This window comes from Tinamus guttatus, unplaced genomic scaffold, assembly GCF_059628265.1.
Source record: "Tinamus guttatus ecotype Peru unplaced genomic scaffold, ASM5962826v1 Tinamus_guttatus_pri_ptg000033l, whole genome shotgun sequence".
Lineage (NCBI taxonomy): Eukaryota > Metazoa > Chordata > Aves > Tinamiformes > Tinamidae > Tinamus > Tinamus guttatus.
The window spans coordinates 4,437,305-4,509,393 of record NW_028288567.1 but is presented as its reverse complement, the minus strand read 5'-3'; the positions used below and the strand labels follow the sequence as shown (position 1 = coordinate 4,509,393).

General features: G+C 37.9%; 1 non-coding gene across 1 annotated transcript; it reads left to right on the top strand.

Moving 5' to 3' along the window:
* The first annotated feature begins 45,821 nt into the window (after nt 1–45,821).
* TRNAI-AAU (transfer RNA isoleucine (anticodon AAU)) lies at nt 45,822–45,895 on the top strand. Its single transcript has one exon. It is a non-coding gene; the product is annotated as a tRNA-Ile (tRNA).
* Nucleotides 45,896–72,089: the final 26,194 nt, after the last annotated feature.

Below are 72,089 nucleotides of genomic sequence, written 5' to 3'. Positions count from 1 at the left end.
TGGAAGAGACATAGCCTGGCATTTCTCCTGGAAAGGTCTGAGCTCTGGCCCCTCTGGAGCTCTGGGAAGGCAGAAATTGCCTAATTTTAAAGTGGGGGTGCTAACACCTCACTCTCGTGGTTAGACAAGCTTTACATAATTAATATCTGTTCATGTCTTGGAGATATTTGGGTTACAAGTACAGCTGAAGAGAATAGTGATCAATAGAAAACAGCAAAATCAGGTTTTGTTCTTCAAACAACATTCATCTTGTTTCAGAAAAGCAGAGGAGAGGAAAAAGAAAAAGAGAGATAAAGGAAGGAAAGCAGAGAAAGAAATAGAGAGAGTGAAAAGAGGGAAAGAAAGAAAGAAAAAATAAAAAGAGAAGAAGGAGAAAGAAAGGTAGAGGTTTGTACAATAAAGAATAACAAAACCATAAAATATATAATAAAACCACATGGAAAAAGAATATAGTTGATTTCCTGCATTTCTCTGAGTTATGTTTCAGTAAATGTACAGCACACATACTGTGTTTAAAACAGATTTGACAACATATAAAACATTAAAAATATTATGACATTGGCCAATATTTATGATGTATATTTCCACACATAAAATATATTGTGTCATGTCATTGATTTTAAAAAGCATGGAAATTGGCCATGTCATAATATTTTAGAGCTTTTTTATACATTGTCAGAGCTATTTTAAATATACGTGCTCAGCATTTTATGAAACTTCCAACACATGGACATACGGAAAATATATTCTGGATACACAGGAGACCAGCAATTCAAATGTAAAGTTTAGCTAATACACATTGGCTAGCACAAGAAACCTTTTATTTTTTTTCGGTATACTTCTTGAGCTTGAACATATCTGCCCCACTGCACTGTCTATTGGTTGACCTCAGACTTCAGTTTGGCCTGGTCATGCAATTCTCATGTAGGAGAAAGTCAGTGAAGTTTTGCAGAATGGGACCATCTGACAACGTATGTGGCTATATAAAGCCTTGGGAAAAAGAAATGAAATTCAGCTGACAAATATGTAAAACCTCCAGTATTACTAATAATTTTCTTTCAAATGGAGCTTTTCAGCATTAGATCACAATGCACCACCTGCGTAACTGAGAAAATTCAGAAAATCTCTCTTAGAAGAGGGTGAAGACAGGCAGTGCTATAATACTGTAGTTTATCTGTGTGAAAACAGAAAGATTTCTGAAAGATTAAAGCAGGATCACATGGAAATTCGTTTGGCTTCTGGAAGGAAAATCTTCATGTCTTTTCTATGATTTAAAACCAAGACCACCCCTGGATTTTCAAATTTCTTGAGGAGTGAATTTAGCAGTTATTCCAGCAGAGTTTTTCTAAATTGCACTGCTAAACTCTGCATTTACAAGCTTTTTAATGCAATATGAATATGAATATACATATTATTGCAATATGAATATAACTGCTTTTCCTTATCTTTTAACTTCTCTCTTTCATTTTTCCTGCAGGCACAAACTCCTTTGCCATCAAAGAATTCACATGCCATGCCATACAATCTATCCAGGGCACCATAGATTGTCAGCATGTCTTAATGACCACATTTCATTTGCTTGTTTTTGTCAGGCCCCAAGTCCAACCCATGTGAGGCACAGTACATGCACAGTACCGGAGATTTGGGGGTGTTATTTACTTTTCATACTTCATGTGTTAGCAAAAAGTGACAGGTAATTGCTTCCAGCACACTGCAAAAGGTATCTCTTAAAAGTTTTCAGAGGAAACTGAGAAGTAGCAGATGTGGCATTTGAAGGGGTTATGTACAGAGGTTTGCCAAGTGCCGCAGAAACATCATAATTATAGACATTGCAGTAACTAAGGATGGGCAAAGTGTGCAGAGGGGGCAGAACCCTCCTTTTGCTTTAGCAGCGATACAGATCTGGCCTCACTACCACGAGGCCTTGTCACACTGCTCTAATTGGACCACTTAACTGCTACTTCCCTTTTTGGCTCCCAAATGCTGGTATGGCAATTCCTCCAGCTAAATATGTGCCTAATTGAAACAGCAGCAGTGCTTTAGAAATAAAGATCAACTTGGAGACTATTTTAAAAACAGCTACATTCTGTAAATAAATCCGCCCCCCCCCCCGCTTAAATTAGATTTGCCTCTTTTTTTCCCTTTTGCTGGCTGATATGGAATGTTTTTTCAGCACTTCCAGGAACACTGGGCTTCTAGACTCTGTCCAACTAGTTTAGTTTAGATTTCCATTATTTGTTTCACTGATTTATCTGAAATATTTTAAGGGGTAGCATAAAGACATGGATTCTCCAGAGCGGGTTATTGCTTTCACATATGCTTCATGTCGAGCTTTGGGTTTTTTGGAGGGTTTTTTTTTGAGAGGCTAAAGGAGGTGAGGGACAGCATGCATACCATGCTCTTTTCTTCTGTCTTGGGTGTTTCTTTGTCATTCACTCCATGTCTTTTCCAAGCAGTTATTGAAAAACAGACATATTCTTTGGGAAAAAAGACTAACTGCTGCAAAGTCCTAGATATTCAAGATAAACACAGAAACACAAAAGAGCCTTAGTTTCTTAGAGGCTAGAGGACCACATCATCCCCTGCTGAGGAAAAGGGAAGCAAGGAAACGACCTAACCAGTGAAGCCTATTGCCAAGTAAGGAAAACAATTTGAAAGCACGGTATGTATTTGCAATTAGAAACAAAGACTCCATTTCTTTCTCTCTGTGGACAAAAACTTGGTTAGGCAGGAATTTAGAGTAAGAACTTTCCTTATTTCTTAGGAACACATGCACAATGTTGTGGCAATGAAAATTGGGGGTTCTACATATCTTTATCTCCAGAAGTTGTCAGACTTGAGCCCCTTTTGTTACGGTGGTGGCATTGAGACTAAATTTAAAATCTAAGCCACTATAGTGAAAGGAGAGAGGCAGTGAGTAACCCCTGAAAGAAAGCTAAAGCAACTGAGAAAACATGGCTCAGCAGGAATATTGCATGGTGTGAGGACAGTTAGTCAGCTGTGTGTCCAGCTGTTTAAGGATGCAGCATGGCAATCGTTACATGTTTTGAAATGTATATAGCAGAAGTGTGGCAGCTACCCGTTCTGGGACTGCACTGTTTAACCTTCCCTTTTGAGAGCATCACATTTGCCTTTATCCCGCAGAGCAACTGTGGAGCGTTTTCTTGATGTTAAACAAAAATAAAGAGCGAATGTCTATGGTAATTGATCAGAAACATGAGGAGTTCAAACTTAAAGAGGCATTCAAGCTCCAGATCCATGCCCACTTTTGTAGTTTTATGGAGAACCTTTTCCATTAGCCCTTCAAGGAGAGTAAAAACTTATATACACTATGCTAAGCCTAAGACATAAAACACCCCAAAGAAACCATTTTAATGATTTCCTCACTGCCCATGTGCACCCATGTGAGAAGGAAAAGAGGTGCGGAGAATATCCAGGCTGTACAGCATGACCTGATCGTGCCATCTGTGCCCTCAAGACCATCCCCCCTCATTCTCCACTGGCCTGCCTTTCGGTGCCAGAACCCTGAACTCCTGGCAAGACAAAAAATAGCATTTCTGGAACAGGCCACTTCACTTCTGGAGGGACCAAAAATGCTGAGTGAATACTTCAGAGCTCAGCAGAGGGGAGAGCCCTTTCTGTGCAGATCCTGTGATGCAGTGCTTCTGCTTATTCCCCATCACTAACACCTTCTTGAATGTTATTTCTTACCTGGAAGAGTCAGCAGGTTTCAGCCTGAGAGGATCTGGCCATTAGCGAGAATGTTCAGCAACACCATGGAATAGACATGAAACATCTGGCATTATCCCAGATACACACAGCCTGGAACATTTAATGGCACTCCAGGGATTAAATGACCAATCTGTAAACCCCCACCTCCTTCAGTTTTTATTTTTTATAAGTGCACTTTTGAGCATACAGTGCATAGATGCTTTCTACCTATTTTGTCTCTCTGTTTTTTCTTGTGACTCCTTGGGGCCCAATTGAAAATAAATTGTTCTGCACCATTTAGTCAGATTTTTGGCAGGATTTTTCTAGGAAGGAGCAAGGAATGCACTGTTTCGACATGAATTTGCTCACAGGACAGTCCTTCTGCAATGCACACACTTTAGGAATCAACAATTACAGAATTCCTTGTTTGTTTCCTGGGAGAAGACTGCACACACATTTTCTTCTCTGCCTCACACACAGACACATACACATACACACATGCACACAAGCATGAACAAACACCTAAATGACCTTGACTGGTGCTGTGAAAGTGTAGCAAGGCTATTAAACAGTAGGCAATCTCAAATATCAGTTTGCAAAGTATATGCTCATATATATATATATATATATATACACACTCATATGTGTATATATGTATATATATATGCATGTAAATAAAACTGGTTTCTTATTTTCATGCCTGTCTGGGCCTGGTGAGCATTAGAGAAAATGTAAATTCTTAATAATGTGATGAAGAAGAATACCAAAACAAAACAGATTTAGTTCTTATTGTAAATGTGTCAGGACTGAACTGCATTTCCATCTGATGGTGCTAGGAAATTATGTCTTGAGGAGCAGAATGTACAAGATGCATGTGATTTAGTTAATCTAGTGATTTCTGTGTTTACCATGTCTACAGTTTCCTTAGATTAACTCTAAAGTTCATCCCGAAATGAATACTTTGCAACGATAGTTCCAGCAACACTTCTCTATATTGTCCTTTGCATTTTTGTTGGCTTGCTGACATCAGCATTTTAATACTTAATATCCTGTGAACATTTCTGTGTTTTATAGTTTTGTATGCAGTGAAACAAGGAGGGAGGAGAGTGCCTAGGCCCTCTATTGAGGAAATTTACGTGCTTCTCTGTTGATATATTTTTGTTCTCTGCTAATTATTTTTTTTTCCAATTCACTTAAGTCTGAGGATGAACGACTGTCAGAACTGAAAAGGGTAGATGGCAATGTCCATGAGAAGTTTAGTTATAATTATTTTATTTCCTAGGCTCCACATAAGGCTCATTTATATGAAGGAAGGAGATTAATACCTTTAGGTTCCTAGAGAAATATCCCAGGTCTGTAACAGATTTCTCTGGAGATCTACTAATTTCCTTGGTTCTGTCCCTTTCCCAGGTTGTACCTTTTATATTCCATTTTCAAATAAAAAAGAAAAATCCTTAAAATAAATTCTAAGAGATGAGCCCTCACATTCTTGTAAATGAGGGCAAAGAAGCAGCAAACCTGCAAGCGAGTGGTTTAAGCTGTTTTGGAGATGGAGGAGAGAGTGAGGAGAAGGGCATGTGTTTATAGGAGAAGTGCATGTGTTTATAGAACTCTGTCTGTACATCCCCTAGTTACCATCCATTCAACTAAAGAAAAAACAACACAAACCTGAAAAAGAGGAAATAGTAGCTTCCTTAATAAAACATCTGTTGAAATATTCAACACTGTATTTGAAGCACTCAACATTTGAAACATTCAAAATATTCAAGGTAAAAAATATGGAGTATTCTAGGGATAAGACGGGAAAAATAGTTCTTGAAAGGCACAACAATTTGTGTGTTTTAATTGTAGTTGCGAGAGATGGCTTTAAATCCATGACCTTTCAAAGTTACATATTTGAGGCAATAACCTCCTTATCTTTTTTGAAGCTGAGGCAATTTGGAGAAGAGATGTCTTGAAGAATATTTCATTAGGGGGTTTTGACCAATTGGTGATGCACATTGGCAGGAAACCAAAGGAGCACAGGAGACCCCAAAAGGCCTCAGTTCTTGCATTCTTCCTGCATGCTGGAGCATTTCCCCTGATCATACTCTGGTTCAGTGGGTTGGATCAAAAAGTGACTACCTTTTCTGGAAAGACTCCTACTGCCCTCAGTGGCCTTTGGATCTCCTAGATCAGGAGGTAGCCACAAGGAAAAGGGAGGAAGGATCTACTCCACACACATGGCATTGTGCGCCTGCTTGCTTCCAGGCCGAGCGAGTCTGAAAGGATTTTGAGCGTTCACTTTGAGCACTTGCAGAGAAAATCTGTGCAAGAAATCTCCTCTAAGAACAAAAGCAAACAAAACCCTTTCTATACCTCTTGCTAGGCACTGTTTATAAAGTGAACAATTTGGAAAGAGCTTGTTCCATATTTATGGCATTTATAAAAATAGATCATATGGCTTAAATATGATACTGTTTCCCACTTTGGGGAAAGCAAAATCTTTCCTCTGGAGTATAAAATATTTCCAAAACGGAGGTCCGTAAAAATTCAGAAAAAAAGAATGCAGTTTATAAAAAGCATGCTGACATTGTAAAAAATTAATAGTATGCTTGGAACCCTCTGAGTTTCCAAAATGGTCAGTTTAGTAGAAAATAATGCCACTTTCTTATTATAAAATTGAGTTGCCTGTCTTAGGTTTTTCCCTAATGAAAGCATTTTTGGAGAGAATAAAGCTCACATTGAGTGTTCACAGCCCATCTCCCCCTCAGTGTGTAATTTAACCACCCAACCCTGTGGCCTGGAACACTTTCGATTACAACTTTAATAGTTATTTTGGAAAAAAATGGTAGCCAAATATTCAGCCTTTAGAATATTATGTATGAGAGTTTTTCTTCTCTTAAATGTCATAGGAAATTATGATGACTCTGTGTGTGTGAGAGAGTGTGTGTGTGTGTGTGCACAACTAAGCAAAATAAATTTACTATTTCATGCTACTGGATTCCATTACTTGAAACCTTGACAGCTATAGCTCTGGGAGGGCAAGGAAGCTGGGCCAAATTCTCAGTCACTCTAAAGTGGGTCATATTAATGCTGCTTTAAAGATCATCTCTATAAATAGCCCAGAAAATAAAGTCCTGGGTAGTTGGGTTCCATTATTCGAAGTAAAGGAGACTTATTTATGTATTGGGGTTGCCCTTAAGGATCTGTTAAAAAAAAAAAAAAAGGAAGAGCTTTATTGTACAGAAGCCATTTAATTCTTTTCTACTCACAGTTAGCCTGAGCAGAAATCAGTGACGAAATAAGAACTGTGTATTTCTAGCTTTCAAGAACTGAGATTTTTCAAAACTGCTTAATGTTTTATTGTTTCCTCAAATTAGTAACAGAAATTTCAGCAGCAAAACACATGACATTCCTGATTAATTAGGACCAGGATTAGGTCTTCAAATGAAGTGAACAGGTGTTCACTGTCACCTTATAAGGAGGTAGGTTTGAAAAAAAAAATGATAGATTTCAAAGAAAGACATCAGAGCTATCAATGGCCATTTTTTATTTCTCCAACTTATATATCTAGCCGTGTAGAACGTCACTCATCTGTCTGTCTGTCTGTCTATCTATCCATCTATCTATCTATTTTAGTATTTTATGTGCATTTTGATTATTAAAACCTTGAAAAAGGAATCGGATGCTAGGCACTGAAGACTTGAATGTCTTATAAACAATTGAATTGGACTTCATATTGTAAGCATCTTCCTTGATAAATGGCAAAGAAAATACCATTCTGTGATCATGTAGGCATTTTATTTCATTGTCTTAGCCTGGATTAAGTTCCAATACACATTTAGTGTACTATAATGCGGTATAATACTACTACTACTGTATTAATTAACGACAAGTGTACTAGGCTGTGAAATGTCATAGGTTGGGAATAAAATCCCTTAAGAATAGAGTTAAAAATATGTTTGTAAAGCTGAGAAAGTAGAGGTGCCAAATATATTAGACACTCTTCCTAATTCCACAGGCTTGAGTCCAAAACTTGAGTCCAAGCTGCATACAAAAACACATTTTAGAACATGATCTACTCTTTTTCTTTTAATTACCTCTGCAATTCAGAGAAATGAGGACATTCCAACACCACAAACAAGTCTATTTTTATAGATATCGAATGTAATCATATAAAGGATAATAAAACCGGAAGATGAAATGATGGAAAATCAAGGCAAATGATCAAAATTCGTCTTGCAGCTCATCTATTGTTTTTCTTTGGGAGTTTGGAAAAGATCTTCACCTTTTCATGCTCCTGTTTCTGTATTCATAATGTGAAGTTCCTGGATGTCTCCTATGCAAAGAATATGTTGCTATGTAGATGATACGTAAGTGTTGGGTATAGTTATTAATTCTTCCCTTACATGTCTTGGAAGATCTAATATGTTGCCAAAGATAAATATTTATAATTATGGGTAATATTGTCATAAGAATATATTTGCATTAATTTACCAGTTTCTATAACCCTTATTTGTCAAAACAAGACTTTTCTGTATCAGAGAAAATGAATTCCATGAGACCCCCTGCAGAAGGAATAGCATTCTCATATTTAAATGATAAACTTTCCAAAAGCAATTCCCATTCTTTTTCTGAACAATAAGCCAGTCTTCAAAATACACTTCCCTCTGCAGCATGGACTGTTACTTTCTGCAGCTAGTAAACAAAAAATTCATTCTTTGTAGCTTTTATATATCTCTGAATTTGGAGGAAATACTAGAGAAAACATCATTTGTTATCTAGGTACTGGCAACCTGAAGTCCTCTTACGGGAGTCCCCAGCTTCTTTTCAAATGTCTAATTATTTTAGTCCATCCTTCATATGCAAGGAAATCCAGGGTTCACTTAATCCTCTGCTATGAATGAGATTAATTTGTATCGGATGAGGTAAAATGAGTAGATTCTTTGCACATTGTGTGCATACTGAGATACTGAGACCACTCTCACTAGCAGCAATTTTATACTTGTCTTGTATTTCTGTTTTCAGTTCTGGATTCTGTCCTCTTACAGCACATTATGGTTCATCTTCTGTGCAGGTTTGCACCTCCAAAAGACTGCGTTCAAGACCATCTCTGCAGCAAAATGGCAATATCTTCTACAACTTGATGAATTTCTTCCAAGTGACCTTACCTAGCTTCTTTTGCTACTTGGACAAATCTTAAAATTCCAGAATGCTAATAGATGTTTTCTAGATTTTATTAGAATTGCTACTAGAATATAATATTTCATAAATTTTATTAGAATTGCATGTTATATGCCATGAGCAACGAAATGTAGCCTGTAAGATCATTTTTATCATTCTTATTCTTCCCCTCCAATGCTGCTTGTATAAAGAGGTAAAATTATATTATTGTTTCATAGGATTGTTCCTTAGTAACAGAATGATGTAGAGGCTGGTTATAGTATGTGTATAGGAAAGCACAAATATCCTCAGCTTCTCCCTTCTCCAAGGTCTTTGTGGAACAATGTCTGCAGCAAATGAATCTTGTTTCATTGGAAAAATAGGGTCAGTCCTAGGGGTCAGTCCTTGGTCCAGTCCTGTTCAATTTATTCATCAATGACCTGGATGAAGGCACACAGTGCTCCCTCAGCAAGTTTGCTGATGACACGAAACTGGGAGGAGTAGCCGATACCCCAGAGGGCTGTGCTGCCATCCAGAGGGACCTGGACAGACTGGACAACTGGGCGGTGAAAAACCTCATGCAATTCAACAAGGCCAAGTGCAAGGTCCTGCACCTGGGGAGGAATAACCCCAGACACCAGTACAGGCTGGGACCGACCTTGTGGAGAGCAGCTCTGCAGAGAAAGACCTGGGTGTCATGGTGGATGATAAGTTGACCATGAGGCAGCAGTGTGCCCTCGTGGCCAAGAAGGCCAATGGAATCCTGGGCTGCATTAAGAAGAGCATCTCTAGCAGGTCGAGGGAGGTGATCCTGCCCCTCTACTCAGCCCTGGTGAGGCCGCATCTGGAGTATTGTGTCCAGTTCTGGGCTCCACAGTACAAGAGGGATGTGGAGCTGCTGGAGAGAGTCCAGCGCAGGGCTACAAGGATGATCAGGGGCCTGGAACATCTGCCCTATGAGGAGAGGCTGAGGGAGCTGGGCCTGTTCAGCCTGGAGAAGAGAAGGCTGAGAGGGGATCTAATCAGTGTATATAAATACCTCAAGGGAGGGAGTGCAGAGGACGGTCATGGTCTCTTTTCAGTGGTGGCCACTGATAGGACTAGAGGAAATGGCCGGAAACTGAAACATCAAAAATTCCATAGGAACTTAAGGAAAATTTTCTTAACAGTGAGGGTGACAGAGCACTGGAACAGGCTGCCCAGAGAGGTTGTAGAGTCTCCTTCTCTGGAGATCTTCAAAACCCGCTTGGATGCAGTCCTGTGCCACGTGCTCTAGGTGTCCCTGCGTATGCAGGGGGGTTGGACTAGATGATCTCTAGAGGTCCCTTCCAACCCTAAGCATTCTATGATTCTATGATTCTATGATAGTGAGCAATATTTAGAAGTAAAGAATTATTTTAAGAAGGGATATTAATTTTTTAAAATTATATATGTTTTCCATCCATCCCAGAAAACTAATGCAAGAAAGAGCATATTCATTTGAGATGAAGACCTTTTTGGAAACCTTTAAAGTTTTTTGAGGTTAACCAATCATTATGATTAATACACCCACATTATCATCAAGGGAGAATACTAAGCTAAAATAATAAGAGCAAATATTATTACTTAAGACAAGTGATTTGTCCATAATATTTATGAAATTTTCTCTGCGATGGAGTAAATCCAGAGAAGTGCCACAGAAAAGCGGCACTTGAGAACTTTATGATGAAGAGTGTGACCATCACCTAGTCAGAGTTTTAGAGAGAAAATTAAACATAACTACAAGCATAATTATACATGCATAAATACATCAAGAAGGTTGTTATGAGACTGCTAACACCCCTTAGCACTGAATGACTAAAGTGTTTTAAGGGTATAAAAGAAGTAGCTGTGAAAGATTTATTTTATTTAGAACAATTTTCAATATTTCTTAAAATGTATATATTTTCCTATACTTTTTGATCACAAAATATAATTCAGATGAAAAGTAGTTATTCTTTGTTCTTCACCTATAAAAACTCTGCTGCTAGTATTCCTGCTAGTGTTGACCATTGCTGGGTAATTCCCATTCAGGTCGCTGAACAGATTTGGCTTTCTTAAATCAGTAACAGGAGGCCTGGAATAAAAAAAAAAATCATATATGAGGCCTGACCAGAACACAGGGATAGTTAGAAAAGGTTAGGAGTAGCAGAAAGCTTCTCCTTCAATTTGGAGATCTGAAGTTGATAACAGACGTGTTCTTTTCTGCTCTGGTTATTTTGTCTGCTTATAATCACCCCTGTTTAATAGTAAAAACAGCAAATGTCAGCCCTTAAAGGTCAAAGTGCTTTTATGTGTCTTTAAAAAAGCTGAAAGCTTTTCTGTGCATTTGAATGAGGATAAAAGTAGAGCTGCATGATGCTTTAAAAATAAAAACTAGATAGGAACTATTCTTAAACTGTGTTGCCTTTTTCTCAGAGAAAGAAAAAACCTCTGTGCACCACATGTTGGGTCAACCTCATTCATAGCAGGAGGGTTAAAATGATGGGCTGGAAACCCATTTCTAGTAAACCTAAAGTTAAAACTGGTTGATGTTGAGGGCTAGAAAAAAAATCCTTTTAAAAACGCCTGTATTTTGCTGCAGGAAAGGTTACATATTATGGATATATAAGCAAAAGAAAGATTAAATGTGCAGTTTGATATGTGTAAAAGGTTAAAAAAGAAACTTATCATCTTACAGGTTTTATGATGAGAGGTAATAAAATAAAGGATAAAGTGTCTATGTCTTTTTTCTTTCTTGGGATAGAAGATAAGCGCTCCTTAGCTTGAACCCTAGTTTGAAAGTACACCCAACTCCACACAAAAATTCTTTTTTTTTTTTTTAGTTTACGCACAGTGTAGAAACATTGCTGAACTGAGAATGCTGACAACTAGACTTCAAAAATAGTTTTGGATGAACTCGGATTATGAGTAGTTCAACTGCGCTTTCCAAAAATGGACATAACAACTAGAGACTTTTTTCCCTCCATCCAAGAGGTTACTGTGGTCTGTGGGTTTCTTTGTGTGGGATCTTGTCTCCTCATACACAGAAATATAAGAAAACAGCCTCCAATAAGGCACAAAAATAAAACAAAATGTACCGTAGAGTCTTCTGAGGTCTTGGGAATTCTGGGAAAAATTAGTCATTAACATTATGGAAAAGGAATATATAAAATGTTCCTGAGGAGCTTTAGATGAGGCCTCCAAACCTTTTGCCCACCTGAGTGCACTTAATCTATTAACTGAGAACAGTTGTATCAGCTGCTTTACTAAACATAGTGTAAAAGCAAAGGTTTTGGAACAAACATTAAAACTGAGGCACTATTGAACAGAGTGGTACAGAAAAACTCTTGATAAAAATTGTCACTTTATGCTTTGGAGGAACAAAAAGATGAGACATGACAAATTCAGACTAGAAGTCGGACATTAAATACCCTGTACAGCAAGCTTAGTGAAAGCAAACAGTCTGCCAGGGAGTGAGGCTGAAATTCAAATGAGATTTTAAAGCTGTTCGGTGGCTTTGGTGAAGTCAATGGGAGTCTTTCCACCACAAAAGGCCCAAGCCATACGTGCAGCTTGTGCAGGGATCACTGTTTTCAGGTCAGTGAGCTCGAGCAAAGCACAAGCTCTCGGCTTTCTTCATGCTGGCTTCAACTCCCTGCTCCCATCCACCCACACTAACACCTGAAAACCTGAAAAACCCTAAAAAGCAGTTGTCACCCAGGTCATCACTAACTGTATCCCACTGCAGAGGCTCTGCTTCTTTCCCTTTTACTGATGGGTGTAATGAATTTGTACCCCACGTCTTATCTCATACATGTGAGTGTGGGCGGCATCTCCCTACAATATGGTTTACATTTCATACTGGTGGGTTAGCAAATGTGCCTGCGCTGTAGTCAGTGTTTTGGTGGCCTATGCATCCATCTGAGGAAAATCAGAGGAGAAATTTAAATGTGATATTACACACTCTTTGTGCAATGTGTGGAAGACCAAGACAATATGCCCCTTCCAAGTCCATCTTGAATCGATTAAAAAATGGGATCGCTGTGTGCCAACTGCACTTTTAGTTCAAAACTGCAGCAGAAATTTATCATCCTGTCAACTCCGGTTCCTTTAAGTACTTGTCAAAGAGAAATTCAAAGGGCCAAAATATTTTTCCGTTGGCACCTTCCCTTGCAACATTTGAGCAGTATCTGGAGCAGCACACTGACAGTGGTGTGACACATGCCTTCCTGGTACATGAGGGAGCTGTTGGAGAATGCTGGAACAGCAGCGATCTGCCCTGCACAGGTATCAGAGCACATATGTGACTTTTTTTTCCTCCTTCTATCTTTTTTTTTTCTTTGCAATACTTTCTGCTATTATGATTTCAAGGATGAAAACAAAAGACATGGTATAAGTGTGTTACTGTTTTTTATCTCATTCATTTCATCCATCCATACCTTGCTCCCATTTTCCTGAGAACAAGACAGACGCATGTGTCACTCACACCTGAGTGGAAGCACACAGTGCTTTTCTTTATTGGAATTCAGCTTACTCAAGGGAGATATTTGGTAGAAATATCAGAGCTCACCCAGAGCCACAACATCTTCATCTGGGCTGCGAATTTCTGAACGGTGAGCGCTGGCTGGCCCCAGCATTTCAGCTCAAATCGTTTAGGCTCTTGTCCAGCATAGAACATATTTATCCTTTAGCAGAAATAATTATATAGGTTTCTAGAGATGACTCGTGCTGACAAACAAACATCATGAAAGCGTTCTGCAGTTTTTGCATATAAATCAAAAAATAGGAAATGCAGCCAGCATACATGCATTTTGGAGAGGAGAAGTAGGCACACATACATTGCTCCTAAAGCACTAACTAAAAGCAGGAAATGTTACCTATTTTTAAGGCACGTCTGTGGACTACTTTCTCAACAGACTATACAGAGAGGCCTATGTCCTCTGCACAAAAACAGCAGCCACCTCCTTCAGTGACTGAAGATGAAAATCTTTATGTGAAATGTGACGAGAAAGTATGAAATAAAAGATCATTTTATTTTGATGTGTAAACAAATGTAAGCATTTTTAATAGAATCCAACCTGAAGACCCATTCTAGGTTGATACCACAATTGTGCAGAGGACAATCTAGCCCAAAGACTGTAAAACTTATTCAGAGTTGCCAAATAAATAAGTATAGAAGAAAAACTTCACCATAGGCCAGTCATTAGTAGATTCACTTCAGGGCTACAAGGACTTTCAAGCTGTTCATCTCTTTATCACTAATGTGATGTGTTTTCATTAGCAGTTTATTTTCTTTTCCCCATGATGAAATGCGGGGAAATGAAACCACCCACAGAGCCTACCTACAAGGAGAAAGCCGCATGTTCTCATGACTCATCTGATGAAAAGGCTCATTTCTTTTTCTAACTTAACTTTAAAAAGGTTTAGCTTTTTTTTTAAACATTATCAAAAACTGATTGATCTTTACATACATACCGGAAGAACGGGCAACTTTTGAAGCTTTTTTTTTTTTTAATAGAACCCTTTTATGTCTTAGGTTTTTGTGTTTTGTGTAATTACTTAAACTAGTTACTACGAGCAGATAGCATATACCAGGTACATTAATAAAGCGTAAAATAACCTATTTTGACCCTCTTCAGCACTTCAATATTCTTTGATTCTATTTCTTTTTCTTTGGGAAAGCAGAAAGTCTCTACTTTTTTGGGATGCCCTTATTTTTACCATTCAATTGGAAACATGCACCAGAAAAAAAAAAAAAAAGATTTTCTTTCCCGTTTGCCTATTGCACATTTTCTAGCTCTCACATGCTTCTCCCATGCTGTGAAGATAAATCCCTCTATGATCATCATTAAGGGAAGGCTAAATGAGAGCATTCAGATTTTGACAGGTCATTCATCCAGCTGTAGTTTTCAAGGCATTTCAGCACTTGTACAGGGCAGAATTCCTGCATGTCTCCTGGAAGGGTTATTATCCTATAGTTTAGATGTGAGAGGCTAAATCCAAATAGGATTTGGGCGCTGCAGCGGTGAGCAGTGTGGTACCTGTTTTTCAGAGGCATGGTCACCTACAGCCTTTACAGAGCTGGACGTGGAGGAAGTGTTGGAGGCCCCGAGCTGGGAACACTAGGACCAAGAGCCAGAGTCGGCAGCTGGCTAAGGCAGCTGGATGCAAGTGTTGCAGAGGGACGGGACTTGCATCCAGCCAGTTTCTGGTTTGACATTACTACCTCTGTTTGCAGGAAGTGTCTTCCCTTGTTCAGTGCTTGGACTGTTGGTTCTGCTCTGGAATTAGGTGCCTGAATCCTTTGTCCCAGCAGATGAGCAAAAATTGAGCAAAATTTCCATTTTTTAAAAATGGAGTTGGACAGAATTTTTTATCTCTTTTTCATCAAAGGACTTCCATGGGGAGCTGGCAGGTGTGGGTTCCACCCCTTGATCTTTTGTGCATCAGCCATTTCACAGTAAGTCAAAAAGAGGTAGGAGAACTATTTCTGGTTTTGGAATAAGCTCCTTGTAATCAGTTGTCTTTGCTGGTTGCCCATGCTGATGTTGGCCAAGGATGCCAATGACAATTCATAGTTGCTCCCTCAGGAGAGGCAACTTCTTGTTTAGAAGAACCGAAAGAACACAAACCAAGCTAATTGTAGGGCTCATGGTCCATGCAGGGCAATTTGCAGGGTCTTTCTTAAAATTCCTGTGTCTTTCTAATTATTCTAGGAGGGATATCCAAGAGCATGGGATTATTTTGCTTGCTTCTAATAAACAATATAGAATGAAATTTTCTCCTACTCCAGCGGCTCTCTGGTTGCTCCTCATCCAGTACACAAAGTGGGAAAAGAAAAAAAGAAAAAGAAAAAAAAAGTGATTTTGTCCATGCTCCATTGTCACTGGCACAAAATGAAAAGACTGTCCCAAGCCTTTGCCTACCCATTTCTCTCCACCTTACTCAGAGTGATTATTTCTGCGGTACAAAGGTATTGCTTTTACTGCCTAGCACTTATCAGCACATATTGTTATTCAAACTATCGCTATTAGGCAACTACAGATGAATGCCTGAGTCACACAGATGTCAAGAGCACTGAAAGAGCATTACAGCATTAGGAAGAGAGAAGTCTGTTTTTGATTACTGATAATTATAGATAAGCTGTAGCTGACAGTCATTTTCTGACCGCAAACTCAAATCAATCAATTAAAGACTGCATGCAGCAGCACCCGTGTTTAATCATTTCCAGGCCCTTTAAAATGATCCATTACTCTGATAGCATGTCAGAGCTGCTGCGCACGTTTGCTGTTGCTGCTGAGGGTCAAATATACAGCTACTTTCAGGCTAATCTCAAGAACACAGTTTGCAATCTTAAAAAAAGAAATCTTTATGTAAAGACTAGCCATAGCTATTAAATCACTCTTTTAGTTTAATTAAACAAACATCATAGAAGACTTAAATGTCTTTTGATTTCCTTTCAAATGATAAGTGATTTTTTTTTCACAAAAAAAAATGCATTAGGGAAGGGAAAAAAAAAGGATGGAATAATTTTATAGTTATTTCCAAAGTTTTTGGCACTGGATTTTGGATAAGGGAGAGAAGTTTGTGATGAGATTTGACTAAAGAAATGGTCAGATAAAAACTACTTTCCCAAACCTGATTGTTTTTGCTGAGATTTAGTTTCTTCACAAACTTTGAGAACAGAAAAAAGGGTTCTAACAGTTATGAAATTATCAGCTAACATTTACAGAATAAAGAATTTTCAGTTGTGGTTATGAAACAATTTTAAAAACAGATCGTTAAAATGCTGTATTATTTCAATTCATATATACAAAAAAAGTAAAGTGAAAGAAGCTATTATAGCTTTGGGCATGTATAGCTACATTCTTTGGGTGATACAAGATTCCTTTTCTCAGAATTTTCCTCCAGGGATAAATTTTCCATTTTCATTTGTAATCCAGGGAAATCCTGCTGAAAAAAAAATGGTTTGAATAAATTGATGATGCAACAGAAATCCTTCCATTAGTAATTTTTCAGTCAAATCCAGGTTGAACAGTAAAGAACGTTAGGGTTTTTCTGTCAGGTTAGTTATCCTATTAATTTCCAAATTCTAAGTTGCATTCAGTTTACATTTTTTTACTGTAGAATCTGAGTAGGTTTAATTCAGTTTAATGATTTAATTTCTAAAGTGCATTGAATGAAACTGAATAAAGCTACTTTGGATTTTAAGTAAAGACTAGATAAAAAGATTAAAGCACAGATATCAAGGTTGAACACCTTTTAATAACTGCAGCTTACAATCCAGTTTAATAAGGACCTGACTGTCCATAACTGACAAGAGCCTAGGGTGACCAGCTTAGCTGAAGAGACACATACTGGGCCACACAAACTTCCTCCACAGAGCTAGATCTCCCTAGAGAGCTGGTGGGTCTGACTTACAAGCCTTTGTAGCTTGCACTGAGGTCGTGTAAGAGGTCCTTGACACCAGCTCCTTGACCCAACACTTAGTCGAGGATTATTGCTGCAGCAGAAGCAGCAGCAGATGCAAAAATGAGCTCTCCCCAGTGCTTCAGCACTTCAGGTCTGATCTGTTACTCAAGGCAGGGAGAGCTGTTGCATCATGTTTGAGACATGAATACCTCCCTCTGCTTCTGGATAGGAATATTTTGACTTCCTGTCTTTAGACCTGCCTCTGCTTCTTTCTGAAGACATAAGGTTTGGGATGAAAACAGATTGGGGTCTCTTTTGTTTTCCAGAGAGCTTTAAGCAAGTTATTCCTAGGAATTTACAAACAACATACCAGGTAAATCCTGCTGAATGCTAGTCTAAAACATTTGTATGCAGAGGTTACTGTAGCTCCCCCTTCTCCTCTGGGAACAGAAAATGTCTTCTGTACACAAGCTGTTCCCTTGCTAATGCAGTTTTCCTGTCAGCATGTACAACTACATGCACAATTTATCAGAGCCTCTTTTATTAAAAAATCTGGACTTTTAACCCACTGAAGATGCTTTTAACAGACTCCTTGCTGTCACTTATTTATGTGAATTTCCTGTTGATCTACTTGAAAAGCTTGCCTGTCAAGGGAGTCTGGAGCCGAACCGGTGTCTGATGCATAGCACAAACCCTCAGCTGGAGTATTATCAGCAGATATGAATACCCTCTTGTGAAATTGCTTATTTAAAATCTTCATCTTTGACCACTTACACTCCACAGATGATGTGAAATTTAAGCAGTTATTTACAATAATACTAAATAAGACCATACTTCTATTCTGCTCCCAAGTTAAGTTAGTTATCAGATTACAATTCTCTCTCATTCCTTTTATCTTTGATACAATGTGCTGCTCTCAACAACAGCATTAAATGAACTTAGATGTCTGACTATAAATCATGCACATGTCGAAACAATAATGTTGAAAGGATTATCATCACCCCTTGTAATTACAATAATGGAAAACAGATACTGAGAGGACATTTTTTCTCATCCCCAGAAAATCCCTGAAGAGGTCAATTTACTTTTCTTTGGGGAATATTTAACACACAGAAAATTACTGGTTCATTCATCTGTTGAAAGAACTAAACTTATAATAAGCATAATGTCGCAATATAAATTTAAAGTATATTTTCTTGCACCATTATGTTGGGGGTCTCCAGATGGTCCTGATATACATAGTTTTAAAGTAAGTACTTTTTTGACTGAGCACACAGTTTAGTGTCTGATGAAATGCTCTGTCAAAGCTGGCAGGTACATCTGTTTGTGGGAGCCTCTTGCAAAAGCAAAGAACTAACCAGCATCTGAGTTTTGAGTCTACTAATTATGGTAGAACTACGTGCGGTATTTCACTAGAAACTTTAGAAGAGAAGAATTTCTTGTAAGCTATTGGACCAATTTTATTTGAGAATGGACCTCTTTAGTATAAGAAAACCCAAAAAAGAAGGAACTCATGCATTAATTTATTTCATTGTAAGTAGTAGACATTCAGCCCTCAAGTCCAGAATTTGAAGCTCTCAAGTCAAAATGGAAATTTAGGACCTTAGTAAGGTCCTAAGCAAGGACCTTGCTCAGGGGGTACAGGAACTTTTCCAGACTTCTTCATGGAGGTTAATTCTTTCCAACAGATAAGTTTTCTTAGTCATACTTTCAAGTGCAAAGGCTGACTCCTGTAACAGATAAATTCAATACTTCTTTGTCTATACTGTTATTTCTCTGCCACCCAACAAACCATTTTAAGCTAATGTTATTCAGAGTATAGTCTCATGAACTGTTGTGTCAGCGCAATTGAAGGTGCAATAACCTTCAGCTTGTGGACTCTTGTGACAGAATAGGAGCTCAGATCCACATTTAAATAACCAGACTTGGCTCATCTAGCACATTTTGACTAAAGCAGGGTGGGCTGCACTCAATATGGGCAATTTATCTGTCAGCGATGAGGGATCAACTACCTTCAGCAGCCAAAAGCAGTAACCTGTTCCACTGACACAGCTGGAGCTAGAAGAAGACATCTGTCCACAGCTTAAACCATAAGATTTTAGCTGTGAGAGTAACTCTCTTAAAGAAACTTTCAAAAAGACCACATAAACATGTTCATATGAGAGCTGTTATCCACCTTCATGGCTGTTCATGGCACAGATATCTTCCCCAGATGCTCTTGCCAACCATCATCTTCAGAGTTATTTGGCAACTTTGTCCACCTGCAGCTAGTGGTGTGCCCAGTTCTGCAATAAAAATAATACGTGGGATAAAACAGCTGCCCAATGAAAACAGACTGAAAAAAAATGAGACTGTACAATTCTGAGAGAAAAAGTTTGGGGTGGTATGGACAGGTTTTACAGAATCATGACTATGGTGCATAGGACGAATACAGTATTGTTCTCCACCAAGCCAATCTACTGAAACTAAGCAGTACTCTCTGAAAAGAGCAGGAGATGGGGTTAAAGAAGACAGATAAAACACTTTTTACACAGTAAGTAGTGAACTTCTGAAATGCACACAAAGATTGGGTAGGTAGAGGCAAGTCTCAGAGGATCAGAAAGGGGTTTGGCAAGTTTGGAGACAAAAGGTCCAAAAGAGATACGGAAGGGATGTAGCTTCTAACATTCCCAGTTCAGTGCAGTTGCTAGAGAGTAGGAAGCAGTGAATTATAGAGAGTGGCCAGGCTCATGCTCTCCTTAAATACCCTTCTCTACTGCTACTGTCAGAACAAAGTGCTGGGCCACACGAGGTCTGGCTCAGTAAGGCATGTTTGCTTATGCTATTAGAAAAAAAAAATTCACAGAAACAACAAAGATTGTGCATGTCCGCAAAGCAAGCACTTTACTGTGCAATTCTCCCATCTCTGTTCAACAGAGCTGCATTGGAGCAAATTCCTTTCCAATGTGTTCTTCAGCAAGCCCGTTACCCTCCCCTATGTCACTGCTGTCTGCGGCAGGGAGCAGTACACACCATGGTTAGCACTGAAAAACAGCTCTCTCCATTTGAAGGGAGAGCTCACCTTCTCGCCTTGCTAGTTGCCCAGCTGTTTGTCCCCTGGGAGAGTCTGTTGCAAAATCTGCAGGTTGCCAGAAGAAAACCTTGCTCTGCCTTGTTTACAGAACCGGAGCTCCCTTGAAACAAACCCAGAATGGTCAAACTGAGTAACTCCCATCCTGCTTCAAAGGACGGACAGTGAGTAGATAGGCTGCCCAGAGCAGAGCACAGGCTGAACAGCGCTTTGAGAGACATAGTTTAGTCTTTGCTTCCACTTGCTTGTGGGAAGAATAAATTGAGTGAGTCTTTTCCCCAGACTGGATCATTTCCTTTCAATGGCTTTGGAGAGCTCAGTGATCAGAGGTAGTCCTGCAAAGCCAAGGTACTGTGTGTTCCTTGTCCATGCACAGTCGCAGATATGAATAGGACGTATAAGCCTAGTGGAGTTACTTCTACAAAACTAATCCCAAGATGGTAGTAAAGTGGCCTGAATGTATGACAGAGTACTTGACATTTGTAAATCATCTCTGAATGTCAGGTCTAATTCCTAATTCCCAATACAATGTTTTGGACTAACCATTTTCAAAATTTGAATGTGTGGTCAGAAACTGGGATTCACTTTGTCTAATTTTAGGAAACAGCAAGGGAAATGTGTGTATCTAAGCTAGTCACTCAGACTTCTTTCATACTTAAAAGAGATCGCATAAGTATAGGCAGTAGAGTTCAAAACTTTATTCAATATTCCACTCTGTGAATCATGCCCTAGACTATCATTGATTCAAAGTCTGAGTCTTTGCTGACTACAACAGAATGTCATATAACTAGCTCAAATGTGGATACTTTGCTTTAGACTATTACAGTTAGGCAAGGTGAAGCCTTCTAAAGAAATGAGAAGATCTTGAAAGCCCATGCTTGCAGTACAAATTCACCATCTGTGTACCGGATGTCTTAATCTTCCTTAATTTATTGAAATATTGCAAAAGGACCTTAACATAGATAAAGATTTCCATCATGTAGAACTTCTGATCAATGGCTCTGTTGTGTCAATGTAGTAAAAAGTTCAATTTTTTAAAATTCTGAATGCCTATAAAGACAAAACACCCTTGGGTGCTTTTCTTACATGAGCACTTGCCCACATGAATATAAACAGAGATGTAGCAAACAGCTTCTCATGAGCTCTAAGACCTTCTGGTCACCTCCTAGACCTCTGCCTACTCATTTCCTTAATGGTAGTTTTCAGCAATTCTTACCACACCACTGCAGGAGCAGGTGCTAATTCTAATTCTAAATAAATATTTCCTGTGTCCTTTATGGTCAAATCTAAACCATAGTAAACTTTATTACTATGGTAGGAAGACTCACATTTCCTTAGCCTGGCTTCCCATACTCAGAGAACACTGAGAGTTCACATCATCTTTTTACATTTTCTTGACTAGATAAGATGATTAGATCACTCTTACTATGATGTATACCCATATCCCACACTGCTGTATTCTTTCAAGTCTTTTCTTTTTTTTCTTTTTCTTTCTTTCTTTTTTTTTTTTTTTTACATTGCTGAATAGAGCTTTGCATATTTTAGATATCTAAAAGCGATACCCAGGGGCCACATTACTGAAGAAATTGTGCTCTTCAACAACCTAAGCTATTGTTTTAATGACTTGTTTTTTGGGGGAAATAAGGAATGTGATGCCATGCCATGTGCCCAGTAGCTGATTTGTTGAAAGCAATGAGACACTGCAGCAGCCCATGGAAAACATGAGGAATGGTGTCTTGCACAACTGGCTATCCCTGTGCACACAGATAGATGACGCCTTTTTCAAGGCACTGTGGTTGAGTGGATTGCTCACTTGGCCTGGATCTCTTGAATGTTTCAAGTGAAAAGAGACAGATTCTTCCCTTCTTTGTCTCCCTTTCACTTGCATTATTCCCAAAATGGGAAACCCTATGCTTCCTCAAGAATTATTATTTTGGGTATTTGCATGTAGGAGAAGTGATTTCTTATCACTTTCCACATTTTCTTCCCAATTTCCTGGAATTGGTGCCGGTTAAGTGCCAAAGTATGCACTTTAGTATGCACTGCAGTTATGATAAGGGATCTAAGAAGATCATTCAACGTTTCCTGTCCTAAAGAAGAACCAGCTGGCTGTAAGTCGTCTCTGACCAATGTGTATCTGATGCCTGTTCTTAACAACGTAGAAACTCCACGCCATTTTGCAGACTGCAATGTTCTGGCAATACACTTGCGATCTTTGGTGTTAGGACTTTCTCCCCCATTGTCTCATTCTTTTTTAATGCATTTTATTCCTATTTTTATCCATTCAAGATATGGGGTATAAATTGTTCTCTTCCTCACTGCAGCTATCTTTTGGCTTTTTGAAGACAGATATGTGCAGGGTTAAACACTGACTTGAACAAAGACAGGTCAGTAACATTTCTAAAAACGAAGAAAACTTGATCATCAGCCAGCTCTGCGTGGAAGTCTCTATCATTTATTCTTGTTTGCTGATGAGAAGACCAAATCACATAATTGTGAGTGAATGGGAGTGAGACACTGAAAAGTATCTTTACTCATTGGATTCCAATATCTATTGCCCCACGAGTGCTCGCTATAGAAAGTGTCTAGTAGTCATGCATCATTTTTCCCTTAAGTCAAATTGCTTAATGGGTTGATAGACCTCCAGTAGGCGCATCAGATCTTGTTTTACTGTTGACGTCCATTATAAAGAAATAATATAATGAAAAAACATCCATGCAGTTCAGTGTGAACTCATTTAATTAAGTAAATTGCTTTAATCCGGTATTGCTTTTTCTCCTTGTCTCATTCACTGCCAGTGTCGCAATCACTTATTTTCCTAATTACGATGCGAGTTAATTAATTAAGAGCAGAGCTGTGTTTACTCTGTGCTCTGTGTGCAGCATTGTGGATCGTGCTCTGGAACCTGGGTTCCAGGTTGCCATGCTATATAAAAAAGCTAAAAATAGTAGAATATATTTCTAGCCCCATGAATCTTGCCTCTGAGACAGTTACACTCTTTCTGAGAAAGCACCAGATAGTGGCTGCTCTTCAGCTTACAGTATTATTACATCGGGCATGCTAAAAAACTTGAAGACATTCAAATACATGCATAAACAAACAAAAAAGGAGTATTTATTCTCTGCTTTATCAGTCTTAATGAGAAAGCCAATATCCAGTTTTCCATTTTTTTTATCACCCTGCCTTTTCCGCGGTACTACAACTGAGATGGTGATTTTAAAAATATTATTTTTGCTTCCTTTCCATATTTAGATGGGATGTAGTCTCGGGTGCATTATGCAATGCACACTTCTCTGACGGATGTATCACCCTGACCTTAGAGTGCATCTGACAATATTCCTTGGTCAAATTATACTCAAGTCAACACAAACATTTAAAATAGATGAACCTCAAAGAAGAAATGCTGCCTTAAGATATTTCAAAGGCATTTGCAAAAAATTTTAGAGATTTTAGAGTTCTTGTTTTCATTATTCTGTGCTCAAGCATTGGCCAAGTATCAAAGCTCCTGAAAGCAGTAAGACAACTGGGATATTTAGAAAAGGGAAAAAAGCCTTCAAACTATCCCGTGAAACAAGGATTTTTTTCTCTGAAGATTTAGTCTCTGCTGTAAGGTTTCATTTTTACTATATTTTAAAATCAGTCTACTGTGATTCTTTAATTACAGTGCTATCAATACAGCGACAGTATATCCTTAAGGCATTATAAATTCATACTGAAATTAATCTGCCTAGACCCCAGGGTTCAGACTACCATCTGTAGTCTCAACATACAATGCTCCTTTGTTTTGCCCTTCTAATTTAGCCTTTGGAAAGTCCTCTGTGACAGCCAAATCAAGTGGTTTAAGAGAGTGGCAATTCTTGCAACTACTTTTCATCAATCATTTCTACTTTGTTCCCTTTTAAAACAAGTGCATTCATTTTCCACTTTAATTAAGAAACTGAAAACATAAGATGAGGTATAAATAACACAAAGACTGTAGAAAATAGGTGTCCCTTACACGGGAGACAACCTATAGTTTCTACTATCTTCAGAAACGCAATTGACTTTGTCAGCTGATGGAAACACTGCTTTTAATAGCTTCAAATGTTAACTATTGTATATTACAGCAAATAAAATTGAATCACATAATTTTTTGTCCTTATTATCTGTAAAATAAATAAATATAATACAAATGCTACACCGTACTATAAAGGTGTGTTGTTCTGATACTTACAATAGAGCAGGTAGGACAATTTCTCATAATTATTTTTTCCTCTCACATGAATACTTCAAAAGGAGAAGTATATTTCTGTCAATGGCATATGACAAGATACCAAGGGAATGTTTTGAACCTTCCCTTTTTTAGGACTTTTTCCTCTCAGTTATTTATTTCCTAGATTTTTAGATTCCTTATTGAAATGCAAAGATATCAAAGAGCCTGCAATGGTGGAAATATGCCATCTTTTGTGTTTTTGACTTGAAATGCAATAGTCTTATTTTAGTTTGGTGGATATGTCCCCATATGTCTGGTGTCTAGTGGGTCAGAGCCAGGAACTCCCTCTGAGCGCTGTTTTCACTAGTTGCCTTATTTCTCTTTTGCTGTGTGTACGCCTTTTACAAACAGTTCCACTGAACAACATCTCTCCAGTATATTTATAGATATATGTATGGTGCGGTTGCCTGTGTCAGCAAGGCCTTGGAACTGATGATTCAGGAACCCCAATCCTATGTCTTAGGTTTCTTGCATTTATAGGGCCAGCCAAGAAGAGGTACATATCCTAGTTCTGGGTATCCTGGCAAGAATCCTGGAAGTATCAAAAACAGCAATAGTTTTTTGCTTCACATTTACTGACAATTAGTTAGTCCTTAAAGTGAAGGAAAATGAAGAATAAGTCTTTCTTTATATTCCCACACCAAATACTTTTTGCAATAAACAAGCTTACACAGGATTTTCTTCACTTCTACCATTTCTGCCTTGAGTGTTGATCACGGCTTGGACAGCATGACCTGGGAAATGGCAAAGCTTTTAGTACGTTGTAGAACAACACTACTACTTTAGATGTTTCAGGGATTAAGGCAGAGAGAGACTGAGCAAGTGGAGAAGGAGGGAAAATGCTATTTGCCCCAGGGAATGGAGCAAGGAGAAAGTGGGCAACTTGCTCTGACTGGAGAAGCTCCAATACATACTGATAGTGAGTCGGGGTGAGTATCACCAGGGGGTCTAGGAAGGTCATTCCCTACAGTCCCCGAACAGTGGAGCATTATAAGTAGATTAATGGCACATATGGCTTGGCTCTGAGCAGCAGGTTTGCTCTGTTAGCACTGCTGTGTGAATTCCCTCACCTATAATTGGAGGGTAGCAATAATAACACTTAACTCACAGGCATTTGTAAGTTTTTACCAGATATTATATAAATGCTATTGGTACAGCACAAATGGTGCTACCTGCTATACGCGCATAAGAAGCAGCTCACAGTGATGTCTGAACCTTAACAGTGCAGTGTGAAGTAAAATGCTATGATCCCTTCAGTGTGTTTTTCTTCTTCTCCGCATACAGACCAGACATTTTAGGTTGGCGGTCCCAAGCAACAGAGAAGGTGCTGATGTGATATCTCTGTATCCACTGGTCTGCAACAAGGTTCCTCCCAGTATGTGTACAAGAGTGGGATGGGGCCCCTGACCACAAGGCCTGGCCACTGCACATCTCCTGCTCAGGCTGACCGGAATGCAGGAACGCCTAGGCCCCAAAAGCCTAGAAGTGGGGAAAGTCAGATGTATAAATGAAAAACATTATGTTTTTAATATCCAGAGCCAGCAAGCAAATAGAGGAATTGCCTTTACATAATGGAAGAAGCAAAATGACTGGAGTGTTCAGTCTAGAAGAGTACCAGTATATACTGGCAACACTTCACTTTAGAGGTGTGACCCTTGATATGAATTATGAAGGCAAAGGCTTTTAAAACTGCAATGTCTGAGATAATCCAGTTTTCTTTTAAGAGATTCAGTATGTCAAAGAAATACAGATATGAAAAAATTATTCTGATGTTTGCTAGCAATCCTGTCACACTTGCTGCTTTTTTCATGCAGAGTACTGACAGATTGTTTATTATTAAAACAAGAATAAAAAAACCCTATATATAGTAGAAGATAAGAAGACCAAAATTTTGTTTGCATCACTGTGATGCAAAGTCCCAAGTACTGCAATTTTTCAGCATTCTTTTTCTGTCCATATGAAGATTTCAAAAGCGTTGAAACAGAAGCTGAGATTAATCTGCCCTAGAACAAGCTACACAGTCATTCAGCATTGCATAAAGAAAGATACAGTCCAATGTCAATCACATCACCATCACATTTTACTGTGACTGTTAAGAGCTCAATTAAACTAGATAAACCTTTACAAAGATAAATTATTTTTATAGCTGCCTTGATTTACATTTTGCCCCTAAGTCCGAACTGTGTGTTCTCTCTCATCAGAGTAGATGCTATAAACAGCTGCCCCCTAAGAAGAGGAAATAGGAAGTGGAAGAATGTTTCATCAGGCAATTAATACTATTAAAACATATATATGTATATATATTTAAAGTTGCAAAAGCTTGGCAGGATATAGTGAAGATCTGTGTCTGACACAATAAACACAAAAGTATGGCCTCATTCTTTACTGCAAAGTATTTATATTACAAAAAATTGTTTAAACATGTTCTGCATCTATGCAGACTGAAGATGTTTTCAGCAGCACACAGAAAACCAAAAGATTCAACAATATACCAAAACAGTTTTTGCAAAAGTTTAGTTTTCAGTGCTGTAATTATTCTGTAAGTTGGCCTGAGATGTAGAAATATTTTATAAAGACAAATTTATTTATACAAACATACAAAACAAACACAGAAACGTACTATTAAGTTATACTAGCATAACATATTTCAGAAATAAGGAGGTTATTTCTGAGAAACAAGGTTTTTCAAAGACTTTCCTATTTCATTATGAACTATAAAGCTGTGGACATCCAGCACTTTAATTTTCATTTCCACTCTGGTAAGTGCTTCTCATCTTGAAAAGTTTAATTTTCATTGCAGTTTTGGAAGGTGAATATGTATGTGCTTTCCGGATACAGTTTGCTTGCTTTTTTTCTGACGAACTATTATTGCATTTCCCAACACACTCATTTTTTTTCCTGTTTACAGTCACAGGGATAAGCTTTTTATAAGAATGTTACCCATGGGGAGGGAAAGAGCCAAGTAACATTTGGAGTCCTCCTGCACAACTAAAATCCCTCCTGAAAGTTTTGCCAATTATCAGAAAAACTAAAACCAATATTTTAAAAAGGGAGTGCTTAAATCTCTGCTGTTTAGTTCATATTTAAACAGCAATATGGGTCATCTTATTTTAAAAAAACAATTGTAATTATTTTATTAGCTTCATGAGCTGATTTCAAGAGCACTTTGAATGACTTAGAAGCTTAAGGTGATGTACTGAGTGATTGAAAATCATTGCATCCTTATGGCAGATTTGAAAGAGAGGGAGATTTTTTTTTGTGCCTGGGCCTTCCAGGCACAAACTGGAGGGGACAGAGGAAAGATATCTGCTTGTCCCCATACCACAGGCACTGCTCTGCAGGATAAACACTGGTGGGAGGCAGAGATGCTCAGGAGAGTTTTAAACTATTTGTTTGAGGATTGGTTGTGATTTAACTAGCCAGTTTAATCAAACTGGGTTTAACATAAGCTTAAGCAGGGCAACACAACTTGGGTCACCTTTATTTGAGCTGAGGGGCAACCTGATCAAAACTTAGTACAGCTTTCTTTAAAAATCATAGTTAACTCTTGTCCTCAATCTGGACTTCAGTTGGGATCTTCTAATAAACTTGGAAGAAGTTTTGAAATAATGGTTTCAGAGTATAGAGAAAATGCATATTTTAAAGAGTGGCTTAAAGATCCCATGAAATGGTTATTATATCTCCTACACGACTTCAGGTGTCAGTGGAAAGTCATGTTCTTCATCATGTAGATATGTGTGGTTGCAAACACACACAGACACATGCTCACATTCACACGTATTCTCCACTATCCCTCAAAGGATTCCAGAGATAGAATTTGGACCACATTTAATCAATTCTCAATCTCAAGATAAACTAACCAAAGATGGCCTTTCCTTGCCATGTGCAAACCAACAAAGAGACTACTAGCAGAAGGACTTGGAAGGACCTGGAAGTGTTGGGCAACCAAGACATGGGGCATAGAAGAGAATCCTTGGCACTAAATACAACCCTTTTGACTGTACATCCCAAAACTACTTACTAAGGTGAATCGATTTTTTTTTTTTTGTGGAGTTGCCTCAATCATGTACACAAAAACCAACCAAACAGAAAAAACAGACAACAGACTAGAAGATGTCTGTTGAGTCAATGGTAGAGAAAAGAATGATGCCATATCCCTCAATTGCATTTGTGTCACTGCTCTTGTTTTACCAGTCCTCCCTGTCCTTACTTTTTCCAACTGTGGCTGGATAGCTGATGACTTGCAGGAGAGCACAGAGCATCATGCAGATTTCATTTTCCATAAAGAAGCTGAAGATTTTATCTGCCAGCATCTGGAAAGCTCACCACTTTTATTTAACAGATTTTTTAACTTTCAGAACATAAGAGATGGCCCTCCTCATTTACTAGACCACCACAGGTTAATTGGCTCTCATACAAATGACCACAGATGTTTGCAAGATGTTGCTGAGTCCCCTCCGAGACTATCATTACCTGCCTAGTGTCAGTGCAGTACCGATATGTAATTTATACTTTTGGAAGAACTCCATCACAATATAACAAAATAAAATAAATCTCTTTGCAAATGTCTTTGCTTTGGGATAAGCCCAGCACTAAAAGACTGTAGGGATTGCTTTACATCAACAGAGTTTTGTGCTTGCTCTTGCTGTGATACAATGACTCTCAGAGTGTTTTTCTTGCTCTCTTGTTAGGACACGGCCTTAGGCATGGCAAAGGAGAAAACAAACCAGTAAGCACTAATAGATGTTCACATTCTCAAGTAGCATTAAGCAATCTAAACAGGGGGCAAACAGACCTTTTTTTTTTTTTTTCCCCACAGAAGTCATCTAGTCATCTGTTCTCACCCAATACTAGACACATCCCAGCAGTGTCTCTAATCTGAAATACAGGTTAATCTTCCTCCTGACACGGTGATTTTAGTATCTAGCCAAAAGGTGGCAGTGCTAATCCACTAGACTAGATCCAAGAGGTGCTGAATATCATCACAATATTCATGTGTGTAGTATTAGTACCATCAGGCCCTCCTCTGATTTACTTCTATTTACAGCAGAAAGAAAATAAATGTTCCATATTTCTCTTGTGCTGGGAGTGCTTCACTGGAACCACTGCTGGGAGCTACCTTGATTTTTGGCATCTAGTGGCAATGCACTGCACTTCTACCATCTCCCCTGCACTGTACAACCCATGGGTCTATGACAAGGCCCCATATGCTGCAAAGGTTTTATTTTTGCTGAGGAGAACTGTTCTTAAAATGTCATAAAACCATGAGCACACAGCTGGAGCAGTTTATAAACTGGGGAAAAAATCTGAGCATTTTAGCTCAAGTATTCATTCAAAGAGCGTGCTTTGTTATTTCCTGTTTCATTGTTGTTTGTAAAATAGTTTAATGGGTAGTGAGCAGTAAACTGTTTAAAATCTGCTGTGCACATTGATGCGGTTTTATACTGCTGGAGAGGGAAAGATTTCACTGCTTTGGGTGTGAGGGAGAGAGGGAGATTATCCCGATAATGAAAACCACAACCAATGCATTTACTTTGGAACTATTGCTTCAATTACATTACCATGTAGATATTTTAATCAGAAATAAAAGTGATAATCCCCAAATGTAGGCCTAACAACAATCAAAACAGCCGCATAGTTTAAAAAAGACCTTAGCTATTAGCAATGAGGTTTATATGCAGCCAAAGAGGTTCTTTTTTTTTTTTTTTTTTAATAACAAAGTGACCTGATTTAAAGAAGGCAGCATTTTTTTAATAACTGATAATGGCTTAGTTGATCATTATCAGTTGATATGGATCAATGCGGCTATCCTACCTTAAAGTATCTAGACTGTTACACTTGGGAAACATATGTGTGCATTTTAGAAATATCTACCACAAAGCACAGGCAAAGAGGGTGAGAACTTACATCCATATGGCTAAACTCTTTTTACCTCTCCTCAATTTAATGAGCTTATCATTGATTTTTGGGAACAGTCCTTTCCTTGTGCTGTCCCTTAAGCAGCTCCTGGGAATGCTAGTTGGCGCAGGATGACCTAAAAATATAAATATATATAGAATAGGCTATAGTTACAATGTCTTTTCCCGCAGAGTGTACCATGCTAGCAATGAAACAGTAGAGATGACTGCAACTACACTCACAGTTATGCATCGGCCTACCAATGGGTGTAACCAAAGAGGAGGAAGTTCCCATTAGGCAGAGAATAATGGTATAGGAAAACATTTGTGTATAGGAATGTTGTTATCCCCTGCTGAGATGTTGCAACATTCATTGATAAAGTTGATTCTGTCTACTCTGCCGTAAACTTCCTCTGGCCTGAAGGCCTCTGAAACTGAAGGTCTTTTAAAACAATCTTTTCCCACTTTTTTTTTTCTACTCCACAGCAAAATCTGTGATTTTTCAATATGTTGTGGCTGATGCAAAATCAAATTTTGAACACACTTTTCTTGCTTCTCCATAAAGCACTGACTGTTCCTTGTTGCTCTCCTGAGTTAGCTCAGAGCCAAAGAGATCAGAATTGGGTTCAAAATCTGCTTTAAAAATATACATTAGGGATGATACCTGCAGCTCCTACTGAAGGCCAAGTGCTGAAAGGGAAACTCCCAAGAAGACATCCTAACTCAGCCCAAATAATCCTCTGATCCAAGTTGATGAAACTTAACCAGTTTGGAGAAAAGTTATCGGTAATCCAGATCAAAGCACTCCTATATCTTATAAAAGAACAAAGAGTCTTTGCAAATGATCTTTTTGAGGAAAACAAAGCAAAACTCATGGTGATTTTGGAGAGACAAAGTAAAAACCTTTTCTTCAGCTTCTAAAATGTTCAGCTTTCAAAGGTGCTGGCATACCGTATTCTATTAACTTTTTGTAATGAAAATAATGGGAAGAAAGAGGCATTGATAACAAGGCTAAGTATAAATGGGGTTATATGGTGAACTACAGTTACCAAAGTTCAGTTTCTATATGTTTGAATTTATGGAAGAAGAATATCTGAGGCATCAACAAAAGAGAAAAAGGGAAAAAGAGTCTACAGGGTCCAGCCAAGAACAAGGCTGCAGTAAGCTTCCTGTTGTCCAATATAAAGAGAGGCAAAGTTCTCTCTCAGAGGAACAAGGCCACAATATGTACCCCACCTAAAAAGAAAAGGGGAAATCAGATGATGTATTTGAGAAAGTTAGCTCTTGAGAAGTTTCATGGTAAGGGAAGAAGTATCAAACAGAAGAAAGCTAATTTTTTGAATAGGTAGCAAATAGGCATCTCCAGCTGCTACACCATCTGAGCTTCACAGCAGGATTAACTTTTGTACAAGCATGAGCATTGTGAAGAGTGATCTCCTGGAGAGGAATTGACAACCTGATTGATTAATTTGGACAAATATGCCATGACACCTTGTGTGAAAGGGAAATGAGAGACATTTGTTTTTTGCGTACAGGCAATTCATGTCATTGTGCATTTATGAATGGAGTTTGGAGCAATTGAGCGGGTTACACAGCAGCAATATCTTACCAACTCCCATATAAAGAGTGCAGACATCACCTTGGTTCCAAAACTGCAAATCCAAGTTAAGTGGATTAAGCATGAATTCAGATATGTTTTGTAAGGTTTGAAATCATTTTAACTAGAGTATGAAATGTATTCACAGACTTCTAACAAGGCCAGTAGCAAACTCTCTCTTCAAGTTTACTGACAAACTTTTACTTCTCTTCTTGCCAAAATTTCTGGAAGAACCAACTTTCTTTACTGTTGCTTTTGCAATTTTTTCTCTCATTCAGCCAAAAATACAGTAAGTTACAGTAACTAATTAACCTACGTAACCCCAAACCGTAATCAAAGTTGATCACCCTTGAACTCTGGAGAACATTGGTGTGTAGGGGCTGCTGTACTGCCATAAGTAAGAAAATTAGGAAAGTTGTGTTTTTTTAAAAAAGAAAGTTTGGAAGGGAAAAGTCAGAGTTCTGTTTGTGGTGGAACAGGACTAAGTAGATTCTAAAAGAAATGCTTGAAAGAAGGAACCTTCCTTCCCTCCCTGTAGATTTATAATCCCTCAGTTCATTCCCACCATTTTGAGGAAAAAGGAATTAACAGGGCAAGAAATGCTAGAGAACAATAGCATTTATGGGGAATGACACCACAGTTCTCATGGGACCAATATCTCAAGCTTACAGAAGTCCTAAGTATACAAATATCAAGAGTGCATTTTAATACTCTCTAATCCAATTAGGAGCTCACACAGTCCTTGACTCACTGGATCTTAGAAGCCAAAAAGTCCCTTAGATGTCCTCCTCTTACATTTTGCTATGCTAAAAATTAACAACCGGAACAGGACCATGATTCACGTACCCTTGGTAGAGGAGGATCATGTTAGGGAACACAAGATCAACTGTACATGCTGGTCCATGGGTCCTGACAGGATGTATCCACAAGTTCTGAGAGAGCTGGCCAATGTCAATGTCAGAACATCCTTGTTTTATCTTTGAAAGGTCATGGTGATGAGGAGAGGTTCCAAAGGACTGGAAGAAAGGAAATGTCAAAGCAATGCCTTCAGGAAGTCAAGAAGGAGGATCTAAGCAAATATAGGCAGTCAGCTTCATGTTGATCCCTGAAGCACGATGGAACAACTGATCTGCAATACTGTTTCCACACAGAGGAAGCATGGAAATGTGGTTGTGAGTCGGTATGGGTTTACGAATGAGAAATCATTCTTAATCAACCTTCCATGCTGAGATAACTGTCTGGGTAGAGGAGGAGAGAGCAGTGGAGAGTAGTGGTTGTTGTTTACTTTGACTTTATTAAGGTTTTTCATGCTGTTTGCCATAACATCTTCATAGATGAGCTGATGAATCACAAACTATGTGAGCAGACAGTGAGATGGACTAAAAACTGTTTGAATTACTGTACCCAAAGGGTTGTGATCAGCAGCACAAAGTTAAGCTGGAGGCCAGCCAGTACTGGTGTCCCTCAGGGGTCACCAACATGAACATGAACTAGCAATGTGCCCTTGTGGCAAAAAAAAAAAAAAAAAAAAAAAAGCCAAGAATGTCCTGTGCTGCAATAGGCAGAGCATTGCCAGCAGATTAAAGGAGGTGATCATTTCTAGTCAGCACTGGTAAAACCATATCTGGAGAGCTGTGTCCAGTTCTGGACTCCCCGGTACAAAAAATCGAGGACATGATGGAATGGGTCCAGTGAAGGATCACAAAGATGACTAAGAGTATAACAAAGAGTGATACTTATCAATGTTTATAAATATCTGAAGTGAGGTTGTAAAAACTATATAGCAAGATTCCTCTCAGTGGCAGATCAAGAGGCAAGGGGCACAAACCAAAACACAGGAAGGTCCATCTAGACATAACTAAACACTTCTTCACTGTGGGGTGATCGAGCACAGAAAAAGGCTGCCCAGGGCAGTTGTGGAGTCTCCATCCTTTGCAGACACTCAGACGTCATCTGGCCATGGTCCTGGGCAACCTGCTTTAGGTTACCCTTCTTGGACCAGATCATTTCCAGAGATCCCTTTCGATCTCAACTATTCTGAGATTCAGAGTAGAAGAAATAGGTGTCCAAGTTTGCTAAGTTACCAGTAGAAAGAACTTGGTAAGTCTGAAATGTGATTCACCAAAGGACGATCTCCTAAAACAATAAAATAGTGAGCTTTTCTCAGAGAGGGGAGTATAGCAGGCCTCTCTGACTGGGCTGCACTTTGCAAAATGTAAATTTGGCTAGGGCTAACTGCCTACTAAAGGAGAGCTCATTCTTTGAAAAGCACAACTGCTGGAGGAAAAAGTGATGGTAGTAAGACTCGTGTAGCAGAATATCTTCAGAAGGAAGTGGTTCCTGTTGAATTTTCCAGCCAGTCTCATCCTAGAAATGAATATCCATCTCTCCTAGAAATGACTACCTAACCTGAAAGAGTTCTCAGAAGGTCAAAGCTTGCTTTATGATACTTACGAAGAGAGTAATGAAGTCAAACATTTAAAATCATATAAGTGCATATTTAAAAAATCAAGAGGCAGTTCCTCTGTTTCATTGCTATCGCTTCCTTAAAATTGTAGCAAAATGTACATGCCAATACAGGACTTGTCCCTCAGCACCAATCACTTCTTGTCAGTGTTAGTATTATTTCTGCAATGTCATGGACTGATGAAATGGACTTTCCTTGTGTAGTGCCCAGACTTATGTAGTCAGGAAGAGTAACTGGCTTTGCCGATAGTTGCAGCCTATTCTATATGGCTGTGGTTTGCAAAAAACTGATATATATAATATTTAAATCCCTGCAGGTATAAGCTACCATAGCCCTGTCCTTGGAAGGACTGAATTTATGTTGTCTGTATCATGATGCTTAGCAGAAATGGTTCCAGGCCAAGTAAGGCAGCAATGTATGGGTGTCTGTCAGCTTCTTCTCCTCATGCGCTTTTCTCCCTGTGACCAGGTGAAAGTATCTGTTGAAACTTGGGATGACATGGACTGGCACCTCTCTCCTACCCCTTCTCACAAAGATTGATTTCTCCCCAACTTGTTTAGAATGAGACCTGGGCCACCTGTGCATGAGCTGTCAGGAAACGTCGTGCTTTCATTTAAACAGCAGGCAGCTATCAAAACAGCAATAAGAGAGGCTATCAGGCTTAATAAAGGCATGCATTAAAAGTAAAATAACTCTCCAAGGCCCAGTAATGTTGCTTTTACCATTTGTCAGGTGTATAATCACTCTGGAGAATAAGAATAGTGAGGCCTTTGTAAAATCATGAATCAACATCCCCAACAATTCAACTGCTGTGAGTAGGTCAGGTCAATACCCTCACGTCTCAAAAAACTACTTAAGCTCTCCTGTCTCCTGAGACCATTACATCAATAGATACCTCCAGTACTACTGAAAATGACAGCTTGCAATGCAATACCAGGAGATCGCCTTTAATAGCTCTTCTATATCAACAGCTGTTGGGCTCTACTCTGGACGTTTGTCCTTGTTTCCGAAACCATGCCATATATAATCCTTCTGTTTTATGTGAGAAGCACTTTTACCTCTTTTATCTCTTTCAGTTTACCTCTTTCAGGAGTATCCTTTTCCTTTTATTCCTTTTTTTTTTTTTTAAATCTGAACAGAGGAGTAAAACATGAAGTTCTGAAGAAAGGACAATAAGAGGGGGAATCCTGGCTAAAATTTTTGTTTCCAGAAATTTAGGAGAGTTTGTTTAGTATGTAAAAATGTGCAGTTTTCTTTCACTGATTTTCTTTTCAGACCTTTCTCATTTTTATATCAGATAAATCCTGAAACTAGTGCTGCAAATGGCAAGATCTAATTGACCTGCATAGGCCTAGATTTTACCTACAGAGTTTATATGATGTTTGTGTTCCTGCACCTTGTACTGCCGTATTCTTTCACTGTAATTACAATTTACTACTTGGTATTTACTTCATTTTTTTTTGTTTCATTGGGATATTATTCCACCCTCAGCATCTGAAATAATAGTTTTCTTGAACAGGGAAACACTCCATTGCAAGTGGAAATTCTGACTTCAGCAGATTTTAAGGAAATCAAGTGTTACCCAATGTTAACTTAAATGCTAGTGGTGGATATTGATACCCTTGGACTTTCTCTGCCGACGAGAAAAAGTGGGAGAGAGACAGGGAGACAGAATCCACCTAGAACTTATACTGATTTCTTCATTCACTGCAGAAGGAGCCAAAGGAGGTCAGGCCTAACTTAGTCAAGATAGTTAAGTATCCAGTCTTGTTAAGTTATATGATCAGCATGGTTGGCCATGCATGTGCATGTGTGTTTGTTGTGTGTGTTTTAATATGCGTGCTGGTATGGGTGCCTACTGGAATACATGTTCAGCCTCACTACTGATTAGACCCAGAGGCATGGAGTGTGGTGGTACCGCCTCTATTGGGCTACCAGACTTGGCCTCCTCTCTAACAAAAATTGATTTAGGCCAATTTGTAATTTACAGACTTTGAATGAGAAAAAAAAAGTATCAGAGACTAAAAAGATCTAAACAGATAGTATTCTTGATCCTTTTGTCAGTTCCAGGAACCTCCTGAATTGATGAAAGATCTGAGAGAGAGAGTCTTTTATTCTATCCTGTCCTCCTCTGCCTTTATCCCAACCACAGGCTTCTTATACTTACCACCTTTCATGAAGCCTCTTATTCACAGAATCACAGAACGATTAAGGCTGGAAGGGACCTCTAGAGAGGACCTCTAGAGAGTCCAACCTCCTTGCTCAAGCAGGGACACCTACAGCACGTGACACACAGTCACATCCAGGCGGGTTTTGAAGATCTCCACAGAAGGAGACTCTACAACCTCTCTGGGCAGCCTGTTCCAGTGCTCTGTCACCCTCACAGTAAAGAAGTTCATCTTTGCATGGAGATGCAGCTTCCTGTGTTTAAACTTGTATCCATTACCCCATGTCCTATCACTGGCCGCCACTGAGAAGAGTTTAGTCCCATCCTCCCTACATCCTCTTCTCAGGTACATATTGATCATATACATATTGATCAGATTTCCTCTCAGTCTTCTCTTTTCCAGGCTAAACAGGCCCAGCTCACTTAGTCTTTCCTCGTATGATAGATGCTCCAGTCCCTTAATCATCTTTGCCTCTCTATGCTGCACCCTCTCTAGAGGCTCCACATCTTTCTTGCACTGGGGAGCCCAGAACTGCACCCAGTACTCCAGGTGCAGCCTCACCGGAGCTGAGTAGACGGGCAGGATGCCCTCCATCGACCTGCTGGCAACATTCCTCCTTTATGTAGGCCAGGATCCTATTGGCCTTTTTGGCCACAAGGGCACATTGCTGGCTCAGGGTTAACTTGTTGTCAACAAGGACTCCCAAATCCCTCTCCGTGGAACTGCTTTCCTTATGAGCAAATACTTTGTTTCTTTGGCAGAAGACCTAATGAAGCAGTTTCCCTATAAACTCCTTTCTAAATGACCCCAGCGCTGCTCTGAATTCCTTCCACACATCTTTGGCCATAAGATAACTGCACTGTGATGAGTCTTAAAATATATACACAGTGATTAGCTACAGGGCTTTCCCTGACCAGAAAGTCCAATAGCTGAGATATGCCTGCCTCTTTCTCAGTAGGTAAGGAGTAGTGCTGACTTGGCTATCTCCTTAAGAAATAGGCAATTTCTATGAAAATTCTAGATATTTTGTCTTGGAGTCTTGGAGTCTTTTACTACTTTTTAAATATTGGTTGGAGTTGACTAAAGACTGGAACAGATTCTAAATGTCAGAACACCTTAATTAAAATCATCCTTATCTAATGCAAAAGTGGGTACCTCGCCTCTCTGTAAGACCTATTCCAATGTGCCTCAAGAAATCACAGTGAAAGTGCTAGTAGCGTGGAGCATCAAAACATTCATTACGATTCCATGTATCATAACACCTAGTTTGTGACACCCTTAGAGCTGCTGTTGGTCCCTGGGCATCTTAGAAAGGGAAGCTACAATTCCAACTGTCTCTCTGGGGAAACTCACTACCACTGTCTTATGATTTAAGCCAGGAGAAAAAAGAATCTAGAAGGATGAAGGTGTGCCTAGTGTTTCTATTCTAGTTAGTTAAGTATACATAGTCATTCCTAGGCCACAACCTGGTGACGAAAAGAAAAACAGAAGGATTGGTAACATCCTAGTCCTTGAAGAGCGTTTCTTCCACCTCCAATTTCTTCGAGTATCTGAATATTGAAGCTCCCAATATATAAATATATATTTTTCTATTATTTTACTTTTTGTATTTTATATATGCATATTTTTTATATCAAACATGGCAATACATTTTTACTAGAAGCTCACTGTATGAAAAATCACTCTGTCTAGTTCAGAAAGGCACAGTTAAAAATGAAATATATGAGAATGGAGGTTGACTGATAACTCTTTAATGTATTTATGCTTGTAACAACTTTGTTCTTTTCCTGACCTCTTGTTTCAGTTATTTATTTCTGATGTTAAAAGTTCAGGCTGCAAATGCTCCATAAGAGCTGTAATCGGTTTTCTGAATGGCTAAAGAGAACAATAAGATTTTGTAACAACTGAGACACCTCTTAGCCCTTGCTGGTGAAAAATGTCAGCTAAGGAAAGTCCTTTTCATCTTTTAGCAAGCACTCGTTATTTCTATATATCTCTTTTCTGTGCTTTATGAAAAGGTTTGTGCAGTAAAGAATGACTGACTGTGTAGTAGTTCTTTCTTCTTTTGCCAAGCTCTTTTTAGGTTTGGCAGCAATTCTATTTTCCCTGTCATCATCTAATGTCTATTTATTTTACATTGCTACAAAGCCAGTGCAATTCCCTCATAAATCCCAGGTTGTGAAGATGAAGAAACAATCCAATTCCTTTTATTAAAATTCTTCAATGTCCTCTTTTTGATTCCTAACATCTAATTAGACTCAGAAAGGTCATCAGTTTGAAAAGCTCCTGGAAAAGCATCAACTGAACTGCAAGATCAGAGGATGCTAAATGCTTTGCATTTTTCAGCTCTGAAATACCTGATCAATCTTGCTTGTCACAGGTGTCACAAGAGTGCTTGTCACTAGTTGTTGATCTAACTAACCTCATAATCTCACTCCCTTTCTCTCACCTCTACCCTCTTGTCCTTTTTCCCGTCCCTTTCCCTGTGCACATTAACACATACACACCCCCTATTCATTTGTGAGGAGTGTGAAGATGTTATCCTCACTTTGCATGCTGTTTGAGCACTTCAACAATCCCAACAGATGCCTAGAAAGAAGCTAAAAGTAACAACAACAGGAAGGTTCAGTCTATGGACTGAAAGAAGTAGATTCTTGAATATAACGTAATTAATACTAAATGGCATCATGTGGAGATGGTTCAGAACTATTTTATGGCAAACAGAGAATTGTCTGATTTTTTTATTTTGTAGCCAATTGCAAAGATTAGGATTTGTGAGTGATTGCTCTTTCAGTGTATGGAGAGAGAGAGAGAGAGGGAGAGAGAGAGAAAGAGAGTCATCTTGTGGATCATGTTCCTCTCATAGTACAAAAACACTTTCTTCACATCCCTGAATGTCAGCCTTGGCTTCAGTCTTCCTTAGCATTTTTAGAAGTAGACAGCAGACAGTAGAAAGCATGCTATGATGCTTTCTCAACATGCACGGTGGAGACAGTGCTGCATAGCTACTCAGCTGCTGACAGACTTACTGCTCTTGTGCTGGACACAAAACCACCAATTGACAGAATTCAAGGAAACAGTGCAATGAAAGTGAGAGGATGAAAGTATCACATTGCAGTTATAGCAGAAGAAATGCATTTCCCTGAAGCATTTAAAAGTTTATGCCCCATAACACAGAAGTCAAACTCTTCCTCAAAAGTATTCCCACCAGCAGTCCCAGCATCATGCCTCTCCCCATACCTGCAGCCATCATACACCCATTCTATACTCTCACACATATCAGAGGGTTCCACAAGAATCAGCAAATCTGATCTGTGAAAAATTGTGAATATCACACCTTAAACTCCCAGTATGCAAAGATTGCAAGGGGGCTGAATTCACATTCCACTGATGTTTATGATATATTACTTTTTCTAATGTATAAAGAACAAAATAGTAATCTTGTCCCTGCCCTTGTTCACTCTGTCTTAGCGTTGAACTCCTAAAGTTTTAGAGGAAGAGAATTTCAGAAACGCTCACTTCTAGAATCTGGATTTTTTAGTGTTATACTGAGAGTAGTTGTAATAACACCAGGGTACATGTTTATGAAACATTTTCAATTTTTCTAAAGATCTGATGTTTTCTTTTCTTGTGGAAAGATTGGACTAAATACTCCATTCACATTTCTTCTAGTCCTGAATAGATATGATTCTCTAAGTTGTGTTTTCCACAAGCGGAAATTTTGCAAGCTGGTGTGTGACACACTGATTTTATGGGAAGTGCAAGTTAATCTGACTAGGAAGAATAAAAGAAAATATAAACTGCCATGACTCAGCTAATATGAGATACCTTCTTGTTATGTCAAAATGATGATGATATGCTAAAGAAATGAGAATGATGAAGCATAATTTCCTAATATGTTTTAGAATCTTCCAGTGCTAAGCAGTGTAAAGATGGGCATCTATTTTATGTAGTTTTATTTTAGAATATCTAGAAGACTTATAGGTAACAGGTACTGCCCTGCAATGTTGCTTGACTCCCGAATTTTAATTCTATTGAAATATGTGAACTTTATGATGTATTTCAGGGACAAAATATAATATCAGCAAGACTGAAAATTTCAAAAATCTGACCTTTCTGTTTTTTTGCTGCATTTTCTCTTAACCAGAAAAAATAATGACGTTTGCAGGCCCTCCTTCTACAACTTAGAAGGACATAAAAAATACATGTTATTGCAAGAGGAGAAGATGTCTTTCAATAAAAGTGAAATTTATGAATGATCAATTAAAATTATTTTATTTTTATTATTAAAATTTATTTTATTTTTCCGTAGGCTGATAGAATATCTCTGAAGAAGTTAACTGAGAGCAAATGCCTATGTATGGGCCTATATATATTGTATGGGCCTATCTCACTCCCATAATACCCTTTGAGGGAAGTTGACAGGGAATTGCATATGAGAATATGAGGACTGGTTTTTGCTCTTTGCCTGGTTAGGAAGTGACTGTTGTGTCTTTATAAGTGTCTTAATTAAACATTAACCAATCTTATCTTTCCATTGTGGTAATATTTAGCAACTGGCATCAAACAGATCAGACATTGTGCCCTCCACAAAATGGGAAGACAATTTATCACTTGCTCAGGCTGTCTCTTGACAGAGAGGTGTTAAATAGGTCTTTTTCAACAAAAATACTTTGGTCTGTAAAGCATATTGAGTGCCCATGAAGACTGACTTGTGATCTTGCACCTAGATGGAGCAATGATTGGAAACTCCTGTGCATGCAAATGAAACACTATTTCTGAACTTCATGACTTTTTTAACCATTAAAGAGCTAAGGGAAAACCAGTCTAATTTATGAGGGCTGAAAAAAATAATTTGAAGATTATCTACCTCATAAAATGAACTTTTAAACCTAAAGTCATATTTCTTCAAGCAAATAGTTATCAAAGGATCAGTATAAATTATTCTCAGTAAAGAACAGTGGTTAAGAAATAGTTGGTAGCAAGAATCACAGAAATTTCATTCTGATTTATTTATTTAAAAGTATTAATAAAAAACACGAAAGTGCTTCACATTAAAATGTTATGAACCCCCCCAAGATAACTGCTTGTAACCGTCTGTCTAAAATTATCAGCAGAGTAATCACCTCTGGCTCAGGAATAAACTTCCATGTATGTTAGAGCCAAATGCATTTGATTACTCAGATTTTCATTTGAACGACAATTCTTTATTTTTTTATTTTTTTTAAGTAGTTCATATGTAAGAAAGTCTTGAAAACAGAGGGATATAGAAAGGCGTCAAATACCTCTCACTTGAGGAGAAGATGCATCATATTAAGAAAGGATGAGGACAAGTCTCACTGAACAGTCCATTTTTTTTTTTAATTCATTGATCCAGTAACATGTGCATACATGATTGCATAGTGCAGCTTAGTTCCCAAAGGAGGTTTCTTTCATCCAAGGAATTTGTTTTACAGTGCCAAGACCTCATTTCTTCAATAATGGGATCATAATAGCTAAATGTTGGTATGCATTCTTGCTGGATTGACTTTTACACCAGGTTTTTCAGTAAGATGACCTGGCCTGCTGGCATCCATGACAGAGCTATAACTTCACTGGACACCAAGCACTTAATCCATAGTATTTGACTGCTTTTCAGCATATTATGTCAATATTACTAGTTATGATATGAAATCATAGGCAAATAATTGCTTATGGCATAGCTAGAGCAAAACACTTTTTTTGACTATTTTGCTGTCTTTTATCCCTCGCCAAATAGCATTGCTAGAAAAATCTCAGGTTTTTGACCTCCCAATGATTTTTCTCAAGGAACACAGCCATACCTTGGGTTGAAATACTGTAACCTTGAGTCAGAGAGTCACAAGCTGGGGACTCACAGCAAAGAGCGTATGTCTCTATGCACAATAATGCATAGGGTGCCATGGATCCACAAGCCCATTTGCAGTGCTGCACAAAATTGTTTGTGAAATTCAGGGAATTCCAGCACTAGGGAGGTTTGGGAGCTGCTGCCTTTCCTCAGTAGAAGGAGGCACTTTCCCAGGTTAGAGCAATGTAGGAGGAATTGGGAGCAGGTCCTGTGAGGCCCATCTGGCTGGTCCGTGTCTTGCTTTGTCCCCTGTTCCTGTGAGGCAGCAGTTTCTGCCAGCCTCAGATGTGCAGCTGCTTTTTCACTCTTTATGCTCTGCTCAGAGCTTCCAAGTGATGCAGCTGGGAAAGCTGGTAGAAGCGAAAGGTGCCTGAAATCCCTGTTTGAGACAGCATATGCTCCTGGGAAGACACATCTACTCCTGCATCCCATTTGCATCCCTGTGGTAGCCCCCGAGGGAATGAACGTGGGTGACCTCCCCAGGCCTTCACATTAGTACTTGTGCTCATTTTATTGGTTTACTTGCCCATTCCTAAAACTTTGCAGATGGTCTTTAAAGTTTTGGAAGTGATATTATAAATATTACAAATAACTGAGTCCTCAGGCTCTTGCTGCATTTTCACTGTTACATGATTTATTTTTAAATCTGTCACCACCTTGCTTAATTATTTGGTTACCCTTCTCTGAAGGCAGCTCCCAGGATCTACAGTAATCAAGACTTTGGCATTCTGAAGGGCCATTCCAGAAAGGCTGGAGCTGATCAGCTCCACCACTTCTGAATCTCTGATGTCACAGCCTATGAGCCAGGCTTCACTTTGAGCTGGATTGAGTGTTTTTGGAGAAGAGGTGTCCAAGAGTGGTGAGGAGAACAAGCAGTTCTGACAGCCATTGTGCCGGACCATTGAGTTCCTTCCTTGCGAACTGTTGAAAATCTCCAAGCTGACACAGAAGAGTTCATGCCTTAGAGCCTTCCAGGGTTTAGCACAAAATTTTCTCTTTGCAAAGAGCCAGGGCAGACGTTGTTTGGATTTCATTAGAAACTCGTCAGACATGCTGGATCTGAAATTACTGCTGCCCTTGGCCAGCTGGAAAATACCCGCTTGTTGCAAGGAAACTCTAACCCACTAATTATCCTAAAAAATTCATGTAGGAACTATCTTGACCCATTTTTTTTTTCTATTCTTCCCCCCCCCCTTGAAGACATGGATTAATTACTTTCTTAGCAAAAATGTAGCTGGTATGTGTTTTTTTTTCTGGAGGTTTAATCATCACTAAGTGTACAGTGCTAAGTCATGTAGGATGACTGTCACCAATTAACAAGTTAATGCTGTTCTAAGAGTTTTTCTGGTAGGGAGAACAGAATCAGTTTTGAAAAAAAAAAAAAAAAAGGAAGGCCTCATGAAATTGCTGCTCATTGTAAAATCTGAACCCGAATCAAAATTTTAGAATATGAAATATTCACTTTTTTGCTATATTTTTCATTATTTCTCATTTTTACATGCATCTGCACTTTTGTTTTCCAGCTGGGATAGAAATCAAGGGAAAGCCAGGAACCTAGACAGGAATTGATAAAAGCCAAAATACCGAGACAGGAATAGTGAAAGGCCAAAATAATAACCAGAAACAGGAAGTACTGCACATCTCACTAGACGGCCTCCTTATTCTTGTGAGATTTCCAGCCAGTGGTGCTGATTAAAGAGGTTCAAATTATTTGGATAAAGTCTGAATAATTATCTAAATCTTTAGGTATTTAGCAGAAGAAAACATAAAGTCTGAATCTCTCATAGTTTGCTTGTCACTTGAATAAATGCTATTTCTCAAATTTTAAAGCAAACTTGAAACAGGAAGAACTTCAACAAAATACCACAGTTGCTTAATAGTCTCTGCCTGCTTTCCAATGTTTTAGGTAAAACTGTTCTTCCCAAATAGATGAATGGTAATCTTTGGTAATGGTGATGACAATCTTTGTGGTTGTGCGTTTATTGATTGGACAATTTTGAGGTTTTTATTTTTCTTTAGTTGGAAACTGACTTTTGAGAAACAAATAGAAGCAATAAGAAAATATTTTAAGAGAAATGAGAATGGCCAGAGGACTTCCTCTTGTTCTTAGTGCTACTTCCATTTGTATGACCGATCACTGGTTAGGTCACCTCAGTACACAGTGGTCAGGCATATGCTCTTTAATTCTTCTTAATTTGCTCTTTGCACAGAATATAATAATGTTCAGGACCAACAAGTTGGGCCCCAATTTGGTATCTGATTTTCTGGGTAACCAAGGAAAAATTTTGGGGAAAAAATTCTGGGAAATTTTGTATCACTGTAACAGGTCACCAATCCCTATCTTCTAAACGAAGGCTCTCTCCAAAGCCTGGCACTGTCTTGTCATCCAGACAGAAGCTGTTCCTGGATGTGAAAGTGGCTTAATATAAATACTACCACTATTGCAAAAAGGACTGTAAGTGGAGGAATAACATGGAGAAGATTTTATTAATTAAGTTGTTCTTTTGGTGATGATTTTTGATGCATGTGAAGATCAGAACATTTTGAAATTTGTTTTCCCAGTCTCTTCAGGAAATGGGCACCAGGAATATGGCTTTGTTTGTGGTCTATCCTGAGGCATACAGAAATGTTACACTTTTACTTAGTTTAACATCCACCATTTCTTTTCTTCCTGCTTTTTGAAAGTTTTATGCTAGTGAAATGTAGTAAATGTCGTTATTATGGGCCAATGCTGATAAGATGATGATTTCTTTAAAAAGTGTTTTTAAAGCGCTCGGTTTCTACACTAAATTAAAATCTTTAGATAACATACCACTTAAAATGACAAACATAGTGCAATCCCTGTAGTAACAACATGATCAACTTCAGAAGATATTGGACCTGAGATGGAGGGTAAGTGAGCAAACAGCTGGCAGAATGTTTTCCCTTTCTTTTTATATTAGAAAAGGAAAGTATTTTCATGGTGTGGACTTGATTCACAAGCCAGGGAGGATAAAGCTATTCTTTGTGTTGATTTCAGGCAGCTTTGGACCAAATCTTGTTCACAGGTTAGTAATTTAATGTGTTTTTTATGATGAGCATACATGTACACAATAAAGTGACAAACTGCGACTTTTAAACATTGTTAGAATAAGCCATAAAAATGGGTTACTGAGAACTGTCATTTGAAACATTCAGCATCATAGTGTGGAAGAAGAGGTTGAACAGAATGTTTATGTGACATTTAATCAGCTGGGGGCCGGTTAGCTCAGTTGGTTAGAGCGTGGTGCTAATAACGCCAAGGTCGCGGGTTCGATCCCCGTACGGGCCACTAGGATTTTTCATCCTTCCTCCTCGGAAAGGTGATACGAGGAATCATTCTGGATGTTATCTCCACTGCATGTGGAGAAGGTGGTAGTTAGTACTCAGGTTAATGATGAGGAAATCTTGATAGCCTCTGGTGATGGAATGACTAGTCTATGGGATGACTAGTTGGGTAGACGTGGGCAGAGCAGTTGGGCGGTGCAAGGTAGACAATGTGGTCAGGAAGTGAGGGTTAGATGAGTGGATTGACAACCGGATGAATGGCAAGAAGTCAAAGGTTTGCGATGAGTGCTGCAGAGTTCTGTAAAGAAGGTAGAGGGGAGAACGTCATAACAGTTTTTGAGATGCAGAGTAGGGTATTATAAGGAAGGTGAGAAGTGAATGTTTTTACATATCAAAGATGAGTAGAAGAAGAATTAACCTACTTCAGTTTCGGCAAAAGAGATGTAAGCTAAATGTTAGAAAATGCTCTTCAGCAAGAGGATAGAGAAGATGTGGGAATAGGTTTTTTATCGAGATTAATAGTTACTGGAAACCTTTAAGCCTTTAAGAATAGGCTAGAGAAATATTTCTCAGGAGTGATATGCAGAGCTGACACTGTCTTTTTGACAGGGATGTAAAGTCTTTCCATCCAGTCTTAGGATTTTATGTTTTTGACAATGTGTGATGACATATTCTTCTGTAAGTATGCTCTTTGGTCAGTGCAACAAGGGATCTAGATCAAGGTCTGTGTCACTGTGTGCCCTTATAAATCCTTAATTCTCAGCATACACTTATGAAACTTGAGTCAAAGTGACAATCCTTTAAGTCTAATAGTAAGGTCCATTTAACAGTGGTCCTTACTACTTGTCTAATTGGAGCATGCAGTTAAGCATACAAAGGCAACTCTAAATTGATTTACTTCAGAGGAATGCTTCTTCCATTGCTTCAAAATTTGTTTATTTCTGGAAGCAAGCTTCCCTTCTGAAAGTTTTTTAAGTTTTCTCTACTTATAACTCTGATCGATCATATTTTGCAAGTAGACAGCCTTCCTAGGACCTTCTGATCACCATGGCTCTTTGCAGTTTGAGTAAGAGGAAGCATTCAGAAAATAATATATTTTTTTTCCTTGTTCAGTTTTACAGTTGCTACTTTTCAGACAAGGTAAGGGTAAGGTCATCAATAGGTCCTGTTTACTGTAAAATGAGAGTTTTGAAAAAATGCTCCAGGTCTGTATCTATATTCCCAGTCCTCTACTTCCACTCTCAATTTCTTTGACACTTCAAATACTTTATTTTATTCCAGTTCAGAGCAATTCCCAAACATTTCCATATTTCTGTAGAATGAGCAGAGTCCTAGGTTTAGATCAATCTACCCAATGAACTGTTTTCGAGTCAGGGAATTTTGCAGTCTTTAGGGCTACAGCTGCTGGGTTTTCTTAATTCCTGAATTAGAAAGCCTACTAGGGTGGCAGTCAAGGCACTGGGCAGGTGAGATGTAGCTTTCCTCAAGTTCAGAAGTAATGAACTGATTTCACTGGCAAAATTTTAATGGCAAAATCAGTGTTTGCTATTGATATAGTCAATATGGAACCCAAGAAAGTATTAATCTGGAGCTGTGAAGTTATACTCATTCCCACTGGTTTTATAGAACATGCTGATAAAGAAAATGTAATGAGAACTCACACTGCAGAAGGGATATTATTTTTTTTCATTCTTTATTTTCTTTATTAGGAAGGTTTCATATCTGCAGTATAGCTATGAATTAAATAATAGATCTAAATTTTAAGATTAGGCAGTCCTCAGGTTTCTCTCTGGAAGAATGCCTTAAATGACATGTGAAACTGGTAAGTTTTGATGGAAAACTCTGCATACACATAAATGTAAATTGAATTTTAAAGAAACACTATTGATTTCAGATCCTCGGGCAAGAATATGGAAGTAACTAGAGCCTTTGTTTTTTCAAATTATCAGGAATATCATCTGGCTAATAAGAGTTTTTCCCACATTGTCAATCTAAATGCCAGATATACATATTTCAGATTGACAGATTCACATCAGTTGTAAATTATGATAAATGTCCTTCACCTTCACCTGTGCAAGTAGGATATTGGTGTTGAGGTAAACATGGAATCATAACAAAATATTCACACTTGAGGAAACTGCTATCTAGCTCTAAATGCAAAATTAAATCACTGCTTTTTGCCACTGCTTTTACTGAGCACAAACAAAACATTAGAAGGTTTGCTTTTTGATATGAAAAAAATGTAGCATTACTTATACTTAGAAGTAATACTATTCTAGTTTAGCAGACTAGTTTAGATTTGGTAAAAATCTGATGGTGAATTTTATTTCCTTTTCCAGTCTGCATATAGGGTTCTATTTTTTTTTACAGTGACCTCTCACGCTAATTCTCCTTCTGATCACAACATTTCCTCTCCAACAAGAGAGAGAGCAGAAATCCAAGTGAATACACAGAGAATTTGTGTGTCTTGGCAGCTGTGATTTGTACACTAATACGTATTCTGTTCACGCCAAAGTCTAATTTGCTACGATGTATGCAAGCTGCACTGCGGAGCGAAGCCACAACGGGACCCTTCGATGAAGTCCTAACCCTTAATCAAGGCATGTCCCGTAGAAAAAAAATGGACTGTGCAGCTAGAACATTCATTTTCCAGGTGCAGATAGTTAACTTCCCACAGGTTTTTCTGCCCTCCAAAAATCAGCAGCATCTTTGAACAGCTGACAACACTTTTTAAAGATACATCTGGAGCAGCTAAAAACACTAGAAAACATCTGTTTTTGTTGTGGAACAAAAATAAACAGTACAAAGCTGAAAGTTGAGCAGAGAAAAGCTTTTCTGATATGGCTCACGTTGTGTTTATTGTACAACTCGGTTCATAGCAGCTGCTGTAATGCTGGTGGGTGGATCAGAGCGTTGATGTTATCTGCTGTGCATGCATGCACATCACCAATGGGGCTCTGTGAGCTCTCTGCACTGGACTCACGACAAGGTAGGAATTAGATTTGCGAAGGCACAGCAATGCTGAAGATTTCGGCGGAACTGCTGCATACAATTCACAGTACCCAGCGGTGGGACTCTGGGACTCATCTGTAACGCAAATGAGCGTTCTTAGCACAGCTGATTAGATTCACCAGAGGCACCACATTGGCTGAGGGCTCCTATCCAAGCTAGAATGTGGGGAAAGACAAAGACCAGAACTGGCCCATCATTGGGGCACCAGGATCTTATTTTAAATTTCAGAGAAGTATTTCTGTCTGCTGAGCCCTCCCTATCACCTTGGCTTAGATAAGCTCTTTTTTTAAAAAGCCATGAAAAAAAAAATGAGTCCTTTCTTTTAAAGAAAAACTTGAAAGCCACACACTGACATCCTGGTTGATGTTTTGGTTGGAATTTAAAGGATTCCCTGAAAAATTTAGGGAAAAGGTACAGTTTGCTCAACCTTTTGGAGAGACATGACCTGACCTTCTACTGCTCCCAAAAGGATGTCTCCAACATAGTGATATTTTTAGATACTTAGATGTTGCTCCTGATACCATTCTAACTACTAATCCATTAAAAACAAAACAAAACATTACTAAGCTCCGACATGGCATTCTTGACTTTATACATTATTTGCGTCCATATATGATGGGTCCTTTGGTAGTGGAATAGATAGCATTAATTGTAAAATAAATAATTTATGAAAAACTAAGTTTATTCTTCATTTATAGCTTCTGTAAAAAGACAAAAGTGAGGCTGTTCACAGATCTAGAGTTTATTTCAGTCTAGAATGAGATTTAACTACTTTTAAACTGAAAGGGAACTATTAACCATTTATGGGCAAGCACACTGAATATGAGAGGTCTATTGATGAGACTGTTTGCTGAAGATGCTGCAGATGTGGTCTGAGTTCCTTCTTATCTTTGAAGGGGTCTGAACCCACATTCTGCAGCCACTCTGGGAAGTTCAGAACAAAAACTCACAGTGGTAAGAGGCTCCACTAAAAATTAACGAACTCAGCAACAGTTGTGCCCATTTTCCATTGATACATGCTGTTAAACAGATTCCAGGAAGAGCAAATCCATACTTTTCAGCATAGAAAAGTTTTACAAGCAACATCATTTGCCTTAGGGCACTAGAAGCAATCATGGAATTTACATAAATGCTCTAGTTATCATACTTGGTTAGAAGTGGTAGGTGGTGCTTTTATTTTTGTCTCAAAAGATTTTTTTCAGATTTTGTATTGGCTGTTCACAAAAAAATCTTGCTAACTATTTCAAAATTTGAAAACTCTGGAAAAATGCCTTTTTTTTTTTTTTTTTCTCTCCCAGTGATCCGTAGCTTCTCTGGTTGAAAACTGCTGTCCTCTTAGCAAAAAGGCTTCAATATTACAAACTCAAATTGCATGCCCCACCATCTGCTACTGCTACTGCTGATGCTATTATAACCATGCAGCCAGGGACACGTTTATGCTTATCTAAACATGCAGCACCTCTCTTCCATGGAGCAGGAAACTCTGGCAGAAGGATGGGTTGAGTAGCTTGGCAGGCTGATGCCCTCCATTCAGGCTTTAAACTCTTACCACTCCGAGCAGTATACTCTATCCACTTCCTGAACACAGGAACCTCTGTAGCTGGAGAACACAAAATGGGTTATATGTCCAAGTTTCAGCTTCCATTTGCAGTGGCAGCTTTTGAAGCAATGAACATAATAAAAAATAACTCCCTTGTGTTATGCTGAACCTGTGAGAATTATGTGTCTAAATAATCTTGAGATATTTTTTCTAGCTTATTTCGTTCTTGGATGGATCACAGTTGTTACTAGCTGCTGATCCAGAAGAGAAGATGGCCGATTTTTTTTTTTTCTACAGCAATGTAAATAAATAGAGCATTAGAAAGGCAGAATAAGCTCCCTTTTGCCTTCCAGCACTTCTGCAGGGCTCCTGGGGTTGTAGAGATGTTAATTCAAATGGCTGAGAAAATATGATCCTGTTCACCGATAGGTTTTAAAAATAGATTTCTTTAATGCAATGGAAACAAAGGTTGGCATGAAAGATTCAAAATAGAAAAGAACAGCTTCTTCTTAAATCAGTATAAATTGTCTGTGTGTCACGGCAGTGAACATGTTCCTTCTTCTTTTTTTTTTTTTTTTTTTCTTTCAGGAACTACGTAACCACAGAGTTCCTGTTTACTGTATTTCTTAAGGATAAAGTTTTCTGCGGTAAGAGACACCTAAGACCATTAGGCACGCACACTACAGATCTAAAGAAAGTCTATTTAACAGAGCTTCCAGGAAAAATATTGACAGGGCAGTAAAAATACTTTCCTTGATTACTCAGGCTCATATTTTAAACCTAAAATTACAGGAACTTTTCTCCTTTGCTGATTTATTTTTAGAATCTTTCTTTTTTTCCTTTCTTTTTCTTCTTCTTTTTGCATACCTTTTAAAGCATGGCATGTATCCATTGATTTTGTAAACGAGAGTCAAATTTTGGTAAAGGCTTCTAATATGCTTTATTCCTTTTTCAATATTTTTACTAAGTCATTAGGAAATTATCAATAGAAGATAAATTACCTTTCTCCAGGAACTATCAGATAAAGCTACAGTGTATTTCGAAGAATTTGGACTCTGCCTCAATCTGCTTTTTAAAAACACATGGGTGGTGATAACTGTGTAATGAAACTAAGCCATCTACATATTTATGTAGTGCATATTACTGCAAGATCTGAACGCCAAGCAAACACTGAAGAATTATCCTGGAAACTCTTTGGGGAAGAAAAATATTCAATTTTTAACATATGAAGGCACACAGATAAGTTAAAATGAAATGTGAGGCTACTTGCCTGACACAAGATCCCTCAGTCCTAGATAAGCGGCAACTTCAAACTTCTGGAAGTGCTTTTCATTGCAGAAGTGTGCAAAACACAGAACCGTCCTGGCTTCTGGTAGATATCAGTAAGGGGATATAGATCATACAGTAAAGTGAATCAATTTCTAAAGTCTACCGGGGAAAATATTTGTTTTCAAATGGTACCTAGAGCAGCGCCTGTGTCAGCCTTGGCTGTACTGGCTCGTCACTGTCTGCAGGTTGGATCTGGAGTTGGATCTAGAATTTGCATCAGTCTCTGTGATTCCATGAAAATGCCCTGCATCCTGCATTGATTAGGTGAAGCTTTGAAACACTGTCCAGAATGGGAATTATCAAAATTGTCAAGTATCTGAAGTCTCAAATGAGATGAGTCCAGGTGGGAAGGTAACACATGGAACAAATCACAACTCATCTGCTTATCCCTGCTCAGGTGACCATCCTATTTGTGTCTGCAGAGGCTTGCCAGGAAGTAATGTTGCTCCTGCTTGAGCTCTCTACATGCTTTCCCAGTAGATGCTTCTCTTCAAATCATACCCTTTTAAATATTTCAGAAAATTTCCAAATTAGCTAATTGCCATGTGATCTTACAAGGGAAAGTTCATATATGGACATCATCTTCTAAAGAAATTGAGGAGCAGTAAAATAAATAGGAAGAACTAAGGTTTTTTTCACATAGTCAATGCACAGAGGCAGACTTCAGGAAAACAGTATCTACAGAAGGGATTAGGTTGTTCTGAAAGTATGCAGAAAAAAAAAGAAGATTTTTGTGTTTTATGTCATGGATATGTATATTTGCCATAACTCTCCAGGAGGATACTCAGGACTGCAGAGGTCCTTCATGAGGTCTTTGGACTCTCCTGCTCACTCTTTATGATACATACTTGTGTCTTTTTGTCTTTCACTATAGATATTTCCTGCACTTTACTGTGATATAGGCAGCATGTTCTGTGCAATGTTAAATGAGGTGGATCTTCGCAATGGTGGCTTGTGACTGAGGAATCAAACTGTATTTTTGGGAGACCATAAGAAGTAAGTTTGCTGAATTCCTGTACATATAAACAGAAGTAAGGAGAACCAGAGAGGCATCATAACTCTGCTGAAAGCTACTATGTCCAGATAAAGTGGTATCTGAAACCTTTTGGACAAATGTAGGGAAGGAAACATTTTGTTTCAGAAACATGTGAAAAGCTGTAGAAATGACTATTTCACCTTTAACAACAAGGAGGGAAGAATGAATTGATTATTTAGAAGCAAAATATTATCTGAACGAAAGGAAATATAAAATGACTGAGTTTAAGAAAGGTGTATGAGCAAGAGAAGCAGTACAACAAACAAGCAATACAAAAGTGGCAGGAGAGATGGCAATTATTTCAAGGGGCTGTTCTAAAGACATGCTTGCAAACTGCACTCAGGCAAAGGAAAAAGAAAAGTCTGTTAAGAAACTATTAGTGAGAGCTTTTAAAGGATCTGAAACTCTCAAAAGAGAAGTCAGAGAACATAATTAAAACTCAGATTAAGAGTCTGGAATAATAATACAAGAACTACGCAGAAAAGATGATGTAGGGAATGACTTTCACACAAATATGTAAATCAACAGAAAATACAGAAGTCAAAGGACAGAAATAGAAGTCTGAAGCAAAATGGGAAAAGAAAGTCAGTTATAAATAAATCCAAAGGGAGTAAAGTAGTCCACTTCTGCTCCAATATTTCCTCAGAAAGGGTAAATGTAGACAATTCATTTTAATAAGGAGAGGTGTACAGGTGTCCTGCTTAAACTTGAAGACATATCACTCTACATGCTCTCATGAACTTTCTCTGTGGTCATGATAACTTTAAAATTGGTTTTCAGGTAGGAGGGAATTCAATTATCTCTTCCCAGATAAATCTTTTCTGTTATGGGCAGGAGAAGAAAAGATCATAGATAGTCATACAGTTCCTGGAGTATCTTGGATTCAGGACGGAGACATGCAGTGCCAGGAAAGTCAGTCATGGGCTGAACTGTGGATGAATACAATTAGATACAAGGCCTCATCTAAGAAGAATGTTAACAGAAGGTGGCTATAATGGGAAACAAATGGTAAGCTTCAAAAAAATAGTGATTCTTATGAAGCCTGCTGGGAATTCTGAGTTCATGCATAGGCATGTTTCAGTGTTCCCGTGTTCACATGATACCTTTATATCCAGAAATTCCAGGTCTTCCCTGAACATCTGCTGAAAGAGAGAATTTTTTTATTTTTCCTGGTTCAGCTGAGAAAATGTCACCAAAAATAACAAATGCAGTGCCTCAGTTTGTGAAACAGGAAATTGTCTGTGTTACCAATACCATTCTGATCCTGACAGTCAACACGCGCAATCATTTTTCATGGAAGGTGGAAAGACTACCCCAAAGAAAATGTTTCTACAGTGATCACACTGTGTTTCCCATCTAAAAATTCAGTGCCCAGCAAAGGAGAGATGAGCATACGTCTTCTCACCAAAGGCATCTGAATGGCTTTGTGACGACCCAGTCGTGCTTGTGCATATAGGTCTGACGACGGTAGTACTGCCCTTTCAAGACTACTGGTCTAGCAACATCTTCCCGGGTCAGTCCTGCCTCTGAGTTGAATGATGTTATGTTATTATAACATTCTAAGCATGTTAGCCTCAAATAGGTCTTACTGTCCAGTGCAAAATCTGTAATTTTATTGCCATTTAAAACCAAATAGACCTGAGTTCTCAGAGTACTTTGTGATGGGTATCCAAGACTGTCCAAACAAGAAGGTCATTTTAGCGCATTAAAGAAACAGTGGTTTTATACAAACCCCATATATTTTTTTTTCCTTAAAAGCCTGAGCTATGGTCTATAGGTAGTCACAGAACTCAGGCTTCCACCTACTCCTTAGAGTACTAAAAGCTTTATACAAAAAAAATTGTCTTTACTTTCCATTAGAGAAAGTGTCCTTACCCTTGCTATGTTTATCAAGGAATGCAGTGAATATATTGTGATTTATATCTATAATGTTCTTCAAAACTGTCATAGATACATAGTAACCAGATTGTCCAGAATAGATGAAAATCAGTGGGAAAATATGATTTTAGTGACTGGGTGAAAAATCCTGATGCCTTGCAGCCATTGTTTTTGCTTAATGAAATCAGTAATTTTAGAAAGTTGATTTGAATAGGCATGTAAACTATGTCAGTAACTGGAATTATAAGGAGGTGGGCCATTCTTAATTCATTAGTGATTGAAAATTATTATCTTTGACCTTAAACTGCCAGTGCTGCAAAATAAGACCTGCAACTGAACTTGGAGCTTTAGTTGAACCAGTAGCAAATGCTCATTCTAAAGGTACATAAAATGATTAACGGTAAAATTGTGTGCAAGCTGAGGAACTCCCATCGATCCAAGCAGGGACAAGTTTTACTTCTAAGACAGCTTGCTACTGTGATATAGCAAGAAAAAATCTGATAGATGGGTGAGGACAAAAATGGAGAACTTGAATTCCAGTCCAATTCCATAACAGTGAGATTGTTGACTTCTTAAGAATGTTATGAGAAAAATGACATCCACTTTCTTCTATTAACAAATGCTTAATAATTAGTATCGTCTGAAATTAGATGTAATATATCATACTTTTACCCTTCTGCGAACAGATGTCATTGAGGAATCTGAAGCATCCTATATAGCATCTTTTTCCTTCTTCTTTCTGATCTGAAATTTCTCATCATGGTATTGCAGCCCAAAAGGGGAATATTTCATTTTAGATAAATGATGTGTTTCAAATACTTATCTCACAACTTGTCAGACTAAAAATAGAAGGCTTGGGAAACAGTCTTTCCCAGTTTTCCAGCATGACCTGTTCCTAGCTCACAAGAGTCCATGGAGAAAAAGCCTTAAAATCATGACATTTTTATGTATAGGAAAGTCATTTGAGATCATTTTATAAAATTTTGAAGCTTCTGCTATTGAGATTCCAAGATTCTCAATCAACTGGACTCAGAAGCTAAAATGTCTGGTCTTTTAATCAAAAGCACACTAAAAAAAGGGTCTGAAATTAAAAGAAAAAAAATGCTGAGCAAGGCATCCTCTTACGAAAATCTTTTATCTTTTCAGCATCTGATTTTGCAATTTAGGAATCTTTTTGATTTCTTTCTTGTGTAAGAAATAATACCATGCTTTCAATCATACGTTTTGTGGAATATGCACATATATAAAAGATAAATCTTTACACTTCAACAGAACTGCATGATCTATGTATGTGTAAGTCAGACTAAAGGAAATTTCTCCAGAACCCCCTTTCACCCAGTAACTTCACTGCATCTGTTTTCTCCTGGGTTTTAGCTGCCCTGTTCTGTGTGTTATCTGAAGATTTATTTTCAAAAGTGAACTCATCTGGTGGATGCAAATGGAGCATTATATCTGTTTTGAAAGGTATATATTGCTCCTGATAAAACTGTGTAAAATGATTTAGTGTTTTTAACTAAAATTCTGCTTTACTTCAGCCCAAAAAAGGGCTAAAATATAAACAAAACTAAGAAATATAATGAGAAATAGTTTGGATGGAAGTATACTTTCGTGGGTTGTTAAAATAATAAGTCTTAATACGACTATGAAATTTTCAGTAGTAGTATATTAACTTTTTTTCCTCAAAATATTTTTCTTAAGTAAAAGTATTTAATTGCTTGCTAATAGTTCCCTATTACTAATGGCTGTAGTACCATAGCTCTTATGTATGTACACAGGTTAGCAATGGGTCTACAAAGCCAAAATAAGCCATTATGTGATGCACTTAGGAAGTTCGTCTGTTTTACAAAATCATTAGAGATAGATGTAAATCATGCTGAACAATTCCTTTGACAGAGGTTCAGGTTCATGGCAAAAAAACTTGATATGAGTAAAGTTGCTCCTTGTTTCCCATTCCCCAGATTTCGTATGTGCAACATGTCTTGTCTTTGAACTCATCTGCAAGATACAACTGCGAATTACCTCAGTGTATTAGATGGTCATTTTAGTTTAGATTAAAAGTTAGTTTTAGCTTAGGTCATTTAGTTTAGATTAGTTTAAACTGATGTAAGAATTCCTCTAGAGCTCAAGAAGGCTAAGTAGGGATCACAGCTACTGTGATACAAAACCTTATCACCATCAGATCAGTCATTTCCTGTTTTTGTGATAGGTTTCCCTGAGAGAGAAAGTAGAATGGGAGCATTTTCAGAAGACTGGTTGTAGTTTATTTGGGCTTTTAAAAATCAATTTCAAGATATTCCAGCTCATGGTCGTGATCCAAATCCTGCTGAGCACAGCATGAGAATTCCCAGGGACATTGATGGACTTTTAATTACATCTTGTAATGACAAAAAAAATCTAAAAATGCAAATAATAAAATGTGGCTTTTCCAAATTGCAAATCTCTGCCACATTTTCTGTACACCTTTTATGTTGAAGTTAATCAAGCACTAACTATGCAGGAGACATCTGCATGGCAGACCAAGAAAAAGATTGTGCCAGAGAGAGTTGCCATAAAAGTTGATATCCTTTATTTTAACTAGCGGGTTGGATATTGTCCTTGGATCTGCAGCCTTGCTTATGAGCAGTCCCTGATGGAGTGCTGTTAGTGTGCACAACGCTTCCAAGGCTTCTCAGGAGAAAGGTGGGTTCCAGCCTTTATGCGGTGTATGGGGATTTGAAGGTAGCAGTCCACTCAAAAGAGTTGAAGAATTAAACTGTATTTTTCCAAGAGGTCATTAAAAAAAGTTGTTAATGAGATGATTGCATGAGAAGCACTAGCTGCTCTGCACTTCCATTTGCCTTGTCTTACCTAAGAAGTTCTGGAGCCTTGTAGACAACTGCTGTTCAACAAGAGTCCTACAAAAATACCTTTATCCATCAGAAGAAAAGTAATTGGACATGTGCAGGACCCATGAGGCTCTAGCATAGTGTGCCAAACAGAGCAAAAGAAAGCAAAAGGACCCCTCCATCCCCCAAAAGTCTGATTATCACTTTGGCTTTTCCTGCCAGGGAACTTATGTTTTAGTGAGCAACAGACTTTCCAGAGAGGGGGAAGAGAAGTGCCAGACAGAAGGGCACCAGGTTATAGTAGCCTTGCAGAAAAACCTTGTTGGTTTTTCAGTTTTCTGCCTAGACTGAGACTCTGAAGGGCAGTGTAGGAAAAATCCGATTATCAGATGTAATATTCACACACGATTTTTGCAGCTCAGTCTGATCTTTGGGTGTATACAGAGTTTCAGTGTTCCTTAATAAATTACCTCTTCTTGTAGCAATTAACCCCCTTCCGTGAGGGTTCAGTGTTTACTTGGGGCTATGCCAGTGCTAACAGCTACGGTTTGACATTCTTTTTAATGGCTTGCAATTACTACCAAGAGCGAAGGCTACATAAAATATTAACACTTAAGCATCTTTTACACTCCTTTGAACATTTGATTGTATGTATAATATAAGTGATTTTTTTATTCTTACAAACCTGTTATTTGCTTAGATTTCCACTGGACCCATGAAAATACTGCAGTTAAGTGGTTTCTGTTGATTTATGAACTTCTCTCAAAGTCTGATGGAAGCAGCTCCATCCCAAATATTGGATACATTTTGTTCTCTATACTGTTCCACAGTAATGCCAAAAGAATAAAGATTTCCACATTTTTAAGAGAGGCAAGGTAACTTTGATATAACTTTCACAACATTTTATTTTCATTTTTTTTCATTTTTTTTTTCCTGCTGTACTACCCACTTAAGAAAATCATCCAGTGAACAGCTATTGTATCTGCAGAGCCAATCTCATGGCTGTTCATTATATGAAAGGTATTTCATATAATCTCTCAAAGCATGAAAGAGCAGGGAGGTTGGAGATTACCACCAAGCCTCTCAACTTCACAGCTGGTCCTCATCTCCTGCATAGCGCCGATGGAAGCAGATGACTTAGATAAGCCACCCATGCCAGGTTCATATTTCTGTTGTGTGTGAGCTGTCCCTACCAACAAGCAGTGGTTTGCCTTGGTGTTTGTAGAAGAACAGATGTGAGCAAGTATCCCGTCCTAGCATTGTTCTCCCATTGGCCTCATCAGCTATTCCACTGGTTAAGGGAAAACAGACTTACTTCATCATTTCATGTTCAGTGGGCCATTAAGAGAAGTGATAGACAAATTTTCAAAATCTTGGAATTGATTCTGGATAAGCTCTCAAATATTTGTAGCTTACATAAACCATTAAAACATCTGGGATCTACAAAATCGTCAATAAATCTCAAGCAATACGTATTTCTCATGATTTTCTTTCCATGTTCAGCTTCTGTTAGGTCCAGCAGCATTGTGAAATGGATCTTTCTCTGAGTATTTTGGCACACCTACTTTCAGCCCTACTTGGACTTTGGAAATGTACAATACGAAATCTTAATGAATCGACTACATGCTTCTGAACCTTGAAAGGTTTTCAGTAGTGATTTTATTCTAGTCTTCATCAAAAGTGCAGTTTTTGGATGACATTAACAAGGACACTCCATGCTAGTTCCCCCCTCTTTTTGTTCTGTTTATGTGCATGGGACACTGCCCTTTTCTTTTCTATTATATCATTTCCTTTTATTGACTTAAATTCATCCTGAAGATCCCTTTCTTTCCACATGCAGCCCTTACATAAAAAGGTGTGAACAATTTAAATGAAGAAGACATTCAAAGGCAAAGGAAAGCATAGTACAGATTTAATAAATCTCTGAATAACCTGATTTTAGTTGAGCGTCTGAAACATCTGCTCATTATATCTTCTAGCTTAATATGGAAGAAGTATTACTTCATGAAGCTTGCAGATATTCCTGGCAGTAAAAACATAGATTGAAATAAAGCAGCAGTAAGATCTGGTGACTCAAGCACTGTGGGGAAGACAGAAAAGCTGGGTCTTCCCCTCAGCAGTTCCAGGAACCTTTTCATCTAAATCGCTGACTTCTGTATTTTTTCAGAACAAATTGCTCAGAATTCAAAAAGCAAACATGGTAAAATAAAGCATTATTTGTGTATTTTTGTAGAATAGAAAAAGCTCATGACTTTTCAAGTAAATCTCTTTAAGAAAGGCACGAGAGAGAAAATCTGAAGCAAAGATCTTTTTTTCCTATAGAAGTGTTTTCACAAACAATGCAGAATGTTTCCAAAGATTTCTATGTATCTTCAGCACCATTCTAAGGCCAGAATTCCTAAAAGCAGTTCAGACAATGCTTCACTTTTGAGTACATGTCCATCCATCTTCATGCTGCTAGTAGCTTAAGCACCTTAGCATTACTAATGGTATAAGCATGTGATTAAACATGGGCATAAGTCATTTGCTGAGCGGCCTAAAGACTGCATGATACACGATATATTTCTTTATAGTTAAGTTACATATCTGGCCTCCTTTCCACCTTAGAAAAATATTATTAGGTTATCAGTGAGTTCACAGCCAGATATATAGGATGACTGCCAACAGTGAAAGCGTTATTTCACAGTTGTTTTCTTAGCTAAAATTGCCATTGTCAGAAGTGGCTTTCTTTACCTCCCCAACAGCTGAGCCTGGGTGTTATCTCTCTAGTAACAGGAGATGGGATGCCCTTTTCTCTCAGGAAAGGAGGTCTGTCATGCTCTTCCCTGTGTAGTCACTGCAACAAAAATAGAGAAAAAATGAGATATGTATAGAGAAGAAATCTCATGTAAATGGGAGAAATAAACAAAATGTAACTACAGATAGTAATAGGCACTCAAATGAAATCTTTACTGTTACTGTTAAAGGAAAACAGGCTGAAAAATCCCATGAAGGCATTAACTGTTTGCAGGTTATGTTGCGGGTGGATGGATGAGCTGAGCTGTCCTGGAGGCTGGCTGCCTCTGAAGAAGCTGTGCTGCTCTCCTCACTTATCCTCTGCCTCTGCTGCTGGCCCTTGTGAAGGCTCAGGAGCTACCTGCCTCCTCTTGGAGGCAATTCAGCTCCCGAAAAGAATTCCCATTTTTCAGAAATTAGCTTACCCGTTCTTGGTGAGATGAACTGGCTCAGGTTTTGGCAGAGCTGTGCAGCAGGAGCGCGCGGATGGTGCTGGGGAATGACAGTCTCGTTATGGTATCAATGATAAATGAACTGGACTGTATCATGAAGCTATACTGTGAGGGGGCTTGATGCCTACATTTGGTGTGCATGACCCTGCACTTAGCCTGTCTCCTTGATGGATTGCACATGTCTGGTACCTGAAAAGGATAATTAAAAAAAACGACATGAGGTGCATACAGTAACTTAAACCTACCCAATAGGAGAACCTAAGCATACCGTCTTTGAAATACAATCTTTCTCCTGAGTTTAACTGTCTTTATTTACTCAAGATTCATGGCCAAAAAATCCCTCCTGAGTATAACTGCTCTTTCAAAGCACTTGGCAGGCTCAGCTTTCTCTTTTGGTGGTACGACGTCATCCGTACAACGCTCAGGTCTAAGAGTACTTGTCTCGAGAGCAGGAGATCTGCATTTTGTGCCTGTGTGTGAGGGTGCCCTGTCCACCAGGCATGGGTACAACTCCCCATGGACGTCAGTGCAAAGAAACGCAAATTCAGAAGGTAGAAAGGGTGAGTAGGGATTAAAAACAAAAACAAACATCAGAGAAAAGTAGGTCTGGGTTTGGTACAACTCCAGATAAAAATATTATACAATTAAGAAAAGCCTCAGTTCCTATGCACATGCTTAATTTTATACACTAAGTCCATTCAGCACATAAAGCTAAACAAATGCATAAGTGTTGTTAGAACTGAGGTCTGTCATGCCAGTAGTAGATAGGCATGACATTTCCACAAGCCACAGGGGCAAATGCATAATTTAATAAAAAAGACTTTTGTTCCTGTCTATTAAAAGAAACTTATAAATCCTCCAAATCATGCATTTAGGATTTGGTACAAAACTTACTTAAGCTGATGGAAAAGCTGTTATTGATTTTAATAGGTATTTATTATATTTGGCTGTTCCTTTTGCCGTCACTCTTTCCCTCTCTGTCATCTCCACTGAGTTCCAGCCCCATCTCCTGTATCTTAGCATTACGTGGAAGACATATGTTTAAACAAGATACTTGTTCATTAGCTTGTCTGAAGCATGCCAAGCACGTCCTGATCCTAACTGAATGTTAAAATGATGGCAATAGATGACATAATTACAGTAATAATAAAATACTGTGTTCAATCCTATTATACACTTCTTTATTCCACAGTCAATGAAGAAGAGCATTTAATGTAATGACAATAAGGATATATATGTCTATGTCAAAGGACTGGTGTGAACATACCCTTCCTATCTTTTTGCAATGTATTTTGCCTGTTGAGAGTAATTTTGTGTGCTCAGATGACTTTTTTTTTTTGGAAAGCACAGTGGGACTCTTTTCTGAATGGTTTCTCTATTTTCATGAGATCATGCAAACACAAACAAAGGATTAGAAAATTTTGACAAGGAAGATAAGAATTTATCTTTTATTTTTCAATGATTAGTCCTGGTTTTATAAACATAAATCAAAGCTTACAGGTTTCTTGTAAAAACGTTGTTAACGTTTACTGCATTATCCTTTTACTGTGACTACGGCTTGCAAATAGAGCAACTCCATAGACATTTTTATTTTTCAGTCACTACAAATGTTGCAACCAGTCACACCAACTATTAACTTCAACTATTAATTTCAAAAGAACTTGGGTTTTGATTCAATCCTTTGCTTAACTTTAAGCAAGTGCATATGTAAAGTCCTTTGTCGGTTAATCATTTCCTTAAATGATTTTACCCAACTGGACTTGGTTAATGATTCCAGCAGCTATCAGCTTCAGCTAGATATCAGTGACAAACTCCTACAAATCTTGGTCCCTGGGCTCAGGTGAGTACAAAGGAGTTTGCCAGAAAATGGGAAATCATGTTTCTCTCCTCTACTCCGTACTCCAGGGAGTACGGTTACCACTAGCCTATGAAGTCATGTTTGCCTCTTTGGACTAACATCCAAAGAATTATGAAGATTAATGTGCTAATGAAGCTGAAATGTTTCAACAGGGAGGTGATAGGTAAGCAGGGGCTTTCAGAGGGATCGGATTATGGATTATCATGTATTACCCATGTTAGCCATACGAATTCTCTTTCTCTCCTGCTCATTGCAGTTCCCATTAACATATATGTGAACTGAGGATAATCATTTTCATTTAAGATAGAACCTTACATGACTGGGAATGTCATCGATAGATAACACACCAAATTCACAATGTGAGGTAATGGATTTAAAATAACATGACTTCTTGCTCATCCCCATTTTGGCAATTTGGGGCTACCTCATGATATAAGACAGGTTTTCATATCCTAGATAAACTTGCCTGAAATTCTGTCATAATTGTCAAAGCTGTTCTAAAATATAAAAGAAGTACTTCCAGAGAGCTGAGAAAAACTAAGAAATATAAGTAAAAGAGGTGATTTTTACACTTGAATGAGCATTTCACACTTACATTTTCCTTCTTCATTCTCCGAATAGCTGCTGTGTACCATGAATTTTCTTTTTTTTTTCATTCAATCACTATTTTTTTCACAGCCATAATGAAAGAGGGAAATAAGGCATACTGTCTCTTTCTCTCTCTAACTGTTCTTTAGGGAGTTCCATCATACCTGAATTTATGAGCTTTGGATCATCTATGGCCAGTGGATTTAGCAATAAACAGAGTGGAAATGTTCTTTACCAGAGTTCAAAGTGAATTTATACCAGCTCCTGCCAGATGTAGTTCCCCCTCTGGCCCCACAGCATTTTGCTGTAATGACTTCCTTTGAAAGGAAAGAATAGAGAAAGGCAGCTTGCACATCTTTAAGTTGTGTCTTGAACTTCTGCAAGCTCTGCAATTCAAGGTCATCGAGATGGTTTTACAGTGTGGCTTTTCAGGCTCTTTAGCCACGCTGGAAGCATGATCCATGCGAATCACATGCAACGTGGTGAGGTATGTGCACAATGGAGCAGTAGATCTACACTTTAAGGGAAGGTTGTAGCTTTGTATTACTGGTCATTATCTTTGAATAGAAGCTTTGAATTCAAAGAAGAATTTCTTTGAATAGAAAAACTGCTTCTGTTGGGCAAGGTTTGAAAGTCTGAATCTTATCACTTAATCAAATGCTGCGCAATCCCATGGGACATAACAGCCTGATACATACCAAAAGCAGGTATAAGCAAGAAGATGCTGTGGCTCAATCTGCTTCATCTTCTAAAAATAATTAAAACTATAAAGACTATAAAGCTCCATTCACTTATTTTCAAACCTTGGTAATTAATTGTGGGCTCTCTTTCTGTGGATCATTTGGTGAAATCATAGCACTTGAAAGAGCAAATGTTTTAAAACATTTGTTTGACCCAGAGGACTAGCTTGATTATTTTTATTCAGAGTATAAAAATACCAGACATGTATTTTTATCTCCCTTTGATGGATCAGAAGGTGGGTTATACTTTCAAAAAGACTTGACAAGGTAGAATTACAGGCACTTTAGAGAATTACTTATATCCTTCTAATGAATTCTCGTGAGGTTTGTCTGAAGATGGTGTTGGATCACAGAAGGCCATAACAGTGCCTAGGGGACATCACAGTAACATTTCTTTCCCCCTGCAAGAACAGGCGGGATAATGGGGAGCACAGAAGAAATGGCACATATTATGTAATACCTCCCCATCAGACTGCAGATGTGTGAACTAGCTGAAGACTTTTATTAGGGCTTTTATTAGACTGTGATACAGTCCCTGCCTCTTTATAGTTGTCAGCTTAGCTAGTTTCTCTCAAGTTATAACAAATTAAACATACCTAATGCTTAAGCTATTCTATACTGGGGATGGGGGGAAGTCCCAAACAAATAATATTTGGGATGCTCATAGAGAAGCCAGGCTTCTCCTGAATCTTGTAATTCTACATCACTCATTGCCACTTCACTGCTGTGGAGCAGCAATAGAGTCTAAATCTAAGGAATATCTTCTTAAATCCTTGCTGATTCTGTAACTGTTCTTTGAAACACTGATAACCTAAGATTTAGGTAGTATTGTTTTATGCCAGTTGCATAGTTATCTTAGTGCAATGTTAATGCAATCAACAACTTTAGTATCTGAAGTCTTTTTTTTCTCAATCTAAAAGAAAAGATATAACTGTGTTACCAAGTGTTGTTTGATTTATGTATCTTGTTCCTGTCTAAGGGAAGTAGTCCTAACAATTACCAGAGCTGGCATGTCTCCATGCCTGGCTTTGGTCTCCATGACTGCACTGTCAGCCAGGGAACAGAGCTGCAGGAGCTGGTACTTGAGAGTTCAGGTTAGATATTAGGAAAAAACTGCATGTAGAGTAATCAAGCATTGTAAGAGGCTGCCCAAGAAAGGGGTGGAGTCACCATTCCTGACTGTGTGGAAGAAACATGTAGATGAGGCGCTTACTTAGGGACATGGTTTGACAGGCATGGTGTTGAAGGGCTTACGATTTGGCTTGATGATCTTGAAAGTCTTTTCCAACCGTAATGATTCTCTGATTCTGTGATATGGAGGGGGCATTTCCCAGGTGGCAAGATGGTGGAGTTGATCATCCCTCATAATGCAGGACCTAAGGGAACCCCAAAATAATCAGATGACATATCTTAATATAAGTAGAACCCTAGTATTTGCTCATTCTGTGAACAGCTAAACCATTAAATCATTTTCTATGAAGTTTGCAGTTACCAAAATTTTATATATGTTCAAAATCATTAGACAAATTAACAAAGGAAAAGAGTGATTGGGGATAATAAAAAACAATGGTGTGCAGACTTAGGCTCAAAAGTTCACAAGGCCTAAGCTATTAGAAGCAAGCTATACTGAAGAAGCATCAGGTTATTTTTATGTTTCCACAGACCTCTGCAGGAAATGTGATTGCAGAACATTTGGACCCTTGGGTTCATCCATTATTATCTTCTACATATTAACAACTGAACACAACCAAATCTAAAAGTCCTTTGAAGATTGCACCTTCATGCACTTGATAATACTTATTAAAGCATTTTTTTAGAAAATGAAGAAAATCTTCCGGTGTTTTCAGATGTTCTTAAAACTCAATTGTTTCCTATAGTTCAGTTCAGACAGAAAAAGATGACTGACTTCAGCATGAAAATTTTAAAATACCCACAGTGAGAAAGCCAGAATCACAACAATTTGGGGAAAAGTGGCAAAAAGAACAAGGGCGGCAATGCTTGCAGGGATTATGAGTAAGGAGATGGATTCTTTGGCCTCTTTGAGCACTTTTCCAGGCCGAAGGAGAATTGCTCCAAGTACCCATCCCTCTCTTTTCAACCCTATCATTGGCCCCAGCAGCAGGAAAAGAATACATCCCTTGGGCCTATTTTTGCATTTAATTTAAGCTTTTCATTGTAAAGGCAATGCAAACTGGCTTTAATATAAATGAAAATTGAGTGTGGCACATGTCATTATGAAATCACTTGGGGCCTCAGTGAAATCTGATATATTACTACACACACTCATTAAAACGGATCACCTCAGAACCCGATTATCTTTTTAAACAAATTTTGTGAATGAGCTGTAATATTTTTATATCCACTCAATGCTTTTCAGCTCAAAGCACTTAACAAGCTTAAAGTCCTGGAGCACGAACCAGCTTTTGTTCCATGTGTGAACAGCACCTGGCACATTGGGGTCTGGTCCATTATTCAAGCTCCCATGTGTTGCTACAATAACAATACCACCAGTAATAAGAAGAGGTAGAACTGAAATCATTCTACTTCTAGGAAAGGAGATATTACACAAAGAAGGAAAGTTTTATTTGAATGAATGAAGCAAAACTTACTTAACTTTTAATGAATAGTTAAAAAAGTAACTGGAAACACAGTAAAGGGGAAATGCAGATTTTAAGATCTAATCTCTCTCATTCACATGGATAACAGCTTATTTGTGATTAAGCTTACTTTGACGACAACAAAATATGTTTCTAAACCTCATATGTGCAAATTTTATGAGGCAGTGAGGGTACAGGTGTACCTACCTCTTCACCTTATATAGCTGTGCTTTAACAGATACTATTTTGGTCATGAAGGATTTCTGATGCTATGTTTTCCTACAGGTATAAATGTGTACTATAGATTATGTACAAAATACAAATACAAAATTTTAAAAACACAGTGTATTACTCACTTCTGTTTGGAAGCAAATATGATTTCTTATAAAGATTCTGATTAAATGCTCCAATAAATATTCTGACTAAACACCCATGTTATTACTCAGCGCTCTGAAATAGAAAGTCAGAATCTGTCTTCCTGTGCAACCAAGCTCTGATTATTGAGGAGTACACAAATGGAGCAGATTATATGCAAACTGGATCATTTGTAATTGGGCCACATATATAATTCGGAGCATATTAAGTGGTGGTTTAGGTTCAGGTCTCTCAGTGTTTTCCATTTGGGTGTCTAGGGAGATAAGCTAAAGAGCATAACAAACATAGGCACAGTTCAGTGAGGTAAAGGCCACTGGATGTCATTATTTCTCCATCTACAAAGCTGGAGCAAGTCTTATTTAAAAGTGGAAAATATGTCTCTTACAGAAACTCATGGAGTTTGATTTTTGAATGTTCTTGGTAGTTTGGAATGCTTCTTTTTAATTTAAAATAGCCTTTCAAAGTCAAACTTCTTCATGACTCAGTGGAAACATACACCTCCCTTTGCAAATGCAAGCAAAAAATTTGAATGGTCTAGTTTTGGTACAAATTGGTCAGTCTTCAAATGCTTCAACGAACAAGCCCAGACTCTCTCAGCCCTCCAGGCTCCTCACACACTTTTTGTCTTCCCTGAGCCTTCCTTTCCCTACTGACTTTAGAGCAGGCATATGGCCTGCTCTAAAGCAGATTAGAAAGTAAGTAGAAACTTAGTTATAAAATTATTGGAGACCCTGGAACCTTGTCATTAAGATTCTGGAGTCTTCATTCCCACAGTAATCAGCACTCTTCTTTATTTCAGTGTAATACAGGGTTCAGAAGCAAGATGGAAAGCACCAAAATACTGTGTCACACTTAGTTACTACACAGGCATTTCCTCTATGAAAACTCTGGTGAGCACTACTGATGGCTACATTAAATGTCAGGCATTCATTTTATGTCTTTTATTTTTCTGGTCTGGCACATCAGTAAACTACCAGAAGCTCAGGTATTTCTCCTCTTCTATTGACTTTCTGCACTTAGCCAGTAATTACCAGAAATTCATTTCATTCCTTCCATTACCTTTATTAATATACCTCATCAGTCTGAGTATTGAGAAGGAAAAAATTCTTATGTTTTCTTTATTTTTATTTGCTGAGCTCAAGAAGTGAGCTGCACTTTGTTATATTGTGTACTATCGGGAATATTGTTTGTTATAAACCAATTATTTTTACCTTATCTATTACCTTTTATATACCAAATGCATGTACATCATAGCCACTGAATATCTGTCACTCATTGGTTGGCATAGGCAAAACCATAGGACTTCTTTGACCCATGGAATTTTTGTGTTTTAAAAGAAAACAAAGAACCCAGCTTAATATCCAGCTTTCAGAATGAAGTGTTGAGTCCTACTCATGATACAATTGAAAGATCTTAGTGGCAGCTATGAAAAATCCTTAAATTGCAACATAGTGAAAGGCCTTTACGTGACTATGAAAGCGGAGGAATCAGTATTAATGAAATATACATGTTCAAATGGAAGATACTGTCCTGTCAAATCTGCATGCTTGATATAAAGATTTCATTCATATATTCATACATATATACATATTCAAATATATACTGCAGGCTGCAACAGAGATGGGGTTTCTTAGAATGTGTCCAGCCTTGGAACAACTGCTTTGTTTGGAGTTCAAAAATTGCAGTGAAGTTTGGGGTATTTATACAGTAATATTTGATCTTGTGAACAAAATCATAGACAAAATCATGGGCTTGTTTCAATTTTTTAAGAAAAAAAAATGCAATGAAAAATTGAAATCCGAAATTAATTCTCATCACTGTGTGCCCTATGAAAGTATAAGGGACCATAGCTACTGAATCTGAAACAAATGGTGCATTCAGACTGAATGTGTACTGAAACCATTTCGGTGAAAAAACACTGAAAAAAATTACAGAACTCAATAGCTATGAGCATTCAAGTTGAGAGCATAATTCTAAAGCAAATGATGTATTTGACCAATTTCATCTCTTTAGGTTAGCAGATTGATCAAAAACAATTTCATAAATTTCTGAAATATATTTATTTATCTATAACCACTACTATATGGTGGATGGCATATCTAGAAATGCCAGCATTACTTCATGCTCAAAGACACGGTCAAAATGACAAATTGGGGATTATTGACTGATTTTATTGAAAAGGGGGAAAAAGGATCATTAAAGTGTTATTTTTTCCTTGAAAATTTTCACAAGAACTAAAACAGAGCTTTCAACCGTCTCCACATGTGACTTATTTGAGTTAAACTGTATAGAATTAAATCTTATTAAGGGACCAATCTAAAATCTGTGGAAATCTCTGAGGTCCATTCTATTAATTTCAGTGGACTTTTGATCACGCCTTGCATGAAGAAACACATTTATGAGTCCCAAAGATGAAACTCATTAAACTATATTTCCTTTATTACACATTTGTAATTTAAATGATTTTATATTTTATAATGCCCTAGGAAAATATATTATTTTATGTTACAAAAAGATAGGGAAGTTAGTTATAATAATACAGGAATCTGGAGAAAAATATTTGCTAGTACAAATAAACATTGTTCTATTACCAATTAAAAGGCTACATCATTTGTAATAATAAAAGATATAGCTAAATGTTTGCTCTTGACAGTGCAAATGTGATCATCAGGCTTACATACATGTTATTAATATGACTTAGCAAAAAAATGGCTCTGCAAGATCCTATTGGGGAACACATGTTCAAAGAATCTGAAGTATTTAAACCAAAACCTGCCAACATCTCACCCTTAGTTCATGACATCTCTGAATGTCAGAGATGAAAACCTTTCTGTAAAAGATATCTGTCACCATGTAAGAGATAAGATGTTCAGCTTCATGGATAATATTTTTGTGAAACAAAGAATAAGCTTTTTTTTTCTGACATAATCTAATAGTTTAAGACAATCAGAGACACATAACATAATCATCAATCTTGTGCACATCCATGCTTAGCACGAAAGCAGATCTTAGCTCTAAAATGACAGTGGACTATTGAGACCTGGTGATCAAGTAGCTTCCACAGAGCCTTATGTGAAACATAACTTTTTATTTTTTTTTTAAATCTTATTTGGCCCCTTCCTCTTTGTCCTGATGGGAATTTGTAAGGAGGAGGGACCTATATTACTGTTTGATTCCAATATTTTGCCATAGGCACTTGCCCTGCATAAATGCTCTATTGCTACTCAGGCAAGGGAAATGAGGTTGCCAAACTTCTTATGTTTTCTATTAATTTCTACAGAGGAGAGCTGATAGTATGAAATGCTTATATATTTGCCATTTTACAGTTGTTTTGATAGATTACCTTTTGCAAGCAATGGTTATTTTATAATGTCCCAAAAACCAACTCCACACTTCATAAATCATGAATACCAGAATTGCTAGTATTACTATACTTTCTTCTCCATAGAAAGAAAAGTTCAAGGCAAGTCTTTTGAATTTTCAAGCAGAAAAACTAGCAGTCACAAACCTATGGAGCTTATCTAAAAATAAAATAGAATTGAAATATTTCATTTATGTCAGAGATGCAGTAAGAGCAAGACTATTAACAAATGAAATGGGAAAGATACTGACTACAACTCAACCACTTCAACACACAAGACCAAAGTCTAAGACATTCTTATTCATTGACATCCTATTTAATATCCAAAGCAAAATTTTTTTGGCAAAACCAGTATTTCACCTCCTCAGATCCTGATTGTTGGGAATGATTCATAGAATTTGCTTGGAAATGGATATTAAACATATACATTAAACTTTGGGGAGAAGTATTCAGGCTAGCATTTAATTCAGCCTTTGTAGACAGCAGTGAAACAATTATGTGGAAACTTAGTTTATACTGAATTTTAATAATTTTGGCTCTGACACTCCAAATGGATATTTTACTCTACATCTCAACAATCTGCAATCCTCCCAATGACTTAACAGTTTGGACTGCAATCAAATTTTGCAGGTAAGGGAAACAAGCACTGTAGAGAACATTTTAACTTACTTTTTTTTATAATTTGTTATAATTTTAAGGTAAGGATAAAACCATATCCGTCAGAACTCTAGGTGTATGTTTTGTTAGTATGCTTTTAGATAGGTAGAACTATAATTAAAAAAAATAAGCAGATGTACAGGCAGTTTAGATGTGTTCTATGATCAGATGCCAATGTCAATGATAACTATTGCATAGACTCCAAAGCAGTGATTTGCAATACTTTCCCTTAAGACCTTGAAAAAGCGTGACTTTATCTTAGTTACTCCATTTCACATTAGAGAGTGAATTGTATTCATGTTACCTGTCATATCATGAATTCTTTTCTCCACAGCTAATGTTTGAATAGATTTTTGTGTGTGCCTCCCACTAGATCAGAAAAATTTACACATACCTACAGAGAAAATATTGGGAAAAGGACAGAAAATAAAAAAAAAATCTATCTTTAAATGGATACAAAAATAATAAATTTTTGAACCCATGTTGTTGTTCCTCTTCAACTTCAAAGTAAGAATTAGCATCTAAGAACTCTGAAAGAAATAAATTCTTGAAAAGTTCTTGTATACTTAATATAAACTGAAAAAGAAAAAAAATCCTTTGAGTCTTTAAAATAATGTTAGTTTTGTATGTCAGTTTTTCTTTAACATCAACTTTTTTGACTGTTTTATTGAAACTTCAACAGACAGTAGCTTATTTTTCCACAGACTTAAGCACCTGAGATTTTTGGCTAATGGATATAAGACCAGTAAAATTTCCTATAAAATGTAACTTTATATGAGAACTTACATGATGTTTATAGAATATATTCCAACATTTGCTTTTGAAAGAGCAAACTTCTTGGTATTTGTAGGAAGAACATCAGCTGCATTGCAATGCAAAAATGAAAATGATCAGGTGATGAATACAAATAAACAGAGATATTTTCTCTGGAGCCACCACTTGCTTCTTAAGTATTTTATTTCCTACTTGAAAATCAACAAACACCAGGCCCCAAACCAAAGGAAATCATTTCTCTTGCCTTTAATGAGCTATAATTCAGACCTTAATTTGGAGAAAAATATGAACAAAGATATATTTTAGGAGAAAGTTCTGGATGAGACTATCTTCTGCAAAGTACTGACAAACCTGCTATTGTAGCATTATGCATAACTGTAGAAAAAAGCTCCACCAGTTAT